The sequence below is a fragment of the Pan troglodytes genome, chromosome 16 (assembly GCF_028858775.2).
Source record: "Pan troglodytes isolate AG18354 chromosome 16, NHGRI_mPanTro3-v2.0_pri, whole genome shotgun sequence".
NCBI classification, from domain to species: Eukaryota; Metazoa; Chordata; class Mammalia; order Primates; family Hominidae; genus Pan; species Pan troglodytes.
In genome coordinates this window covers 61,002,156-61,063,103 of record NC_072414.2, presented here as the reverse complement: position 1 = coordinate 61,063,103, position 60,948 = coordinate 61,002,156, and the positions used below count along the sequence as shown (strand labels likewise).

The window sequence follows — 60,948 nt, the reverse complement described above, 5'->3', positions numbered from 1 at the left end:
CCTCATTTTACCAAGGGGGAGCTGGGAGCAGCTCTGTCACCAGCCTGTCCCATCTTAGTGTGATTTTAAGGTGGAGTGCACCTCTGCCAGTGGATTTCTAGGGTTTGCAAATTCAACCTGATCCCTGGCTATGGAATGAAAGCATGTGTGAGAGATCTAGAGCTAGAGCTGGGGGGAGACAGGATGTTTCTAGGGCCCCTGAAGGTGCACCTTGAAAGGCAGCCAGCTGCTCTACCCACCTGTACCACTGGTCCTGTCTGCCTGCGGGGATGGTGGGATGTTCTCACCCTTGCAGGGGAGCAGCAGAGAAAATAGGGAAAGGAATGAGATGGAGGCTCAAAGGAGTCACAGCAGCTCACCAACACTTATTCTGATCACTAGGCACTGGGGAGACAAAGCCCACAAGGAGTTCACAGACAAGTAAGTAGGCAAATACAATACCGTCCAATACATGTGTAGGTACAAGTAGGTACGTACAGTACAATCCTACGGAGCAGGCTGTTTATTCTGCGATGGGAGGGACCAGCAAGGAAGTCTTTACAGATAGGCTGATGATAAAGTGTTCCGAAATCTCAATCTGAAAGTGGGGAAGGGTGCTCCAAGTGTCAGGCGATGCAGAAGCAAAGGCTTGGAGGTGCGAAGCTGCACAGTGTCCTGGGGGAGCACGAAATGATGTTATTTAAAGTAAAAAAAAGAGCAAGGTGGACATTGCCAAGACCTGAGAGGTAGGCAAGGGCCAGGTAATACTGGCTGTAATGGTAGCAGATCTTCATCTAGGGCTTATGTGGGGGAGGGCTTGTGTACCAGACTCAGGAGTTTGATGGCTATAATAGGAGAGTCCTCGAAAAAGAAGGTGTGCAGTCAGACCCACAGCAGTGTGTGGAGGATGGATCAGAGCCAGGCTGGAGAAAGGAAGACCAGTTAGCTGGGTGGTCTTCCAAGCTTCCTTTCCGGCTAACTGGTCTTCCTTTCTCCAGCCTGTCTCTGCTGCACCAGTTCAGGCAATAGGCAATTTAAGGACTGAACCAAGGCAGGGCCAGTGGGGAAGGAAATGTGCTTGAGAAGCATTTAGAATGCCATGTTGACAGGCTTGATGATTGGCTGAAGGAGGAAGATGGCGGAGATAGAGGAGTCAAGGGTACCTCACGGGGTCACCAGCTGAAACAGACCATAGCAGTGGAAACATTCATGAAACACGCCAAGCACCTACTACGTGGTGACGCTATTCTAGTCACTGGGGACACAGAAACAAATCATTCACTGTTCTTGAACATTCTTTAGGGTTATTTAAAGACAAGCTTAATCTGTATTTATAAACTCATGTCCAGCCAAATTTGGGTAAATCTCAGAATTTTTTTTTCCTTTACCAAAAAATGCATCCTTTTCTTCCCTGCCACACTAAAACTCACTACCTGTCTTTCTTTTTTTCTCCAGCAGGCTACACTCACACAGCTAGGGTAGTTTAAGAGGGCCCATTTGTCCCTGAGTAGTATTAGGGCAGCCCTTTTGGGGCCATGGCTGGGTGGCTAAGGTTGGAGGCTGGAAGCTTCCTTGAGAGTCAAGTCTCTTTCCAGCCATCTCTGCCATTCAGGTTGAGTATTTTTCCCCCTGGGATGAATTTCCTCATAAAATAAATGTCTTGTCTGAATTAATCTTATTTTTAAAAGGAGAGAGTCATCATATTGTAAAGACAGATCATAAAAAGATGCATCAATCTGTCAGGAAGGCTGGTTAATATGAGTATTTGTTTAGCACAGACAGCGTGCCCTGAGGCATCTCAACTTCCAGGCTGGGCTGGTGCTGGGCTTAGCCCCTGTGCACACAATTTCACGTGTATGCCCACGGCCTCCACAGTCCTTCTGAACTAGTTTTGGGCCTGGACATGGCCTTTTATTTTAATACTTAGGCCATTCAGGGCCAGCAGCATATTGATAAGGGGCACTATAGGAGCCTCCCTTTTTAAAGAGCCCACGGAGTGACCCCTGACGTGGAGGGCCAGTCCCCTGGCTTAGGCCTGAAATACTTTCACTTGATACCAAATCAATATTCAGGATCTTAGACAACACTGCAGATAATCTCTGCATTTTGTTTTACTCTTAAAAAATAGATACAAGCCATACAAAAGTACATAAATTAAAAAGTAAAATATCACATGAGTAATACAGGAAGTGAAACCTTACTCAGGTAACACACAAATACAGGAAACAGATAAGAGGAAAACATTCAAGTCCTCCTTTGCCTCCTCCACAGTTAACCACTGCGAACTGCTTGGCATTTGGGCATCATCGGCCATCAGCAAGAAAACGCAACAGGATGGCTGGCTGACTTCTCTCCTTTCACCAGATGTTAACAATGCTGTAGACACATCTGGGCCCCCAACAGATAAGGGCTGTCTGGGCCCAAGACAGATTAAGTCTGGCTTCTAACTGTCTTTCCGTGTATTTTTATCTATTTCTCCCCACATGATATACATATGTCATTTATTTTCTGTGTTATAAATAGGATTATATCAAACACTTGGTACTTGTTTTTTTTTTTTCTTTTACATGACATCCTATTTTGGGTTTCTTTTTAAAATAAAACTATAATATTAATAAAAACTTAAACTTTACAGAAGGGCAAAAAGTAAAACAAAAACAAAAACACAAAATCGTTTCCTTCATTGTATCCCTCCATTCCCACTCCCCAGAGCACACAGATGAATATATTTTCATGCATCCTTTTAGAAATGACAAGTACTTAAACACATACATACTTGATCTGTTCACTTTATAATAAGAAAGTGAGAACTCAGAGAGGTCAAATGATGCACCCAAGGTCACACAGCAGACTGCGGCGGAGGCAAGTGTAGGACTCAGTGCCCTGCCTCCCAGAGGGCAAAGGTTTGTCCACTGTGTCTCCAACAGGTTGGCCCAGAGCCAGTCTTGGCTAATGTTCCTCATCCCTCCCTACCTTCAACCTTGTCTGCTAGCCTGGTGACTCTCCATGTTGCCCATGCCCCCTCCCCTCCCACGAATGCCCCAGCTCAGTGTATTAATAGCCTGCACTTGTGCCGCTCGTCCAGGAGGGCCCTGCCTGATTGGTCATTTCAGGAATGCCTGCTGTCTCCGTCAGCGCTGTCCTCACAGAACAGTGCAATGGCACCTGGCAAAGTGGTTCAGTGGGCTTGTGTTTGTGCTTTTGTTCCCCAAATTACAAGTGACAATTAGGTGCAAAAGACTCTTTGTAAGGATAATTCCATTTAAGTAACCCCTTGCCCTGGGAGGAACCGACATCTGATCTACACTCTGTGCTAGGCTTTGGGTCCCCATGTCTGGCCTTGGGGAGTTTGCAGCTTTATGGGGGAGGATGGGCACACGTGCCGATAACTGGCCTTTGCTCCTTCTCTCTTCTCTTTGCGTGTGTCAGCCTTATCTGTCATGGGCCCAGATGTTTCTACAGCCTTGCCAACATCTGGTGAGAGAAGAAACGTCAGCCAGTCATCCGGATGCATTTTCCTGTTGATGGCCGATGATACCCATCTGCACATCTGGGAAACATCCAGACGGTCAGACCATGCGTGCTGTACACTCACATGTGTGGTCCTGCTGCCTTCGATGACATGTCCACCGAGGCAGACAGAACCTGGACCTGTGAACTCTCCCCAAGCCAGGCCTGTTCAGTTCAACTTGACCTCACCGATGGACATTTTGTTGCAAGCAGAAAAGAGGAAAGCCCAGAACTGGACACTGGGTATGGGGAGGGTAGAGTTTTTGGGGGAAGGCGGCTGCAGTGAGAAGCTGCCAGCTAGAGAAACTGACCTTGAACATGAAGTCTCTTGACTTCACAGAGATGGAGCCTGGAGGTTTTGCCTCTAGTGGGGAGCTTTGGAACAGGGAGTTGTCTTCCCAGCCCCTTTCCCTTTGATTAACTGCCACTCACGGACCAGTCTCACTTCCTGGGAAACAAACCCGCTTGAGATCCGTGATTCTGCAGCGCCCTCTCGTGGGCAACTGGAATCTGTCTGGAGAGAAAACCTCAGGACACGGGCATATGGTCGTCACACATGTGGGCGTTCACGGATTTTAGAATCGTATGTCCAAGTCCTTCCACCTGCTCCCACCCACTATATTATTAAGTCCTCAACGAACAGCTGACTATTTGTATATGCGGGTGGGAGCCTGGTGGAAATCTGTTACGAGAGGGCAAAGGACTGAGGACAGGGCTCAAATGTGTTAAGGCGGTGTAGACAGAGATGGGAAAGAATCCAAAACAGTGACATGCATGTGTGTGTGCATTGAGTGCATGTGTGAGACATCCTGTGCTAAACAGATTCTGCCACGTTTCCAAATGATTTGGCACAGCCTGTTTACATCCTCCAACCTTAAGTCAGAACACCCTCTTTAGTTTCCTTCTGTGCCCCAGAGAGCGTTTTGTCCAAGCCTTCCCAAGCCTGATGAAGAGGGGAAAGTACAGACTCAACAGAGGGAAAGAGGTTCCAAGAGTGTGTGGCCTCAGGCTGGTAAAACTCCAGGTGTGAGTTTCCCTGGTGAGTTGTGTGCCTCCCCAGGCTTGCTGGAAATTAAACACGATCTGGTTGGAAGGCCCCAACACCAGGTCTCCTGGCCTTGCTGACTCTCGGTCCAGGGAGATGGAGGCTTGGTGCAAGCACGAGCCCCGCTTTCCACCCACCCAAACCGAATTAGCCTCTCCTTGACTGCAGGCCCCACTCCTCCTCTCGTATTCTTCTTCCCGTTCCTCCTCACATCTTAAAGATGACATCCTCACTCCCATCCTGCTCTGTCCCAGTCCTCAGGGTATGTTTTGCCTTCCCCTTCCCAGGGCCTGCCTCAGCGTCTTCCTCCACCATCCCCTTCCTATTGCCCCTTTCAGAAGAGAGCTTTCCCCCACCTTCATTCTTCCATCCACCCAACTGGCTCATCCCCTGCACGTCACACCACCCCCACTGCTGCATCCCAGCCCCACCTTAGATAAGGGACATCATCAACCAGGTTATGATCCGGCTTCTTTACCTCCCCCTCCCCAAGCATGGACTTCCAACCCATGGAAAAGAAAGGTGCCAGCTACAATCCCATTGGAAAGTGCCTGGTTCCAACCGCATGATGGCAGCCTTGGGGAAGGGTGCTTTACACTGTCAAGAAGAGAACCTAGCAGGACTGACTGCAAGGTGGAGGATGCCCAGGAAATGTGGGGCTCACAGGAGCTCATGGTGTGGCACAGATGGAAATGTCCAGCTCAGATGGAGGAGGTGAGGCCCACCCTGTCCTCTGCCCAGGGCCGCTCCTCCCCACAGTATGTGCTGAGAGAGCCTTTGCTGCCTCTGCTGTTCCCTCCTGCCCAGACAGGGACAGACGCAAACAGAGGCTGGAAAACAGAGACAGAGGGAGCCAGGATAAACAGAAATGATGTAGACGCACGAAAGCCTGGAGCAGCAAGGAGCTGTACTGAGGTGGAATGTCTTGAGCACTTGGCGTCTCATGTCACCTCACAGCAACTGTGACTGACGGATGGCATCAGCTTATTTCACAGGTGAAAATAACAGACATGGGGAAGCTTCCAGGGCCACACAGCCAGGGTGTGGCTGAGCTGAGCTTCCAGGCTTAGCCCGCTTCAACCCCAGGCACTTGGCCTTTCCACGACAGAGAGAGGCACACAAAGAGGCTGTCTCCATCCTGTTTCTCAAGCGACTCAGCACACAGAGAGAAGGAAGAGGCCAGCATACAGAGCCCAGAGAGGCTCTGAGGGACGCGCCAGGAGAGAGGGAGATGGGGAGACAAAGACACAAGGAGGGGCAGGGAAAGATGCTGCTTATTTCTCCCTATGCAAATGGATTTGGTGGAAAATACATATTTCAGGTTTCATTCCCAGATCATCAGAATCAGAATTTCTGGTAGTGGGACCAAGGAATGTGCATTTGAAGAAGGCTCCTCCAAGTGGCAAGGTGTGCTGAGATATTTGCACCTAACTTGAAAATGCATCCAAAAAATCAGATAAATTGACAGATGGAAAGAGGGAGGAGGAACTGATGGATAATATGTGATAAACAGAGCAAATTATTAACTGAGGAGTCTAGAAAGTAGGCAACACTGTTCACTGTATGATTCTTCTCACTTTTTGTATGTTTGAACAATTTTATAAGATGCCGGAGAAATAAGCTTCCAAATGACTGTGATGATTGGGCAGGTTTGGGACCATGGATGTGGGGGAAGGCTCCGTCGGAAAATGTTTGGAGGAGTGGTTGCCCTCTGCCCCCTCGAACCCCACCCCCAAGCTCCCGTGACCAGCCTCTGGTTTCCTCACTTTCACAGAAACCCCAGAATCTACAGCAGACTGAACAAGGCACTGTCCCTTCCCCTGGGTTCTAGAGGAAGTTCATCTGCCCCTTGGGGTCTCCTGTTCTCTCTGTTGAGCAGGATTAGGGGGTCCCTAGGCTTTGTCTTATTGGGTGGGTCATCTGAGGCTGGTCCCTGTGGGGGCATTTATACTAATGCGATGAAGCAGACCCATGGTGTGGACTTGGGGCAGAGCTTGGAGAGGTGAGGCTAGAAATTCTCTTGGAAAAATCTGAAGCCGAACTTCTCACAATGGCCCTTCAGCACCTTGGCCAGAGCTGGGGAGCCACAGAAGAAGACCTGCACCTTGCCCTTCTTCTCAGCAGCCACTTTCTGGAACACCTGGAGTCAGTGGGGTTGAGGAAGAGAAGAGGGAAGATAGGTGGAGCTGCTGACTCACCAGTGACACAACCACCTGGAGGTAACAGCATAACGGGTCGGCAGCAATGAGCATTCCCATTTTACACAGGGAGCTGCATGGCACAGGTGCTGGGTTTTACAGCAGAGTTCAACACTCAGCCATTCAACTAAGAGCCATTTGTTCAGCTGGCAACATGACCCAGAACCCCAGGTAGAGGACCAGGGCCAGAAATAAATAAGACCCAGGCCCTCCACTCAAGGATCTGCAACTGTGGGAGACAGGCACTAAATTAGACACGCAGAGAGATGCATACAGTGCTCTGGGACTCCCATGGGAGTCTGAACCTGGTGTTAGTCCCCAGGGCTGGCCACCCTGCTGTGATTTAAATATCCTTCCTGATGTCAGTCTTTCCCCCAGTGAGGACCCTTTTCTACTCCAAATTCTGCTTATGAATTGCCTTTTTCTGAAAGTCCTCTTTGATGCCCAAGCACTCACCATGGACATTCCCCTCCCACTCAGCTGTCATGACCCAGGCATGGGGTCATCTGCAGCACTTTTAAAAGCAGCACCTTCTGGGCCACTTCCTGCAAACCGCAAACCCTGACAAGTAAGTGTTCAGGGAAGAAAAATAATAATAAAACCAATCTGAGAAATAAAATAAAAGGATTGCAAACGATTTCATGTCTCTGTGCCTCAGTTTCCCCATTTGTAACAGGAGATGATAAGATTTGGTGTTTTTCCAGGTCCCTGTCCACTCAGGCCTTTTGACACTGGTCCATAGGGAGTCAAGGCTGCAGGGGTCTTTGAGGTCATAGAGACTAACTTCCTCTCTGAACAGATGGAGAAACTGAGGCTAATGATGGAACAAAGGCTAGTGATAAAGCCAGTGTAGGTGCCCTGTTTACCTTTTACACCATGAGGTCCCTTCTGGACTCTGGACTTAACCTCACACTTTGCCCCTGACAGCTTGGGCCTCGTCTCCCCACCGCTGCCTCGAGCTCTCAGCTTCATCCATACCTGCAAGCTGCAGGGCTCCAGTTGGCATTACCTTGCTCCAGTCAGGCCGCCCAGGCTGGGTGCGCGTCTGCAGCCCCGTGATGGAGTCTTTCTTCTCCTTGTTGGCCAGGAGGTCAAGGGCCATCTGCAGGCCAATGGCCTTCATGTCATTCTTGCCCAGTGCAGATGTCATGTACATATGCAGCTCCAGGAAGCGGCCTGTTGGGCAGGGGACAAGGGCTGCACTGAGGGTCTAGTACCCATGATGGGCGCAGGGCAGGATGCCAACCACTACCTTACCCTGGGGCTTGGAAGGAGACCCATAGGTCTTTTGCCCAGGATTTGTTGTGTAACCAGTGCCATGGAGAGGAAAGGCAGCCCATTGCTTGAGCTGGGCCTACTATGTACATGGCACACATTGGTTACTTTATATGCACTAAGGTGAACCTCACAACCACTCCAAGAGTTAGATCTTTTATATTTATTTATTTAGTATTTTTGTGGAGATAGGATTTCACTATGTTGCTGAGGCTGGTCTTGAACTCAAGCAATCCACCCGCCTCAGCCTCCCAAAGTGCTGGGATTACAGGTGTGAGCCACCATGCCTGGCCAAGACTTTTTGTATTTATAGAAGAAGAAATGCATCCCAGGGAAGTGAGCATGGCAGTCCCTGGGCTCCAAAGCTCATGCCCTTCCATGCCTCACATGTCTGTCCTCAGCCTGGCTGGGGACACAAGCCACACACACATGAAAAGATAATTTGGACTAAAGGGTCAAGGGTCGAGTGAATGGTTCATAGCGTGAAGGCTACTGATATGCAGGGAAGGGCTGATGCAGACAGAGCTGCTTCCCAGAAGGGATGGGGACTGGGTTAGGTCTGGGACAAGGGGTGAGAGTAAAGGCAGAGGTGAAGGGAAGGCATGCTAAGAAGGACTAGTGTGAGTACAGAGTGAGAGGCTAGAACAAACGCGATGTTTGCGGGGCAAGGTGTGGTGCCCGGCTGGAGCCGCATCCTCGGATGGGAGCAAAAGGAAATGGGACTAGAAACAGATTGAGGCCAGAATGAGAAGGGTCTTGAATGCCCAGCTAGGAGACAGGGGAAGGTTGAGAGTAACTGAGTAGGGTGTGACATAATGAAACAGCACTTTAGGAAGGGGCATCGGAGAGCTGAAGAGATGGGGAAGGAGACTGGGACGAAGGAGCCCACAAGGCCAGAGCACCCGCAGTTCTGCGCCACAAAGTTATAGGTCTGCTGGGATACTGATGCTTCAGCACTCAGGGGCTCCCAGGTGGGCACCTCTGTGTTCCATAACCAGACATGACATATGAATGTTATCATTTTTATGTATGCCATGGTGAGAAAAAGATTGGTGAGTGCTGCCTTCTTGAGCATCGGTTCAAGCCAGAGTTGGCAGGGCCTGATCTAGGATGTGGGAAGGAGCATTTCTGAGCTGACTGACGATCACCTCATCCTTCTCCTCTCCCTCTCTTCCCCTACACCCAGACTAAAGGAGCTTTGCCATTCCAACCTGCTCTCTATTGTTTCCTAAGTCACCATCAGCTCATTTTTCATTTGGCCTAAGGTCTCAGCTGCTGTTACAATGCAAATGGCCCTAGGAGGGCTAGCACATTTCATGTCACATGTCACTTAACCCCTAGTCATGCTGGATGGTGTGGGAGGGAGGGAGATGTATTATGAGATGCCCACCTGGGGGACCCCCTGCTTCTTACCCTCCCTCAGAGTCACCATACCCCAGAGAGGGGTAAGAGGAGAGAAGGGGAGACACCATGGTGGGAGGGAGAAGACAAAGGGGCTGTGGAGGATGACCTGGCATGGTTCTCACTCTCTCCATCCAGCTGTGTTTGAGATAGCCATCTCATTTCTGGGACACTTTCCTAAGAAAATCATCCAAAGCAAGGAAAAAAACTATGTGCACAAATATATTAATTTTGGCATTTTTATGATTATGGAGAATGAGGAATAAACAAAATGTACAGTAGTAGGAGCTTGGTTAAATAATTTACGGTATAACCACTAACTATACCACTCATTATATAGCCATTAAATACTACTACTACTTTTATTAAACACTTATTACTACTAGCACTTCTACTACAAATAAATGTATTAAGCAGTTACTATTACCACCACCACCACCACTAAATTTATCAAGCAGTTTATTAAGCTCCAGTCACTGTTCTATGTGTTCTGCAGATGATATCTCATCTAATTCCCATGACAATCCTATGAGGTGGGTACTAGTAGCATCCAGATTTTTCAGATAACTGCTTTCAAGGCAAACTAGTTAAATAATATGCCCAAGGTCCTATACCTATTAAGGGTAGAGTAAAGATACAAACTTAGACAGAATAATTGACGCTTAAGCTATAGAAATGAAAAATTATAAACCAAAAATTATTTAATGCAAACCTTGACGTATAATTAAAGTTGAAATCAGAAGCCACAAGTTTCAGCTGCAGTTAATGAGAAACCCTGAAAGAAATTTGATGTGATAGAGTTGTTGACTCGAGTGGCTTTGAGAATGCAAAGCACTGGGTTAGCTGTTACCCTTTGTTTACACAGATTAGGAAGAAGCAAACAGCAAATATTTATGTGCCAGTAACTAGAAAATTTAAATTAAATTTAAACTTTTCCTTTAGCTTGTCATCATAAAATTGAGTTTCTAATGAATTAATATACGTAAAAGCATTTAGAAAAATGAAGTCAATGTTATATAAATATTTGCTGTAATTGTTATTTACAAGAAAGGGCAAGGAGCTTTACTGAACTAGTCTAAGCTTGAAGAGTTATCTTCCAAAGACTGTTGACTTGAACTTTAAGGCTCTGAATGTTTGTTATAGTAAACTAGATCTGTTTGGATAGTTTCTTGTAGAAAACTGTGTTTGATTCCTTGAATGTATAAACTGTGTTTATCATAGGAATTTGAATTCACTCATGACAACCTTGTGATAATTAAATAGTCAAATACGATCTAGTTCTAATGAACTCAACAAGTCTAAAACACTATGCCAATTCTCTTAAAAAGTTAGAAACATGTCTAAAGATATTTCTCCTTGTATAAATTATAAGGAAAACAAAACAATGACTTTAACAGATTAACATTTAAATATAGTGTAAACCCTCAGTATTCCACAAAGATGTCCCATGAAGACTATGATATGATCCAGAGAAATATTTTATCATACTTAACAATGATGAGAGTAAATGCTTAGTAAAAAATGTAGAATACAGCAAACACTTAGGCAGTGAGGAGGGAGAGGTTGGAGAGGTTGAGGGGAGGACATTCAAACCTTCTATTTTTTTTTTTTTTTTTGAGACAGGATCTTACTCTGTTGCCCAAGCTGGAGTGCAGTAGGGCTATCATGGCTCGCTGCAGCCTCAAACTCTTGGCCTCAAGTGATCCTCCCACCTCAGCCTCCCAATTAGCTAGGGCTACAGGTGCATGCCACCATGCCTAGCTAGTTTTTTAAAAAACATTTTTTGTAGAGACAGCATGTGCCTATGTTGCCCAGGCTGGTCTCAAACTTGACCTCAAGCAATATTCCTACCTTGGCCTCCCAAAGCACTGAGATTACAGGCGTGAGCCACCAGGCCAAACATTCATTTTTGATAAAAGTATAAAAGAAGGGACCAAACAGTTAATGACTTCATGTATGTTAAGGTATTTAATCTTTTTTTAAAAAAAAAAACAGGAATGGAAGGAAAAAGGGTGTCTAATCTTTATCTTAGATCACTCTCTAAACTTTTTATTCTCATTTCATCAGAAAAAAGGTTGAGCACTCACCCCCAATAAATATATATCTGTATCCATGTTTGTCTCTACTCACAGCTTGTGTACATCAAAAATGTATGTTGCAGGCCAGGTGCAGTGGTGCATGCCTGTAATCCCAGCACTTTGGGAGGCCAAAGCTGGTAGATCACTTGAGCTCAGGAGTTCAAGACCAGCCTGAGTAACCTGGAGAAATCTCATCTACAAAAAATGAGATTAGCTGGGCATGGTGGCACACACTTGTAGTCTCAGTTACTTAGCAGGCTGAGATGGGAGGATCGCTTGAGCCCGAGAGGCAGAGGTGGCAGTGAGCGCCACTGCACTCCAGCCTGGGTGACGGAGCCACACGCTGTCTCAAAAAAAAAGAAAAATTTACATTGCCGTAAAATGAACCACATTTACCCTTCCACCTGAAACAACCAGAAAAATGGACAAAACACATGAAACAATGGTTTCCAGATATTGATCAGCAGGTGGCACGGGACTATCATTGCTGAGAGAAGAGAAACAGATGAAGTAAGCACTACAACAGCCCCGCTTATTGCCTGATGCAGTCTCCTGAGGAGAGGAGAGAAGACAGAAACTGGCATTCACAGAGGCCAGGACAGCCAGAATGTTAAGCACAAGACTGGAAAAGTGAACTGCAGAAAGGAAGAGAAGGAAGGTGGGAAGGAGAGAAGGAGAGATGCAGGGAGGAGGGGAGGCAGGGAGGAGGCTACTCACTTGCTCTGAAAATCTGCATAGTTTCTCCTAAGTCTCTGGCTGAGCATTAATTTGAATGTGTGAAAGAAAATGACCAGAAAAACTAGGATGAACGATACCTCGAGCTTAAACAGCTGGGAATAGTTGGTGTTCTCACTAAAAGCGAAGAGGCTTTGCCGTATATAGCGCATTAGGTGGAGTCCTCAGAAGTGTATCACCTTAGTACTGGGGTTAAATTAATCCCGCACTAAAGGCTGCTCTAGACTCACCCCAATAAAAGTTAAAAGTGAGCCTTAAGAAGATCCACAGTCTTACATAATTTAACTGTGCACCAGAACGAAGTGCAGTACTATTTAAAGAAATAACACAAAGTCCAGGCTGGTGGCTCACGCCTGTAATTCCAGCACTTTGGGAGGCTGAAGCAGGTGGATCACTTGAGGTCAGGAGTTTGAGACCAGCCTGGCCAACATGGTAAAACCCCTCTCTACTAAAAACACAAAATTAGCCTGGCGTGGAGGCGGGCGCTTGTAATCCCAGCTACTTGGGAGACTGAGGCAGAAGAATTGCTTGAACCTGGGAGGCGGAGGTTGCAGTGAGCCGAGATTGCACCTGGGTGACAGAGCTAAGGTGTTTGCAGTGAAAAGCCAAAAGAGTTTCTCACCAGCAGACCTGCATTACAAAGAACCATCAGTTCTTCAAGCAGAAGGAAAACTTTCCCAGATGGAAATCTCAATCCAGGCACAAAAAGTGAAAAGACCCCAGAAATGGTAAATATATGTATAAAAATAAAAAATTTGCTTTTCTGATTTTTAAATTTCTTTTTAAAAGATAATTGGACAAATGGTGGTACACCCATAAAATGGAATACTACTCAGCAATGAAAAGGAATGAATGGACTTACTGATATATGCAACAACACGGATAAATCTTGAAGGTATTATGCTAAGTGAAAGACGTCAGACGGAACAGACTACGTATTATATGATTCCATTTATGTAAAATTCTGTAAAAGGCAAAATTGTAGTGATAGAAAGCAGACCAGTGGTTGCCAGGGGTTACAAGTCAGGGGAGGGTGTTGACTGCAAAACAGGAAGAGGAAATTTTCAGGAGGAATGGAAAGAAATGCTCCATATTTTGATTGCAGTGGTGGTTACACTACTGTATGCATTTGTCAAAATGTCATTGTATTTATTGTACACTTAAATTGGTAAATTTTATTGTATGTAAATTATACTTCAAAAGCCAAACACAAATCAGTGTGAATAAGAATCGTTTGAGGAGCATGTTAAAATGTACATCCCTGAGCCTGACTCTCAGAGAATCTATCTGATTTGGAAGATCTGGGGTGAGGCCTAGGAATTTAAATTTTCAACATGTGCCTATTCTGAATTAAAAGATATGTCATGAAAAAGATAAATTACAAAAATAAAGAAATATATTTTTATAAAATATGAATAAGAAAACAAAAATTGGAAGGGAATCCTTTAAAATGCCTGATGTCATCTGGATAGCGTGGATAGCTGGATGAGATTATGAGGGCTTTTTTTTCCCCCTTCTATTTTTCAACTTTACAAAATGTTACATTTTCATAGAATCTCCCCCCATCCTACTTCTCCAGAAATGGAATAAACACCTCTTAAAAAGACTCTGAATTAGCCTGGGCAATATAAGGAGATTTCATCTCTACGAGAAAAAAAAAAAATTAGCGGAAGTGGTGGCCTGCACCTGTGGTTCCAGCTGCTCTGGAGGCCAAGGTGGAGGATTGCTTGAACCTGGGAGGTGGAGGCTGCAGTGAGCCATAATCATGCTACTGCACTTCAGCTTGGGCGACAGAGTGAGACCTTGTCTCAAAAAAAAAAAAAAAGACTCTGGGTTCACTTTAATGGTTAAATGGTTCATTTTAGGTTACGTGAGTTTCATATCAATAAATTATTTTTTTAAAGAAGCTGAAGGCCCCTGCCCTACTCCTACTGCCCTCAGGCCCTGTCCCTCTCTTACCATATTGAGCCTCCTTGGCCTGGTCCATCTCCAGTTTAGTCAGCAGGCTCACAAACCACTCGAAAGACCGCTGGTCTCTGTTGATCCAGATAAAGTCCACCTACGGAGAGAGGACCTTCAGCTCAGAGGCTGGGTCTCCCTGATTTGCAGGAGGCTCACATCTGTAATCCCTGGGACCCATATGACCACCCTGAAGTAAGCAGGGAACATTCAGATACCCATTTAAGGGAGGGAAAAATCAAGGCTCATAGAGGTGAGCAGCCATGCCCAGATCACAGAGCAGCATGGGACCAGAACCAGGTTTCTGACCCCAAGGCGGGGATTTTCTCTAATATCTTCTATTGTTTACAACAAACAGTGTGTTGAAATACTAGCTTAGGATAGCCAGAAAAACATAAATTACTTTTTAAGAAACTCTTCTAAGTGGCCTATACAGGATGATGAATTTTCAAAAGGCAAACATGTTTCCATTATTATTTGATTATATTATTTTAATTATTATTATTATTTTTATTATTTCTTTTTTGAGACAGAGTCTCTGTCACTCAGGCTGGAGTGCAGTGGTGTGGTCTCAGCTCACTGCAACCTCTGCCTCCTGGGCTCAAGTGATCCTCCCACCTCAGTCTCCCAAGTAGCTGGGACCACAGGTGCTCACCACCACACCCAACTAATTTTTGTATTTTTGTTAGAGATGGGGTTTCACCATGTTGCCCAGGCTGGTCTTGAGCTCTTGGGCTCAAGTGATCTGCCTGCCTTGGCCTCCCAAAGTGCTAGGATTACAGGCATGAGCCACCATGCCCAGCCAGTATGTTTTCATTCTTAAAACCACCATAGGGTCATGGATAGGTAGCATCATGGCTGTAACTGAATCCAGACTGCCTAGCTGTCAAGCTTTGCAACATTTAATGAAATGTTAAGAACATCTCTCAGAAGTGATGGGAATGTTGAAGCAGGGGCGGAGCTCAGACATTCAGGAGGCACCGGGATAACTCATTTAAGAGAATTCACGGTATTGTGGGGAAAGAAAGATCCCATTAGGGATCACCTATCCGCTCCCACCTTTGCACAGGAGGATGGGCTCCTATTTTAGGAGTTGTCCAGGGGAGAAGGTCTGGAGGCCTGCCTGCAGGAGGTGGTACTCACCTTATGGAGCTTCATGTTGTCTTGGACACCTTCGATCCAGGAGTGCTGGCAGCTGGGGCAAGTATGCTTTCTTTTCTGGTGCCTGAGGGGAGGCAGGAGGAAGGGGTTGTAAATTTGGGGTGAGATTTTTCAGGACCCCAGAGAACAGTTCAGGGGACAGGGAGCAAGGATGGGGTGGCAGAGCCCACTCTATGAGGAAGGGGAGGGATGAGACACAAAAAGGAGAGGGGGGCAGAGCAGGAGAGGAAAGAGAGAGAAGAGCAGAGAGAGACAGGTGAAAGGAGAGGAAGGAGAAGGAATAAAGGGAGGAGGAGCAGGGAGGGCACCTTGGGGCTCTGACCCAGGATGCAGGCAGGAGCACACTGTTCACCCACCTGTACATGATACTCTGCAGAATGGAAGCAAAGGGGGTGATGCCGATGCCTGCCCCGATGAGCACGGCATGCTCAGAGGCAAAGATCCTGCGGGTGGGGGTCCCATAAGGCCCATCGATGTAGCACTGTGCACAAGAGGGCATCAGAGAAGAGAGATGGGGGGTGACGCTGGTCTCCCCTGCTACCAGGGGATGTCCCCAGGGCTTCAGAACCCCCTTTATATATAGAAAGACATCTCCTGGGCTGGAAGCCAGGTCTAAGTGAGAGCTCCCACTCCAGTGCTCTTTCTCAGCACCAGTCTGGGGAGAGCTCTAGGTGTTAGAATGCAGAGCTAGTGAAAACAAGGACCCAATTCGCATCCCTGGGGTGTGTGCCGTGGGTGCCCAGGAGACAGGGACGGAGAGCACGTAGGCCTATACACTGTACACCCATCCCTGCTCCTGGTGAAGAGACAGGCTGAGGGTGAGGCTGAGCACCCTTGGATATAAAGAGCAGGGGAAGGGATGTGGTTACATGACCCGGATACCTGGATGTCAGCCCATGGGGATTTGAGGAGCTTGAGTACCCACAACCACAACAGCCCCTCCTTAAAGGCAAAGACTTCATTTTCTTTGGTTGGGGCAGGCATTATTGCTCACGTCCACCCCTGCAGCCTCTCACCTTGATGTTACAGAATTTGTGTTTCTCCAAAAGTATCTCAGAGCCCTGCAGGGAGTAGAGCAGAGAGTTATGGGTCTTGGAATGGACAGTGTTAGGGATTTCTTAGAAGTTTCTTGCCCTTGCCAGTCTGAGCAACTTTATAAAAAGGGAATTGCTTTTTCTGCCCAAACCATTCAGGGAACACGAAGCTCTTTTGAAAGAGAACATCAGGGATGTGCTGGTAAACTAACTTCTGGCGAAGGGATAACAGTCTTGATTGTTAGCTTCTGCCCATTTCTGTGGTGTAAATCCTGCCCACCGTGGCTCCCACCATAACAACTATGTTTAATAACCAGCTCATGAAATTCCTGAAAATTTAACAGTGGCTCCTATGGTCCAGCACAAGTCAGTTTCAGGGTGTGACTGGAGAGCATTCCCCTACTAGCCTGAAATATTCTTTTCCCTCTGCCTGAAACACCCTTTCCTCTTCCCCAGCTGTCAAATTCTGTCAGTGTACACTGTATCCTTCATTGTCCAGCTCATTTGAAGTTGCTATTCCTCTTCAAAGCTCTTCCCACCTTCTCCAAGCAGAGAAGCCAGGGCCTCCCCTGGCTCACAGCTCCCCAGGCCCTAGGGCTTTGCTCTGGGGTTCAGACAGTGTGCTCCTCAGGGAAGAGAGCAGGCCTCCTCTGTCTTCCTCAGGACTTAGAGCGTGGTAGACAGTCAGACAGCCCTGTCCGAGTCAATGCCTTTCCTTCTGGAAGGTGAAGGAAGCAGACCCCAGAACAGGCCTGAAGGAGCCTGTGCTATTTCCTGCTCTGGTGCAGGAGGCAGAGTTAGGAGTGACCTTCGCAATCATCCAGGCTGAAAGCATGGGAAGGACGTGCCCACATTCCCACAGAGCTCGGGTAGAGCCTGGATCTCCTGCTGCCTGTCCAGGATTGTGACATCACGCTGTGTTGCTTCTTTGTCGGGAGATGACTGAAGGCTGCTCCCCCTGGTGTGGGGCATGAACTCCTGGCGGTGGTTTGAGAGTTATGCTGTGAGACAGCTCTTCTCCTTTTAATTTTCTTTAGTCCTTCTGATGGCAACGAGAAAGCCTTCCATTCTGGCTAATGCATCTTTTAACCTCTCTAACACTTACTAATCTCTTCTCTTTTTTCCTTCCTTTTTACAAAGTGAGAAAGGAAAGAAAGAAAAGAAAGAAAGAGTGAAAGAAAGAAAGAGAGAGAGAGGGAGGGAGGGAGGGGGAGAGAGAGAAGGAAGGAAGGAGAGAGAGAGAAAAAAAAGAAAGAAAGAAAAGAAAGAAAGGGAAGAAAGAAAGAAAGAAAGAAAGAAAGAAAGAAAGAAAGAAAGAAAGAAAGAAGGGAGAGGGAGGGAGGGAGGAAGGGAGGAAGGGAGGGAAGGAAGGAGTAAGAGTGTGGAGCACCACCTCTGGCATGGAGCCTTAGCAGACAGGCCATCTAGCAAGAATTTAATAACATTGATTCTCATTGTTTTTACTTTCAGAGCTATCCTGTGCAGCATGCGATACTAGTTTTCCATTAGAGATAATAATCTTATGACTTGTTTTGAAATACAATTAAGTTTAAAGTAATGTTGGGATGTAAGAGAAATACTAAGTAGAAAGTATTACTGGGGCAGTTCTTACGCAAAAGTTAGGAAGGTAGCAGGCAGATGATTGGCTTCAGAGACATCCAGGTGATGTGTCATCCTTCCTGAACATGGCTTGCCCTTAAGGCATGTTCCAAGGACCCACGATCCCTGGGAAGATAAGCCAGCTGGCCCTCCTGTCTCTAGTCCCACCTTCCTCAGCCTTACTAGGCCACTGTCTTCAGAAGAAGCTTCCCACTGTGTGTGAGTCTCCTCCTTTGTCTTCGTGTACACCAGGTCTTCGTCCTGCGGCCAGGGATCTCCCTTGGGCCTATAGGACGTCAGCTCCAGTGACGTCCTTGGATGCCACAACTCCCTGTGCTGAGATGCAGGACTGGATGAGTGGGGGCTGTACACTCTGCTTTGTTTCAAAACAGAAATTTCTTTATTATTTAAATCACAAATCGATAATGTTAGCTTTAAAAATGCAGATATAGAAACTATTAAACAATAGTGAAAAAAGTATCAGAGCACATAACTACTCAACATTTTCTCTATGCCCTTACAGATTTTTTTCTAACACAGACATACACAACACTTTTACATAAATGGAGCATACTTTTTAGTAACCTGCTTTTTCCACTTACTACATCTTGACTGGTTTTCCAGGTAAATACATTTAAATTGACCAAATCATTTTTTTAGGAGACTTAATATTCTATTGTAAAGGTGATCAGCAATTTATTTAGGTATTTTCCTATTGTTTGGCATTTTGATTAGTCTCATTTTCTCATTATTGAGAACAATCACCCTCTCTGAAATAGCACTTTTCCCATCCCTACCTCTTGACACTGACTTCTTTATCTTTATAGCATTTATTATCACCTGACATGTTACGCATATATTTATTTGTTCATTGTCTGTCTCCCCACCAGAAGGTAAGCAGTGACTATGCCTATGTTGCTTACTGATAGATCTCCAGCATCTAGAACAGAACCTGGAAAACAGCAGATGCTGTGCTTCATAAATATTTGCTAAATGAACAAGGAAATTACTATATTTTGTGTGCACCTGTCCAATTAGCTTTTTTTTTTTTTTAGCTGGAGCCTCATTCTGTTGCCCAGGCTGGAGTACAGTGGTGTAATCTCGACTCACTGCAACCTCTGCCTCCTGGGTTCAAGAGATTCTCCTGCCCCAGCCTCCCGAGTAGCTGGGACTACAGGCACGCACCACCATGCCCGGCTAATTTTTGTGTTTTTAGCAGAGACGTGGTTTCACCATGTTGGCCAGGATGGTCTCAATCTCCTGACCTCATGATCCGCCAGCCTCGGCCTCCCAAAGTGCTGGGATTACAGGCGTGAGCCACCGCGCCTGGCCCCCAATTAGCTTTTAAGAATACATCTCTAAAATGGAGTTGCTGGGTGTGTAGGTATACATATTTAAAATGCTGACACATATGGCCAGGCTGCCTGCCAGAAAGATTGTGCCAATTTATAGTGGCAGAGGTGACTGAGGTCCCAAGAAAACAGCTTTTAGTGTATCTAGCCCATTGATCCACAGTGTGCCATGACTCATCTGATTTTGAAAGTCAGCTTCCTCCTTCAGGAAGTTTCCCTGATTAACAGCCGAGAACGTTCTGCTTCTCCTACCTATCCCTGCATATCCCAGACCTTTGCTCCTGGTGTGGTCCTGGAAAGGTCCTCTGGTCTGGCCAAGCAGGATCTCACCTGGATTTCAACTCTGGACTTTAAATTCCCCAATGGCAAGGTAGGGTTGGGCCAGGCCTGGGAACGTCTCCTATGGCAGGGTTTTCATATGTTAACCTGTCTCCCAGTCAGGAGGCACAGTCTACTTAGTTTGAGTTCAGCCACCCTCGGCCTCAGCGTCTATTCTTATTTCTTTAGCAGTTGCTCTGTCTCTCTCTGTTCCTCCAAAGCCTTGATGGCACCAGCAACTCATCAGCTTTATAGGTTTCATCAAGGCTCAAAAGAGAATAACATTGCTGATGGTGATGATGATGATGAGGGGCCCACCTGGACCAGGCTGCCTATTTCAAGCAATACTTTATGTGCATTCATTCAGTTGGTTTTTAAAATAGTCACAGGAGAAAGGTAAGTAACAGAGGAAACGACTTCTATTTTATAGATGAACAAACCAAAAGACATGCCCAAGCCCACACAGTTAGAAAGTATTAGAGCAGAGACCTGGAGATGGGTTTTTCTGATTTCAATTTCCACTCTCTTTCTGTTGCTCTCTCCCCCTTCTAATGGGGGACATCAGACTGGGAAGGATCTGGAGTGGTCAGACTTAGAGAAGGTTCTTGGACCACAGAGTTAGCAGTTGCCTAACCCCCTTGTGCTGCCATCTGTGTACACAGCAGTTGCTCAATAATTGATGCTCACTGAGAAGAAGGAGGCAACTTGGTCTCTGTGGACTTGCCAGCAGAGTGGACCCCTTCCCTCCAGTAGCCACCTACCTTGGACGACCTTTGACTCTTTCTCATTGTCACACTCCTCGACAGCCTCTTAGAACCACGGCCCAGTGGGTCTGATGCCTTGAAGGACTCATACAGCCTGTTTGTCCACTGGCCTTGGGACCGAATGTGCAGCCAGATAGTGTCTGAGAAAGAGAAGAGTGGGAGGGGAAAGGAGGTCCATAGTGACCGGCACCAGGGAGCAAGCCTCACCCCACTGGAGGGATTGCTGCTGGGCCTCAGCCCTCCAAGTCCTGGTTTGAATGTCCTTCCTCAGGACCAGACTAGCAGCCATAGCCACAGGACTTGGAGAGCTGATCTCTGTGGGGCAGACCTTGAGATCTTTCTTGATGAAGTCAACCTGAGCTTAATAAGGGTACAGACTCCTGTACCAAAGAAAGGATCAGAGCAGCTCACTAGGAATTTTCTAAAGGCAGGGACTCTGCCACCTTCATCAGGCCAAAGACTCACCAAAACAGGCCCTCCTGCTATTCAATGGTTGTGCACACAGTAGGCGCTCAGTCCATGGTGGTACCAACTGCTTTCATGATACCCATGCCTGGGATGTAGCAGGTGCTTACTAAGGTCCTCTGTTGAATGAATGACTGATGGAAATGTGGTGTGAGGTGACGTGACTCTTCTGCTGAGTGGTACCAAATAGAATCCACAACATCAGAGTGAGGAGGATGCAAGAGATCTCCTGCTTTGAACTCTTGCCCTTTTCCTTTTTTTTTTTTTTTTAAACCAGGGATTCTTTTAGCAGTCCTGTGAAGGCAGTGGATAGTCTCCTTCTCAGAATAAGGGTCTAAATACACGAAGCAGGGATGGCCAATCTTTTGGCTTCCCTGGGTCACATTGGGAGAACAAGAATTGTCTTGGGCCACACATAAAATACACTAACACTAACAATAGCTGATGAACTAAAAAGAAAAAAAAAATCACACAAACAAAAAAATCTCATCATGTTTTAAGAAAGTTTATGAATTTGCGTTGGGCCACATTCAAAGCCGTCCTGGGCCCCATGCGGCCCAAGGACCACAGGTTGGACAAGCTTGACATAAAGTAATATACAGAGAAATTACATATGAATCCAGTTATAATTAGTTATCAAAATGTTAAAAAAAAATTTGTGACTTAGGAATCCATGTGCTTCTTTGTTAATACATGAATTAATGAGCTGTAGCAGGACCCAACGAGCCCTGGGAATCAGAAGTAGTAGTGAGCATAAATACTCTTGAAGCATTGGCCACAACTGTAACATACAGAAAGGCATCCATGGTTTTTACCGTGAAAAAGTCAGAGGTATCATTAATGCTCCTGGGGTTTGTTGCTCACATTTATCATTGAAGAAAATGATAAATTTCAGTTAGAGGTTAGTAAAAATAAAGATGTCCCATTCAAGTTGATGAAGGAATTCATGACCTGGTGTTACTCTGCATTTTACAGAGGCTTAGAGAGGTGCTTCATAGTTTATGAGGAGTGGATTGAAAAGTCAGGACTGGAGCTCAAGTTCTAGGATCCTAGCTCCATCCACCTCTCTGAGGTTTCCTCCTTCATTAAGGCATCAGCATCCCAAGTCGCTTGAAGTGCCTCAAGCAACGACTCAGACCTAGGAGGTCTCCAAGAATGGTGGTTGAATTCATTCAGCCACAGCTGCTAAACTGAGTCCCACTCCTGACTCCAGTAAACAAGCTCTGTAAACAAAGTTGGTATATTATCAGCCCCCAGATGAACCCTCTCAGCTCAGGGCAGGAGACTCTCCCAGGGTCCAAGGACAGGCAGATTCCAAACTGAGACCCAGAAGAAATCCCTTCAAGAACTGGTGAAGGTGGGGCACAGTGGCTTATGCCTGTAATCCCAGCACTTTGGGAAAGGCAGGTGGATCACCTGAGGTCAGGAGTTCAAGACCAGCCTGGCCAACGTGGTGAAATCCAGACTCTACTAAAAATACAAAAATACGAAAAAATTAGCCATGCATGGTGGCGTGTGCCTGTAATCCCAGCTACTCAGGAGGCTAAAGCAGAAGAACCCGGGAGGCGGAGGCTGCAGTGAGCCAAGATCACACCACTGCACTCCAGATTGGGTGACAGAATGAGACTCTAAAAAAAAAAAGAACTGGTGAAATATAACAAGTTTGGAAAGTTAGGGGAGAAAAAGAATTGGTGAAATACATGACACGCCCATATAATATTAATAATAGTCAATAACCATATTAGTATCCACACACTGGAATACCATGCAGCCACAAAAAGGAAAAGCTGTATATTCACTGATATGCAAAGATCTCCATGACATACTGTTCACTAAGAAAAAGTGTGCTGCTATGAAACACTGCCTGTAGTGTGAGCCCATGTATACAAAATCTCTCCATCTGATTAGCCATGTAGATAGATAGATAGAGAGAGCTGGAAGCCTATTCACCAAATAATTGGCAATGGTTTTCCTTGGATAAAATTATTTGAAGGATTCTCATTTTCTTCTGTACATATTTTGATATTGTCTGAGTTCTCTGACAGCATAGACGTTCTTTACAAAGTAGAAAAGAAAAGGAAAAAATTAGGGAGAAAATAGCTTCACCCTCTCCAACCTCTAACTTTGTTCCGTGGTACATCGAGGGCACAATTCAGGTGATTCCAAGGTAGGGGGTATGCAGCCCCACATGGGGAAACCCTGGCCTTGGGTCTACATCGTGAGCTGAGGGATCTGGGCCAGGGGTCCTGCTGGGCTGGGTCTGGGAGGCATCCTGAGTGACACTAAAGCTTGTAACCAGGATGAGTCAGAGAACCCCCAGCACCCAGGGCTGGATACCCCTCATGAAGCCAAGCAAGGGTCTTACTGTAATAGGTCACTGAAGGCCTTCCCTGTTGGAAATGTCAGTGCAAGCCACACTTGTCATACTTGGAGGCACCTCTCGTGGTGGGAAGGCCAATCATTGGCCTGGCCAGAAGGGCAGAGGTCCAGGCAGCAGCTCTAAAAACAGCCTGGGACCAGAAGGAAGGCACGTGCACGGGTGAGAGTCAGAGGACAGCTAAGCAAAGCATCAGCTGAACTGTTCTGTGTGTGCTGGGAACCCAAAAAGCAGTGGGAATAGTTCAGGGCTGGAGAAGGGTGTGAGGGATTCTGCTGCCTTGGGGCTCTATAAGGCCCAAGTCCAGGCGGGAGTAGGGAAGCCTGGTCTCCCATCGCAGCCCTCTTAAAAATGCCTATATCCTCTCCTGAGCTGGCTACTCCTCTGCTTAAGAACCATTCCTGGCTCCCAGTTGGCTGCTCCATCCATCTGGATTCCAACTTTGCTTCTGAAGTCCTCCTTAGTCCCATCCTAGCTCTAACTGGCTTTGCCAGCCACATCACCTGCCTTTCATGCTCTTTTTCTCTCTCTGTATGTCCCTCCCTTCTTTCCTTGCTACTCCACCTGCCTACCCCCCGCCACCCCCCATAGCTCTAGTTACAGGAGACTCTTCTGAGTTTCCAGGTCCTCATGTTTTTACTTCTGCTTTTCCCTCTGCCTCCTCCCCATCTCCTTCCCTATCTGTTAAACTCCTACTAACCATTCAAAGTCCAGCTGAATGCCCCTGTGTCTGCAAAGGCTTCTCTCCACCAAGCCAGGCCCTCCCTGTAAGACTTCAGTGCAGCTGGTACAGCCCTTGCCATGCCAATCGGTGTCTGCATGCCTGCTCCCACTTCAAAGAGAGCTTTTTGAGGCTGACTTTGTGTTTCTGGCCTTGTTCAGTGCTGTGTTCCGAGTTTCCAGCCTGTACTTGGCCCACGGCAGGAACTCAGTGAATATGTGCAGAGTGACTGGAGGAGGTGGCCATTACCTTTCTGCTCAGGAGCACTGCTGATGGTGAAGGGGTGCCACTCATAGCGAGCAATGGTGGGGATGTTCAGATACAAGTAGTCACCAGGTCTATAGTGAAAAAAAGGGGGCCGCTTGATGAGGAGATGAGTGACCTGGGAAAGAGGAAGGAGATCTGCATCATTCCTGCAGGCCCAAAGCCACCAGGGGCTACAGGACATGAGGGCAGAAGCTGGGCTGCCCTCCTCCTCCATAAAACAGGCATGCCCCGAGACACAACACTCTTCTGTGCTTCTGAGTGGCGGCCCACCTCAGCAGCCAACCTGCCAATCTGGAAGTGGGCAACAATCCTAGAGGGGGCAGCCAGGCTGTGTCTGAATTGGGGCCCCTGGTTTTACCCTGCTTCTCAGGGTGTAAGCACTGCTTTTTAGTGGACCCTCTGTGACGTATCCCTGTGATGCCTCCCTGGCTACTCCAGCCCTTTCTTGGAACTTCAGCCAGAGTGTGGCTAGCATTCTAACCATCAATGGGCATCTCTCCTTGGATAACAACATCCTTCCAGACAATTGCTTTGGAGCACTGTGTTATCTCTAGGCCTCACAGCAATTGTATGACGTGGATATTATTTTCTCTCTACTTTAGGGACAAGAAGAGGAGGCTCAGAGGTTAAATAACTTCCCAAGGCCACTGGGTAAGAAACCGTGGGATCTGAATGCAGCTGAGGCTGTTGGATGCCAGAGCCTAGACACAGAGCACAGCCTCATTCTTCAGCCTCCCAGGTCCTCTAACGCAGTGTGTCCAGAGCTGAGCCCGCCTAGAACTGCCTTCCTTTTCTCAGACACCTGGGAGACGTCCTAGACTCCATCTTCTCTGTTGCCGCAAAACATAACCAGTTGCTTCTTGAGTCTTTCTGTGATGTGCACCTGCCTCCATCCCATGGCCACTGCCTCAGTGTCAAGGCCCTCATGAACTCTCATCTTTGTATTTGCAAGAACCTCCCCACAAGCCCCCTCCAAGCTACCTTCCACAGAGCAACTAAAGAAATCTAACTAGAATATTAATGGTCACAGCTTAATACCACCATCTCCTCCCAGCGTGCTCAGGGGTTCCCCATGGCCTGCGGGGTTGGTCTCCCAGCTCAGGAGGCCCTTCATAATCAGGCCTTCCTCACCTCTCTGGCTTCTTCCTGGCAACTTGGCTCCAGCTATGCCAAATTACCTGTGGTCCCCCAAGCACAGTATACCCTTTCACAATTCTGTGTCTTTACTGTGCTGTTCCTCCTGCCAGCAATACCCTTCCTTGTCTTCTCTATCCAACAAACTCTTATTCATCCCTCAAAACCCTGATATGGCATCTTCTCCCTTATTCTGAAGCTTTTTCTGACCTCCCAAAGACAAAGGGTTTAATACCTCCAGCAACACAGCCCTGCACTGTAATGAAAGGGCTGGCTCCCCTAGAAAGCAGGACAGTGCAGAACCTTCTCTATTTCTCTGTAACCTAGTTCAGGGCCTGGCACCCTGTAGGCACTAATAAATGCTTACTGAGCTGAAGGAGACTGTTCTCCCCAAAATTGGATTTTAGAGGTTTATTGCCTGCCCTGCCATTCATCTTCCTAAAGCTTCCCTCCTGGAGGGCTGGACTGGGTCTTGCATTTTGCTTCTCTCCTCCATAGCAATGGGGCTGCAGCTACACTATTCTCTATTTCCTTGGGGGTCTGACAGGGTACCCAGCTGCTCCACCCCACAAACTGTCCCTTGGGGTGAGTTGGAAAAACACCTCCCCATCCCCCACCTTTGTACCTTGGAGGGGAGGAGGTTGACTTCCATGATGCACACGGCTGCCATGCGGGACACTGCCAGTCCGATGGCCTTCTCCAGGAAAAACAAGATTCCAGGCACCAGCAGCCACTTCCAGAAGTTGGGCCCATGAAAGATGAGCAGAAGCCACACGAGGAGGTAGGACAGGTGAGTCCAGTAGAATACCTATGGGGGTAGGGGGGCAGTCAACTTCCAGAGCTCAAGGCCTGGGGGGTGGAACAGAGCCAGGACTCAGGGTTATCCTCAAAGCCAGGACAGTGCCCAGAGCCTTGACTCTCTCCCGGGGATGGAGTTGGGTAAGATGTTGGGGCTGGGAAGCTTCTTTTTCTGGGTGCTTGGCCAAAGGAGGCTGTAAGGGAAGATTCCTGATACCAGAGGCAAACATCTGAAATATCTGCCTGGGGAGGTTCTGGGCAGAGTGGACTGCCCCCACAGGGATCATGAGCATCAGTATCGCTACCCCCGACCCATTCTCAGAAGGAAGAAAGGAAAGACAGCAATGGCTTCCTGGGAGTGGAGAAGAAATAGCAGAAGACAATTTTAGCACCTTCTGAAGCTTTGTGATCTTGGGCAATTTCATTACTTTTCTGAGTGTGAAATTCCTCATGGGTCAAATGAGGATTCTGATTCCTACTTCAAAGGCTTGTTGCTGGCCCAGAGTAGGCACGTGCTCAGTATATGTCTATTTCTGATGTGGTCAGGCCACAAGATAGTCAAGCTCTCCAAACCAAGTCCTCTGTGACTTTCTGCATCTTGAGGAGGCTGGAGAGACAGAAGCAAAGATGGAACTAACATTTTCAGAGCACCTATGTGCTAGGATGTAGTTAGTGGTTTTACATGTATTATCGCCTATAATTCCTAAAATAACATAGAGAATTACACCTCCATTTTACAGATGAGAGAACTGAGGCTTGGAAAGGTTGAGCGACCAGTAAGCAGTGGAGTGGGGATTCAAAACCTGCTGAGCCTATGTTCCTTCCCCTCCCTGTACTGTTTTAAGCCCAACTTAATCCAAATAGGCTAAAGGGATAAGCCAGCAAAAAGGCAGACTCTTCCGCAGCAAAACATCTACACTTGGCAGACATAAACTACAGTCCAGTGGCAGAACACAGCAGCAGGTCCCAAATCACATGCAAATAATATGCAGACCAGCTTGGGACCTTCCTGGGCTCTGGAGTAAATCAGAGGGGACACAGAAAGAAATGAAAGTAGGACCCTGGCCTTGGGGGAAGCAAAAGGGCAGCAAATGGGGCACCTCGAAGTGGCCACTCCTGCGGATGCAGGAACTGGAGCAGATGAACATGAGGAGGAGCAGCAGCAGCAGAGCGACACCTGTCGGGGAGGCCGAACCGTGTACCCAGCCAATGCCAGGCCTCGTGGTGAGCAGCAGCTCCCAGAACTGGAAAGGGCTGGCCTCTGCCTGAGCCTGGAGTACTGGAAACAAGCTCAGAAAGGTTGAGTGACTGCAAGACCAGCTCTTCCCACTCCACCTTCCCATTGGGATCCCCACCCTGCACCATCAGATACTAGCACGGGCAGAAACTTTTGTCCAGAGCGTTGGCTTATCCAGGGCACCCCTTCTCTGCCCTTTGGGCAGGCAGTACACACAGGGGCTGGGCCCTGCATTCTGGGCTTGAGGCTGCTCAAGCTTCTCCCCGACCCAACCCTGCCCCAGATCACTCACCAAAGTTCACAGTGTGGGCCACAGTGTGCACGAGGGACAGCCCCACTACCACGTAGCCCATAAGCTGGTGGAACTGGATGTTCTGGTCCAGTGGTAGGACTTGAGCCAGCCACGTGGCCCGCAGCCAGGTGAGGCAGCGTCTGAGCATCAGCACCTGGCCAGGCAGAGTGGGAGAGAGCCCTGCCTCACTCTCTGTCTGCCTTGTCCTCTTTTCCCAGCCACCTCCCTGCATCCTCCTGAGCTAGCTGTGCTTTCTGAACAGGACACTCACCAAAGTCCCCTGCCCCCATGCCTTGTTGCTTCCCTGGATTCACACCTGGGTCTCTAGAGGAGGATCTCCAGAATTGTGGCGGGAAGAGAAAGTTACAGAATGTCTATTTGTATTAATTTTTATCTAAACACATGAGAAACATCTATGCTTTTACTAATATTTAATATATGGGCCAGGCGCAGTGGCTCACTCCACTAATCTCAGCACTTTGGAAGGCTGAGACGGTAGGATCACTGGAGCCTAGGAGTTTGAGACCAGCCTGGGCAACACAGCGAGACCCCTGTCTCTATAGAAAAAAAAAATTGTTTAATTAGCTGGGCATGGTGGCACACACCTGTAATCCTAGCTACTTAGGGGGCTGAGGCAGGAGGACTGCTTGAGCCCAGGATTGCTTGAGCCCAGGCGTTTGAGGTTACAGCAACCTATGATCAGTCCACTGCACTCCAGCCTGGGTGACAGAGACCTTGTCTCAAATAAATAAATAAATAAATAAATAAAATATCTCTGTTGACTTGGTGCCCTCATTTAGTCCATATGTCAGATGGGCACGTGTTGTGTTAGTTCTCGAGGTGCCTTGCAGGAGGACCAGACTTTTCCAAATCCAGAGTGGTTGACCAGGGTTCTCTCATTGCTCATTTGCTTTCAGTATATTTATGTTTGCCAAGGATGTGGACTTGTAGGTTACAGTATTTGACTTTACCAAAACTAAGCTAACTACCCCTCACAGGAAGGACAAGTAGCTTTAAAAGTTTCCCAGCAGAGAAACCACAGATTAACAGTTGTGTTAGTAATGCATGAGCAAGTGACCAAGAAAATGAATCACACGTCTCCCACTCCTGGAATGAAGTCTTTGTCAGCTCGTTGAGCCGTTAAGACAAAACCCATTTTAGGGATGGGTACCCCTTTTTGCAAGATGTGATTATTACACATTGCATGTATCGAAACATCCCATGTATCAAAACATCCCATGTACCCCATAAATATATACACCTACTATGTGCCCACAAAAATTAAGATTAATAATTAAAAATAATAAAAATAAATTTAAAATAAAACCTATAAAACCCACTCTAATGAGAAGCTCATATCCAGAAGCGTATCTGAGCTAGAGATGGGCATCCCTGCTCATCAATGATGAATCTTCCCCTGTAGTTACTTTTTGCCATAAGTCTATTAACTAATGATAATAGAGCATGCATATAAGCATAAGAGGGCTTTTGTTTTAATGGTAGGAGTTGTGTGATCAAAAACTCTTAGAGGTCAGGCGCGGTGGCTCATGCCCATAATCCCAGCACTTTGGGAGGCCGAGGAGGGTGGATCACCTGAGGTCAGGAGTTCGAGACCAGCCTGGCCAAAATGGTGAAACCCCATCTCTACTAAAAATATAAAAATTAGCTGGGCATGGTGGCGGTTGCCTGTAATCCCAGCTACGGGGAGGCTGAGGCAGGAGGATCGCTTGAACCTGGGAGGCAAAAGTTGCAGTGAGCTGAGATCGTGCCATTCCAGCTGGGCAACAAGAGCAAAATTCCGTCTCAAAAAAAAAAAAAAGAAAAAAAAAAACACCTCTTAGAGGCCTCATCCATGAGCCAGAGAACCACATTCCAACTCCATGGTCTGGTATTCAAAGCCTCTTCTAGGGTTTCCTCTTGAAGGTGCACCTGCACAGGGGTCCACTATAGAGGAGTTGTGAAGATCAAATGGAGCGTGCTCAGCACCGTGCCTGGTGCATAGTGCACAAAAATGCCAGTTATGTTATTATTTACTGGCTGTGTGACTGTGGACAAGCTACTGTCCCTCTCTGGGCGGCATCCTCCAACTCTGAGCGTTGGCCCAGCTGATTTCTAAGGTGCCACCCTGCCCTGGCATTCCAGGTGTCCTCTGTGGGTCGCTCTGTCTAGGAGGAGCCCACCTCGGCTCCTAATTAACATTTTCAGAGCACCGTGTGCTGGCAGAGCCTACCGCGATGAAGCTGCAGTCGAAGTTGAGGCACTGGCCGCAGCCCTTGGCCACCATGACGCTGGCGCCGAGGTCCCGGTGAGCGCTGGCCGCCAGCGCGAAGAGCAGCACGTGGAGGCCTGCATAGGTGGCCAGGCAGAACAGCTGGCTGCGGTGGTTGTGCCAGTAGGCGCGGGTCAGCTGGCGCGGCCGGCGCGGGCGTGGGCGGGGGGCGGGGGCCGTCAGCCAGTGGGCAGCGCTGCGAGAGAGGCGGGTTCCGCTCAGAGGCGAGCGGTGGGGCGGGGACCACCCGTGTCTTAACTTAAAGACCCCCTTCCAGCTATGGCCGACCAAGTCTGGCAAGCAGGCCGGCTTTCTTCACACTAGGAAACAGAGAGGTCAAGTGGCTTGGTCACAGTCGCACAGCTCCGCGGAGCTGAAAGGGGACTCCGGTCTGCCTAATGCCACAACCACCGCTATTTTTATTACTTCTCTTTACTTTCCAATTTTAAAAGAAGCAGTCGAAAAGGATGGAAGAATCTGAAATATGTTTTGGTAAGTAAGCCCCAAGAAAGTTAATAGGCAGGTGCCCAGTGCAGTGGCTCACGTCTGTAATCCCAACACTTTGTGAACCCAAGGCGGGCGGATCACCTGAGGTCAGGAGTTCGAGACCAGCCTGGCCAACATGGCGAAACCCCGTCTCTACTAAAAATACAAAAACTAGCCGGGCGTGGTGGCTGGCACCTATAATACCAGCTACTCGGGAGGTTGAGTCAGGAGAATCGCTTGAACCCGGGAGGCGGAGGTTGCGGTGAGCCGAGATCATACCACTGCACCCCAGCCTGGGCGACAGAGTGAGACTCCATCTCAGAAAAAAAAAAAAAAAAAAAGTTAATACACAGGAAGAATGAACTACAAAACCGGCTCTATTCAGAGCCTGGAGTCGGACAGACTTGGGTCTTGCTGTTACACTCTTATTTTCTCCACAGCACTTATTAATTTTGTGCTTCTCTAGTTTGTGTGTTTATTGGTGTAAATGACATGTCTCTCCGTCTGAAATGGAGCCCCAGCAGGGTGGAGACCTCATTCACTGCATTAATCAGAACAGTGCCTGCTGCACAGAAGCTGCTCAAACATTTATTGCATAAATAACTACCTTTGTTAATTATTTGTGTGATCCTAGGCAACTTACTTCAGGCGAAGTAATTTCCTTTTGTAAAACGAGTATTGCTATAAAATGCACTGGTATATGCAAAAGTGCTCAGCACACAGTAGGTGCCTCAGACCTTGAGTTGATTCTGCAGAGACACTGCAGGAAGTGGAGGCAATGAAGACAGCTGCCCTGCAGTACACTCAAGAGTGGGCTAAACTGGGGAGGGGCGGGGCAGGGCGGGGTAGGGCGGGGTGGATCCGCGGTGAGTTCCTGCCACACTTCCGACCAGGAGTCTAACGCCGCCGTGGACAGTGCCAATGCCCGAGACCCGGCCGTACCTGATGGTCAGGTTCTCCATGACTCCGGGGAAGCGCTGCAGCTCGTCCCGGAGCTCCTCGAAGGTGATGGCCCCGTTGCCGTCCGCGTCGGCCGATTCGAAGAGCGCCAGCGTCAGCTGGTCCAGCTTCTCGTCAGGCAGCGAGATGGCGCTCTCGCGCAGACACGACTGCAGCACAGTGCGCAGCTCATCCGGGTCAATGGAGCCGCTGCCTGTCCCGAGTGGGGATGAAGCCTAGTGCGGGCCTGCCCCAGCACCCCACTCTGTACCTGCAGACGCCCCCTGCCATGCACACACTGCAAGAAGTGGTGGGCCTCTTCTGTTTACCCACCTCCAGCTTTCTGCCAGTCAGCTCTCCTTGGGGGTATAGACCATGCAACTGAAGGACCAAATGTCACCCTCAGCTCAGAAACCTTCCATGTTCCCGACTGCCTAGCTCAACAGCAATGGACACCTCCCCACGGGTGGAGAATCTTTGGCTTCAGTGGTTGCCTGTCTCCAGAATCGGTAGCTCCCTAAGTACTACTCAATTTCCAAGACTATCTGCCCAGAAAATACACCTGCTTACTTAATCTATAAGGGGCTGTGTGCCCACAGCCTCAGTTATCCAAAGGCACACGTATGTGGGTTAGCGCTGAGGGAGTGTGCCTTGTTGTTCAACTTGGAGCAAATGCTCTGTTTATCATGTTGTCTTGAGAGGGGCCACAGCTAGGCATTCCAGCCCAGCAGTGTGGCCTTATGTAAACATGGGTGGTTGAAAGTGATGGGATAAGGAAGCCAAAACTACCAACAGAGATGAGATTTTTCTGTATTTTATTCTTCCTGAGCAGCAGAGCCCGTGATTAATGATTTCTTGGCCTGCTTTGGATATAGACACACCCAATGTGGCATCCTGCTCCTGCCCCTCCTTAACCGTGCAATGGTGGGCTCTAAGTCCTCTGGGGTAGTGGACCTCACTTTGCTCATCTCTAAAATGAGAGTAATCATTTCTCCCTCTCAGAACTAGCTCAAGGAAACTCGATAATGGTAAAACACCTAATGCAGTATCTGGGAGAAGGAAATTGCATATACATGGAAATTCTCATTGGTGTTGCGATCATCATTCCGGCCCAAATCACATTACGATGCAGAATCAATTAGAGTATATTATACCACTCTCCAGTCACACCTCCTGTTCTGCTTTCCTAGTCAACAGCCAAGATGACAGCAGGTTTCTGGACTCATCCAGAGGACCAGTCTCCCCCTGGCCCCTTCATGGCCTCTTCTATCTGCTTTAATCTCTCTGTTGGCCAATTTCAAATCCAGGGTCCTCCTTCACAATAATTCTCATGTGCACATTCTCCTTCCTTCTCCCTCTAACCTTCCATTCTACTGACTCTAAGAATATCCCATCCCTGGGTGAAGCCAGCTACCTGTTTTCTGCTCTCCTGCACCAGGGCAGCAAAATGAACATTGCTGAAGAAAAGCTTTTCAGAATGCAGGTCCATCCCTGCGAATCCCTTGCTCAACACACTTTGATGGCTCCCCGTTGCGCGTAAGTTAACTAATTTAACCTTCATCTCAACCCCATGAGTATGAAATATTATTATCATAATTCCTATTTGATAAATAAATTGAGGTACAGAGAAGTTAAGCAACTAGTCTAAGATCATATAATAAGTGATGGAACTGAGATTTGAACTTAGGTAGCTTGTGCTTAGAGTCTTAAATACTACATGATGCTGCATGATACATACAGTGGAGTATAATGCAGCCACTAAAAATGACACTGTAAGTACAGTGAGTTACCACTTCACACCCATTAGGATGGCTATTATCAAAAAGCAGAATATAAGGCCAAGCACAGTGGCTCACGCCTGTAATCCCAGCACTTTGGGAGGCCAAGGCGGGTGGATCACTTGAGGCCAGGAGTTCGAGACGAGCCTGGCCAACATGGTGAAACCCTATCTCTATGAAAAATACAAAAATTAGTGGGCATGGTGGTAGGTGCCTGTAGTCCCAGCTACTTGGGAGACTGAGGCTGGAGAATCACTCGAACCTGGGAGGTGGAGGCTGCAATGAGCTGAGATCATGCCACTGCTCTCCAGCCTGGGCAACAGAGTGAGACTCCATCTCAGAAAAAAAAAAAAAAGCAGAAAATTACAAGTGTTAGCAAGAATGTGGAGAACTTGGACCACCTGTACATTACTGGTAGGAATGTAAAATAATGCAGCCACTGTGGAAAACAGTATGGCAGTTCCTCAAAAAATTAAAAATAGAATTACCATGTCATCCAGCAATTCCCCTTCTGGATATATACCCGGAAGAATTGAAAGCAGGAACTCAAACAGATATCTGTGCACCAATGTTCATAGCAGCATTAATCACGATAGTTAAAACGTAGAAACAGCCCAAATGTCCACTAATTGGTGAATGGATAAACAAAATATGGCATATACCTACAATGGAATATTATTCAGCCTTAAAAGGAATAAAATTCTGTCACATGCTATGACACAGATGAAGCTTGAGGATACTATACTAAGTGACATAAGCCAGATACAAAATGACAAATATTGTATAATCCCACTTAGATGAGGTGCCTAGAGAAGTCAGATTCTTAGAGACAGAATGTATGAATAGAATGGTGGTTGCCAGGGACTAGGGGAGGAGGCATGGGGATTCAGTGTTCAGTGGGCAAGGAGTTTCAATGGAAGGATGAAAAGGTTCTGGAGATGGAGGGTGGTGATGGTGGCACAGCAATGTGAATGTAATTAATGCCACTGACCTGTACACTTAAAAATGGTTAAGATGGCAAATTTTACATTATGTATATTTTACCACAATAAAAATGACACTGTAAAGCAATATATTTTTACATTTCAAAATGTTCATTTTTGTAAGTGAAAAAGTTCATTTTTGTAAGTGAAAAATCCCATTAAAAATGGGATTCATTTTTTAATCCCATTTTGTTAAAAATAAAAGGTGTGTGGGATGTGTATGTGCAACCAGTTAGAAGGCAATATAGCAAAATGTTACAGGTGATTTTTGTGTTCTTTTTTATACCACTCTGTATTGTCTAAAATGTTCATAGCGAGCTTATACTATGAGGAAAAGGAAAAAACAACAGAGATTTTCTTTTTCAGACATACAAAAGATCAGAAAAAGGTTCTGGCCTCTGGTAAGTTGAATAGAAGGCATTTGTCTCCTGTGCCAGAGTCCCTCCTTTTCTCCCTGCTGCCCCAGAAAGGGGGGCAGGGATTAGACAGAGAGACTGGGGACTGGGAGAGAGATGTGAGGAAGGGAAGTGTCAGCCTCACCTGGAGAAACCAGTCCCAGGCTGGGCTCAGGAGGCCGGGATGGCACCTCCAGGCCTGCCAAGGTGAAATGGCCAGTTCTCACTGAGGCCCCCACCGATCTCCCCACCCCAGCCCACACCCAGGAAGAGCCCTTACCATCGATGTCATACACCTGGAAGAGGAATTTGAGTTTGTCCATGGGGCTGCCATGGACGAGCAGGGTCAGTGCCTCCTGCAGCTCCTGGAGGGTGATGGTGCCACTTCTATCGGAGTCAAATAGGGCAAAGAATCGCTCTGCAAAGAAGGACTGTGGGCGAGAAGGGTGGAAGACAGCACAACTGTGGCCGCAGGGCCTGGGCTTTGAACTCGTTCACTGTCTCCCTGTGTCTGGGGTGGTGGTGGGAGGGTGCACCACGGAGTGGCGGTATTCAGGCAGAACTCAGGTGCCTGAACACGCATCGTGATCTGCTCTAATGGAAGACCTGTTCCGATCCCTGCAGTAAGGATGGGCTTGGTTTGGGCTTCAGGCCCCCTTCAGGCACTGGACTTTGTAATTTGCATGGGCTCTCTGCCCCCTACATACAATCACCCCCATCAGCCTTTAAATCCCAGCCTCTGGGTGGCCCCTTAACCAACATGGGAAAGGGTCAGACAGAGGGTCCTCCTGCAGGCTCCTTCCAGCCCTGTCTCACCCCACTTGGGGTGAGCGCAAGGGATGAGTGAATCTGGGAAGGACTTATAGATTCCACTGGAAGATCTGAGTCCTTTCTTTTGCTTGTTCTTAAGGCTGCCTACATTTTATACTTAAGGCTTGTTCTTAATCACCAGTTCACTCATTCATTCACTGAGCAGTCTTGTGCTGTGTAGCCTCTGCCTGCCAGGCCTGGTGTTAGACCCTGGGAGCACAGAAATTAAGAAGACAGGCTTGGATGATGGGTGTCCCAAAGATGCTGTGTCCTGGGATGCTCCCCTCAAGGCAGAGGGAGGACCCTATGGAGCTCTAGTGTCTGACTTAATAAAACTATGAGGGGTTCACAAGTATGAGGTATAGGCCGAAGTCCGCTGTGGACTGACAACCTTGCCACCTTGCCTTGGCTTTCTTCTTCATCCCCAGGATCCCTGGGTAGTACCTTTATCACTCTCTACCATCCCGAATGCTCTTTGTCTTAAGATGTTTTACACCCTCCCATTTGGATGGGATTGTATCATTAGGGAGAATGGGATTTTTTCCTTCTCCATATTTGCTGTGAAAGGAGGCGTGGCGTTAGAGTTCTGAGTAGTATCCCCAGGACCAGCCGGGGAGGGTCCTTCTGATTCAAGCAGGGCATTCAGATGCTCATCGGCTAGTCCCCGTCAAGGACCAGGCCACTATTCAATGCCAGTCCCAAGGACAGCTAGGAGAGGCTGGCATTTCAGACTCAGTCCTCCCTTCTCTGCTGATGTCTCCTCTGTGTGTCAGGGCATGCAGGCTGTGTGGGGTGGGCAGGGTAGCTATGGAGTCTGGAGGACTGGGAACAGTGTGCCACAGCAGACAGGGCTTTAATAGGTATAGACCATTGACAAGCTTATCTTGAGAGGAAGCTTAAGTCAGAGCATCAGCTCTGCCCATGAGCCTAGTGGAAATTGTGAGGTTAATCATATTCCTTAAGATTTGAGAAGCTACTGACTTCCAACTTCATGTGTTGAAGACCCAGGAGGCCATGACTATTAAGAGGAATGGGAGGGTGCCATAAACATCCCGCCAGCCCGCTACAAGGTGGAGACCTCAGGAACCCCAGGGAGTTCCCTTTCCCTCCCTGTAAGGGCTATGCCCTGAGAACCAGGCCACATAACGATAAATGCAGGGCTTCCACCTTGGCCCAACACTTGCCTCTTTCACATGCAGAGCTGCTTTGAATTCTTGCAGGCTGATCTCCCCATCTTCTCCCGCAATGGTCTTAAACTGCTGAGTCACCCACCGGAGCCACCTGGCATCCTCCTCGGCACTCATGGTGCTGGGAGGCAAAGGAAACAGGTTTATGGGCTTGGGGTGGCCAAAGCCTTATGAGGTCTCATGGTGGTCCCAGGGCCTCTGCCTTGCTCTAACTAGGGCCCTGAGCCTCCCTGAGTTGAATCGGGTCAATCAGTTCTGGCTGTGGATTGGAGCTTCCCACAGCCGTTTCTCCTCCTCCCTATGCCTCAGTCTCTTCCTCTTATCCTGAGTTGGCTGGCCCAGGCTTGCTTCTCTTTAGGTTCTGAAATGACAGGGCCTGAGTGAGGTGGACCCACACTGTGGGGATCAGGTCAGAGAGTGGCATGCTGCGACTGCATTAATTAACATCATGACAATGACTTTCCATCTTGTGTTTACACAGATCTTTACTGCTTTCCAAATATTTCCCACCACCACTACTTCCTTTGGTCTCTCTGACAGCCTGGTGGGCCAGGACATTTTGCAGAGAAGAAATAGGCTCAGAGCAATTAGGTAACTTAGCTAAATGTATTCAGCAAGTTAGAGACAGAGTTCAAATTCAAGTCCAGAGTTTTTTTCCATTCTGCCCCAAAGCCTCCACCCTCTGCTTAAATGCTTGTGATACAAGATGGATCAAGCCAGGATTCAGCCCTCAGGTCTTAACTCTTCAGGCCCAGGTTGTCTTCTATGATGTCACCAGGGTATTGGCTGTCTGAAACCCTCACAGATGGGCTGTCTGTACTATGATCTAAACAGAGGTGAGTGATGAAATTAGGACACTTCCCTAGCATTAGGACCCAGGAAACCAAAATTGAGGCAGTGAGTGAGGAGTTACAGATTCTTGTTGCTGTAAATGACTCCCTGGGAGAATGGCCTTGTCTATAGCTCATGAGTGTAACATAACCCTAAATGACTTAGCTACAGTAATCCTCATTCTTTGTGGATTTTGTATTTGCAACCTGCCTACTTCCTAAAATTGATGTGTAACCCCTGAATCAGTACTCACAGCCCATCCATAGTCATCTGTGGACATGCACAGAGCAGTGGAAACTGAGTCACCCAATGGCTTGCTCCCCACTGAGGCTGAGCAAGGCGACGATGCCTGCCTTCTTGTTTCAGCTCTCAGACAGTGAGTGTCCTTTTCATGATCTATCTAGTACTACATTTTTCACATTTTTGTGCTTTTTGTTGGTGTTTTCACTGTTTAAAACGGCTCCCAACCATAATGTTGCGGTGCTCTCTAGCATTTCTAAGCGAGCAAAGGCTGTACTGTGCAGTATGGAGGAAATACGTGTTAGGAAAGCTTCATTCAGGCACAAGTGACAGTGCTGTTGGCCATGAGTTCAATGTCAACGAATCAACAATACATATTTTAAAGGTGTCTTTAAATAGAAACACACATAAAACAAGGCAACTTATTGATCGTTTGACAAAAATATTGTGCCCTGAGGCTCACATGAGCCTAACTCTATATTTCCTTCTAAGAACAATGGTTCCAAATTCGCTAATTCAGCGTTTGCAGTGACTTTATAGAACATAAATGAGAATTGATTTTATTTTTAAAGACTAAATATTAAAAATAAATGTAATAGTTTTCACATAAGCAACTAGACAAAGAATGAAATACATATCACACACATGTAAGTACATACTACTAAATATAAAGTCAGAAATTAAGGTATTAGGAAACCAAAAAAAGTCAAAATGATACATTTATTTCAATTATGGAAATGGTTTTACAGATGTATGCATATAATACTTCTCCCTTATCTGTGGGGGGATACTTTTTAAGCCCCTTAGTGGATGCCTGAAACTGCAGATAGTAGCAAACCCTATATAGACTATGTGTTTCCTATATAATACATACTTATGATAAAGTTTAATTTGTAAATTAGCTACAGTAAGAAATTAACAATAACTAGTAATAAAATAGAACAATTATAAAATATATAACAATATACTGTAATACAAGTTAAGTAAATGTGGTCTCTCTTTCTCTGAAAATATGTGGTTTTACTGTACTAACCCTTCTTCTTCTTGAGATCTGTGGATCTGATAACCAAGACAGCGACTAAGTGACTGAGGGATGGGCAGCGTGTATACTGTGGATTCACTGAACCAAGGCGGGACAGAGCAGAAAGGCTCGAGATTTCATCAGGCTACTCAGAATGGCTGCAATTTAAAACCTATGAATTGTTGATTCTAGAATTTTTCATTGGGTATTTTTGACCTTGGTTGACCATGGGCAACAAACCATAGAAAGTGAAACCATGTGTAACAGGGGGCTGTACTGTCTCTCGACACTCATCAAATTATTCTTTTCCTTTTTATTTTTTAAAAATTATGGTCTCATTTTTTATGTGAGGACACATCATAGTAAATTAAAGGGAAATGCAAGAATATTTTAAAAGAAATAACAATTTTAGGTAGGCAAATCAGGAAGATAACCATACAAGCCACGGTTATATGATTCTTCCACAAGCCCCAGGGTAAGACATTGATGGCTGGTTTATCAAATATTCCTTGCCAGTACATATTGGGGAGCCACAAGTATTGTTTACTATTTCACAGAGTCCTGGGCAGAAGTTTTGTTCCAAAAATTCGTTAGGCAGCAAAGCTGTAAAACTGGAATGCTGAAGTACTTAAACCATAACAGCCAAGATGCAATGGTTGCGAGATTTACTAATAGACCTGAAAAAACCATTATAAACACAAAAGAGATGGTCAGGAGAAGCATTGCTATGGAAACCACACTGACCTGCTGCTATGGCCAGTGCTAAATAAGTCACCATCATGAGGGCAAACATCATGATGATGAAGGTGTCCACCTTTGTCTTTAATCCTAACAAGATTAGGATTATTATACAGCATTATTTTTATAATGCACATATTATTATAGAGGTAAATATAATACTTGGTAACATCTTCCTGGTAGTAAATTAGATAACAGTTTTCCAAAGAAATAAGATGACACTCTGTAGTATCCACTAATATATTTGTGTATAAAGAGCTTCTCTAGCACAAAGAGCTCTATGACCGACACACTGCTGAAACACCAGCTGGTGGTCAAGAAGACAACCCTGGCTCTATTCGGGATTTCAGTAGAATCATTTTCTAGCCCAAAGTAAATGGCACCTATAATCAGCCTCAGTATGGTTGTGACAATTACCTGAGCTATAGAGGCCTGGGATTTACCCAGCAGGTTTTTGAATAAATGCATGGAAACCCATCTGAGAGAACGAAGTGGCATTAGGTGATCTTGAAAGCTGAGATCCTCTTCTTTTTCTTACCCTCTGAGAGTTGATCTAATTCAGCTTTTGTTTCTCTGTTGAAGGAGGAGTTGACATAAAACTCAGCTAATTTTTCTGTGAGTGACTTATCTCTCTTAGCGGTCTCTACAGTCTCCGTGGCTTCAGTCTTCTTCCTCTCTGTTTAATACCACAGCAGTGAATCTCCATTAATGACACCCAGGAAGAAGTCTGCAGGGTTATTATTGAACTCACAGTGGTAACCAGTTGATGCAAAGTACCCCAAGCCCTCTTAAGCAGGCCCATGGAACATTCCTCTTTGTGAGGCCATTGAGGTGAGGCTATCAAACAACTTGAAGATGGAATACCAAGGCTGGTGAATGGGAAGAAGATGATTGTTCATCCCTACTTAGACATCCTTTTCAGGAGCAAAAAGGTCAGCATTTGCTGTGCTTGAGTCCAGTCCAGTTGTGGGCTCATCCAGGAACAAGATGAGAGGATCAGTAATAGGCTCCATTCCTATATTAGTCCTGTTTCTTTTTCCTTCTGACACACTGCAGATGAATTGAATTCTAACCTTGAAATCTGCTGCTTTATCCAGACCTAACTCTTGAATGACCATATTTATCTATTCATTTTTTTTTTCACAATTCATCACAGTTGTTAGAAGCTGAAGAGCTTCTGAGAACTGTAAATGTTCTCTTACTGTTGGGGTACTCATCATGACATCATCCTGTACCATGTAACCTGAATTACATTTGAAATTGGCAGGTTGAGGTGCTGTGTTTATCAGAACATCTCCAGATAATACATGTGGGTCTTTCCTTGAAACTAAGACATCTAATAATGCCTCCACTTGCGGGTCCCAGAATGGCATTGAGGCCAGGTTTCACGATCCCATTGATATTCAATTGTATTTCTTTCTCAACTGGTTTTTGACCATGTAGAAAACTGCTCTTCACTTTTTCTTGAAAACAGATGTTATGAAAGCACAGCTCTTTCAGTAAATGCTTTCAGGTCTTTGAGGTCACTTTGGGTAAGCCATTGGTGTTTCCTTGTGACATTGGGATAAAAACTTCAACATTATTGGAAGACATCTGGAGAGTTTCTGCCTTTCTTTCCAGACACACACTCTCTGCGCAAATGGCTTTCACTATTTACTCACTCTGCTTAATAGCACTTGGGTTTAACCAAAGTTTCCAATCTCAGGATCCATGTGCTCAGAGGCAGAACACTGACAATCATTGATATAAATGTTGAGATGAGTCAGCTGGACCTTCCAAACAAACCCTAAAGAAGCAGCTTCCACTTAATAATGCCACCAAGCATGTGCACTGTGCTTTCTAAATCATGAAGAGCTTTCACAAATTCTCCCAGGCTCCTCTCTAGGCTGCCTCCTTCCATGTCAAAATATCCATTTTAAATATGCAGATTATGGCACATCATTTATGCCTCAATATAGTGAAAAACAAGTTGGTTCTTTTAAAAAACTAAGAAGAAAAGCATGATTAAGGATAAAAGAGAGAATAAAACCCCCAAATATACATTAATACTGAGAAAGGCAATAGAATTACAGATAAGGAAAGGGCTACTGAAATACAAGAGTACTGTGTGCAAATGTTTGGTGGATTTAAGAGAAATGAATTAGCTCCCAAAGAAGGTAACAATCTGAATGGACCAATAATTATTTAAGAATTCAAAATGGCAGTTAGGCTAGGTGCAGTGGCTCACGCCTGTAATCCCAGCACTTTGGGAGGCCAAGGCAGGTGGATCACGAGGTCAAGAGATTGAGACCATCCTGGCCAACATGGTGAAACCCCATCTCTACTAAAAATACAAAAATTAGCTGGGCGTGGTGGCACATGCCTGTAGTCCCACCTACTGGGGAGGCTGAGGCAGGAGAATCACTTGAACCCAGGAGGCAGAGGTTGCAGTGAGTTGAGATCACAGATGCTGTCTCAAAAAAAAAAAAAAAAGAATTCAAAAGGGCAGTTAAATGTCAACCATTGAAAATAATGTCAGGGCCAGCTTGTTTTTAGAGCTGAGTTCTATCTAATCTTCAAAGAATGACAAACCCAATGGTAAACCATCTTAGATCATAGAAAGAGATAGTAAGATTCCCAATTCATTTTACAAAGCAAGCTTTACCCAAATCCAATGAAAAGAGCATATGAAAAGGAAATTCTATACAAGTTTAACTTACACAAAGCTTTAACTAAAATATAACTGAATTAAATCTAGAAGTTCACTTTAAAAAAAAAACAAACCCAACCTTAGTTTAGTTAGTTAGAACCTAATTAGTTAGTTAGAACTTAGTTTAGTAATGTAAGGATGGTTCATTATTAAGACGCTTATCAACGTAATTTTTGATATCAACAAATTAAAGAAGAAAAATAGTTTTTATTATGTCAATAAATGCTAAGGAAGCACCTGATATAGTTCAAAATTCATTCTTAATTAAAACTATAAGAAAAATGGGAGGAAATTACCTAGTTTACAAACTAGTAATTTTCTCTCTTGTTCTATGATATTTGCAATGTTTATTTAGTTTCTCTAGTTTAATGCATTAAATTCAATCTCCAAATACTAGGTATTAGTGATGGCTAGTTTCTGGGCTCAAGGGAAATAGACCAAAATCAATGATCTATATCTATCTATATTTATATGCATATAAAAATTGATATCTATATCTATATATATATTCATATTTATTTACATCTTTACCATCTATCTTATTAGCCAAAGCAGTTACAAATGGAAATTTTAAAAAATTGTATTTATAATTGTTATTAAAAGTTGGATAATTAAATAAATGCTTTTGGCAAAATGTCTACACAGAATAAAATAATTAGATAACTACAGTATACTATTTTATTTACATTTTCTGATCAAATTATAAATGCCTAAATGTAAAAATAAATAAAATAATGAGAATTAGCAGAAATTATAGGAAATTGTATCATCTTTAAGTAGGGGCACAAGATAGGAATCCCAAAAACATTAAGGAAAATGATCTGTAGATCTGCATATGTAAAAATTAATTTCTGCATGATAGAAGACAACAAATTCAAAAGGCAATAGGCTGAAGGAAAATATTTGCAATAAGCATGACGGAATGGTCACACCTGTTATAAAATAACAACAACTAAAAGGGCAACAATAACAGTAAATGCTTTTATTAGGTATTGATAAATTGCAGCTGTGTTAGTGTTCTTTTAACATAGAAGTCCTATAGGTTTGACAGAAGCAAAAACAAACAGAAACCAGCAATGGAAAGTAGCAAAAGATATAAAAGGACAATTCATAAGAGAGAACTTATATTGGTTGATAAACATTTGAAAAGATGTTCAATTCACTTCTCATGCCTGGGGAAATGGGATTTATAACAATTATATCTTTTGTAGTTGGGGGAAGTGGTATCAGAATGCCAAAAATAAAAAGATTGGTAATATCCAATATAAACAGTGCTGGTGAGAACATGAATTGTACTATCTTTCAGGCAATTCAATTTTTAGGAATGTATCCTACAAAAATAAAAGTGTTATTACATAATGGCCCATATCCATCATCCACTACTGTGTACTAGATTGCCATTCGAAACAGCTAAGCCCACCCACGTTATCTATAATAGGTGTGAATCTATTTGAATAAATATAGTAGCACTGTGTGGAAGAGAATCATCAGGCTGTCAGCACTGGTCCTTAAAGAGGCAGGACTGGAGGGGAGAAAGAGGATTTCAGTTCCGTATTGCTTTACGCCTCAGTATGATTGATCTGATGGTATCCATGAGCATATACCATTCTTGTGATAATCTTTGAAAACTCTTCATTTTGAGATAATTATGGATTCACATACAGGTATGAGCCATAATGTAGAGATTTCTTTATTCCGTTTCTCCCAATTGTAGTATCTCACAAAATTGTAGTACAATATCACAAAGAGGATACTGACATTGATAGAGTCAAGATACAGAACTTTCCACAAGACTCTCTCAAGTTGCCGGTTCACAGCCACACCTACATCCCTCCCTGCCCCCTTCCATGGCAGGTGGGCAGTGGGCAAAGTCCTGACTCTCCACTGGGCCTCCTCTGACCATCCCAGTCGGGAGGAGGAGGGAGTACCTCGTTACTGCCGGGTACGACAATTAAAAAGCAAGCAAGGCCGGGGGTGGTGGCTCACGCCTGTAATCCTAATACATTGGGAGGCTGAGGCAGGAGGACTGCTTGAGTTAAGGAGTTTGAGACCAGCCTGCGCAACATAGTGAGACCTCATCTCTACAAAAATTTAAAAAATTAGCCAGGCATGATAGCATGCACCTGTGATCCCAGCTACTCTAGCAGCTGAGGTGGGAGGATGGCTTGAGCCTAGAAGGTCGAAGCTAAAGTGAACTTTAATCACACCACTGCACTCCAGCCTGGGCAACAGAGAACCCATCCCTTATAACATAATAAAATATAAAATAGAATAGAATAGAATAGAGCAAACAAAAAATCCCTCTCCATCCCCTGACCTTTAATCCTGTGCCATCAGTGAGCTCTGGCCCGGGATGTGGCTCCCCAGGGCGGCTTCTCCAAAAGGTGATATCAAGGGTGTTACTGGCCTCTTATCCCCCAGCAAATTAATACCTTAGTAAAACAAACATTTTACACGGCACAACCTCATCCCAGAACACACCTGTGAGGCAAGTGGCTCAACAGGTACAGCCCACTGATCAGATGAGAATCCGCCCTCTGAAGTACGGTTCCCAGCTTTGGGGGTCCAGTAACACAAAAGAGTCTTGTGGGGGTGGGGGTGGGGGTGGTCCTCACTTGGTGGGAGAGGTGCACTGTCAGCATCTCCCTAGGTTGTGTCCCAGCTAACTGTAATTCCCTATCAGAGCAGCGTTTTCTAGGTTAAAATAAGGGCTTATGGAGACCAAGCTTTCATTATTCAGGTAAAGCCTCCAGGTAGCAGGCTTCAAAGACAACAGAGTGTAAATGTTTCTTATCAGACTTAAAGAGTCTGTTGCTGGCTCACACCAACTCCGCAAGCTGCCTCTCACCTGCCTGAGCAAGTACCCGGTCCCCAGGCCTGGCCCTGCAGCCTCCTTGCCCATTCTCCCTGCCAATCCCTAGGAATCCCACCTGCTGCTTGTTCCTCTTTCTCTGAAACCCAAATGGGAGTTGGAGTTTCCCTAGAATGCCTGAGCAACTGGCACCTCTGGGGCTCCATGAGTGCGGTCCATGGACCGCCCACAATTGCATCACCTCAAGAGTTGAAAGTGCACGTTCTCTGCAGCCCCAGATCTTCAGGACCAGAAGCTCTGAGGTTTGGGCCCTGGGAGTGTGAATTCTAGCAAGCATTCTCAGAGCCGCTGGTATTACTGAGTGAAAAGAAACCCTCAGACAGCACTTCCATGGTTTTCTAAAGTGCCTCGTGCCTGCTGGGTGATCCTGTGCCAGTTATTTGACCTCTCTGTTTCTCTGACCTCTTTATAGGCATGTGTCTTATGCTATATATGTGTGGCATGTATTTGAGTGTGTGTGTGTGTGTGTGTGTGTGTGTATAAAATATATCAACAAAGAGTCAAACTATAAAATACTTGAAGATATTTATTCTGAGCCAAATACGAGTGACCAATGGCCTGTGACACAGCCCTCAAGCTATCCTGAGAACATATACCCAAGGCTGTTGGGTCACAACTTGGTTTTGTACATTTTAGCAAGACATAAAACATCAATCAATACATGTAAGTTGTACATTGGTTCTGTCCAGAAAGGTGGGACAGCTGGAAGCAGGGGCTTCCGGGTCGTAGGTAGATTCAAAGATTTTTCTGATTGGCAATTGGTTAAAAGAATTAAGTTTTTGTCTAAAGACTTAGGAACGTCTGGCCGGCCGCAGTGGCTCATGCCTGTAATCCCAGTACTTTGGGGGGCCGAGGCAGATGGATCACTTGAGGTCAGGAGTTCGAGACCAGCCTGTTCAACATGGCAAAACCCCATTTCTACTAAAAATACAAAAATTAGCCTGGTGTGGTGGCATGCACCTGTAATCCCAACTACTTGGGAGGCTGAGGCATGAGAATTGCTTGAGCCCAGGAGGTGGAGGTTGTAGTGAGCCAAGATCACGCCACTGCACTCCAGCCTGGGTGACAGAGTGAGGCTCTGTCTCAGAAAATAAATAAATAAATAAATAAATAAATAAATAAATAAATAAATACTTAGGAATTTCTATGTTAAAATAAGGGGTTATGGAGACCAAGGTTTCGTCATTCAGGTAAAGCCTCCAGGTAGCAGGCTTCAAAGACAATAGAGTATAAATGTTTCTCATCAGACTTAAAGGGTCTGTTCTATCAGTAATCCCACAAGGGAGGAGAGTATAATGAGGCATGTCTGGTCCCTCCTTCCCATGATGGCCTGAACTAGTTTTTCAGGCTAACTTTGGAATGCCCTTTGCTGAGAGGAGGGGTCCATTCAGATGGCTGAGGGGATTAGATTTTTATTTTTGGTTTACAAATATATGTTTTAGTGTGTGTATGGATGTATGTATATATATGCATATGTCATATATGCTTTAGTGTGTGTGTGCATGCATGCTTCAGTTTCCTCATTTATTAAAAGCGTTAGTGACAGCTCACCTTACAGAGTTGTGACAGGGCATAGGATGTCTGTCTAGCGCATGATGATTAGGTATGTACACCTTCCTCTTCTCTTTTTCATGCCTATTAACTCACGTCACTTTCCAAGTCAGCAAGTCCTAGATGGATTCCCATTTCCCAGAGGGAGCACAGACAGATGTCCTCTCAAGGCCCCTGCATTGACTTGGGGCAGAGCCAGGCCTAAGTCCCAGGCTTCAGACTCCTCAGGTTCTTCTTGTGGACCACCTGTCTAGGTCCTCACTCTCTCCTCGCCCATAAATGTGTGGTCCTAGTAAGTCACTGGAGCTGCAGGCAGCAAGGAGGGTGCTCCAGGCAGCCCCTGCCAGAGGCCAGTCCAAAGCTCCCAGGGCCCAACTCACTGTGGAGGAGGGGGGTGAGATGAGGCATGGAGAGAACCTGTAGCTGGGAGTGTCAAGGGCCAGGGCAATGCCCCCACCCAGCCTCCCACTGAGATAGGCCAGCTCCTGCACGCTCCCAAGGCAGGGGCTCCAGGCCCTCCAGTGTGCCAGCCACTTTATTTAGTATATTGGCCCCTTCTGTCTTTGGTGCAGCCCAGTGAGGTAGGTATTATTACTATCCATGTGTACCAGAAGCAGCCCACAGCTGGAAAAGAGGAAGGGAGCTTCGCATCAGACCTTCTCATCCCTCGTGGCTTCAACATCAGCCAAGGAGCCTCTTTTAAGAGCTTCCTAGGTTTTTTCACACCAGCCCCAGAGAACCACTGTCCCAGGCCCAGCCCCACACACTTCTCCCCACCCCCGACCCAACAATGACTCTGCTTCGACCTTCACTGATGGGCGTTCACTGCCTGTGCAGACACCAAGCTTCGAGTGCCTGCCTCTCATGTCCCTGAGCTGAAGCCGCCTTCCCATCACTGCCCCCCCCAAGACATTCACGCCTCCCACTGACTTCTAGCCACCCTTTGGTGGTTTCAAGGCAGCCCTCCGCGGCCCAAAAGAGCACTCACCTAATGACTAGTGGTTCCCAAACTGCAATATGTTCTTGCCAGAAACATGAGAGTTTGTAAAAATGTGCATTCTGACTCGCCAACCTTGGTGGGGAGGAGGCAGGAATCTGCACATTTCACCTGCACCCCGGATCTTGTGACCCACGCATGGGTGACCCACCCATGCACCTGGAGAAATGCTGCCCTGGGGGTTAAACAGCCTCCACTTTCTTCATCTCTCGGGACCCTCGGGAAGGCATTCCACAAAGCAGAGAGAATTCTGGAAAAAGGGCTGCATGCAAGTGCTAACGCAGGGAAGGCAGGGAGGAGGTATCTGCTGTTCACCTCCCACTTTTCAGAAACAAGATCAGTGTGGTGGGCCTGTGCAAGGGGAGAGGTAACTTTGGGAAGGGGCTGAGAAGAGACTGGGACAGCCAGAGTGATCTAGGTGGTGAGGGAATAGGGTGGGAAGGAAGGTAACACTGTAGGTAGCAGGAAGGAGCGGGAATCTTCAGATTTCAGAGCTCAAGGGGAACAATGTGCTCACCAGAGGCCAGAATTTACCCCAGGAGACCAGGATTTTAGGTCCAGCCTTGCTTTGCACCAGCTGAATGACCAGCCCACAAGCATCTCTCCAACAAAGGGCTATGAGGACCAAATGAGATGCTGTTTGGAAAAGTACAACTGGAAAGCATTGTACAAATGCTGGGTATTGCTATTACACTGACTTGGCCAGTTCTTTATTTTACAGATGAGAAAACAGACCCAGAGAGGGCTGGTGACTTATTCAAGATTGCCCAGCTTGCTAGTAGCAAGGCAAGAATAGAGCTCAGATCTTCTGACTTCTGCCCAAGGCAGACACAGTTACCTTTTGTAGATCCCACAAAGGCAAATAATCCCACCTTTCCCTTGTCCCTGGCATGGAAAGCTGGACAAATGAGCCACTCACCCTCTACAGCCTTCAGGGCCCGTCTGGGCTGGGTCTCCAGATGTGTTCATCTTCTCCTGTCTTCTAGATCACAGGTCCCAGAAAGACTGCTGTCCATTGAGCTGCCTGCACTGTGTAGCCACCCCCCTGACTCCTCCTCTTCCTGACTCCTAAAGACCTGCTCACACCCACAGTCCCTCATAAAACTGGTGGCTGAGTTGGTCTAGAAAAATCCCAACCAGGAAGCATGGAATGCAATGGGGCAAGAGTTTTATTAGGAAGGATGAGCTGTCTTCCATCTGGCCCAGTATCTTCTCTTTCCTTTCCTCAAAAATACTATGGTGAAGCTAGGTTATCTAGGAACATACTGTGAAAAAAATCACCAACAACTCCAGGCAGGCCCTGCTTATAAGTCAAGCAAGACTTCGCCAATAACAATAATATCAATTATCAACAAAAATGTTTAAGCACTTACTCTGAGCCATGCACTGTGCTAAGAACTTTGCACGTATTGCTCAGTTTAATTCGTAACACAGCCCTATCTGGTGGGTGTTGGCATCATTCTATTGATTAGGGAAGTGAAACAGAGAGGTGAAGTAAGGTGTCCAGTGGGCTCAGCACAAATTTTACAACTACATTGGGCTGACTGTGGAGATTGTATAGTTAACCACCCATGGAGCTATACTCAGTCTCAACATATTGTGTACAACTATATTGAAACAGTCACCTGCAGAGGTTCCTAGCCCATAGAGCCTAGGGAAAAAAGTGGGACCTGCAAGCTATTTTGTTTTAAACTTAAGGGAAATTGTATAATTACTTAGGTAATACTGCTCTGCGATTAAAATTCAAAGTGTTTATACTTTTTGTTTTGCCTGGAAAGAGATCAGCTTTGGCTGATAACCCTGGCCATCTGGTGCAGATTGGGATGTCCTAGTGCTGATTTTAGATGTCTCTGGTTAATTTCCAAAATCAGGGAAATGATTAGTTATCATTACGGTTTTGTTTTAAAGCAGAGTGCTACAAGAAATTTCTCCCAGTATGTGGCTCATGGTGGGGGTACCCTAAAGGGATCCTTTGGTGCTGGCCATGTCAAGTCTTCTGAACCAGCAGGGGCTCACTGGAAGCCTCTTTGCTGTCACTCACATATTTTTCTACCCACAGATTCAGCCAGTTCTCATTTGTTTGGGGCCAGTCCCAAGACAAGTTCTACAGAATTTCAGTGATCTTTTGGTAATCTCTGGAAATGGGGTGCTCCCATGCCTGGATAGCAGCAATTTTGGAGGCTACTTTGACTGTTTCAATAGTTTTCCTGGCAAAGTAAAGAGAGAAATACAAACACATTTCATTAAATCAGTTCAGGAATAATATGTAGGAAACAGAAAATTATTTTGAGGAAATAAGCCAAGCAGTAAATATGAATTATACTTTCAAGTTATGGCCAGTTAAGGGAAAAAAGCAAGAATGAGAAGATGTGAGACAGAGCTGCTGGTACCCACTGTAATTGTAACTATCTGTGTGTGTCTCTTTCTGTCCCTCTGGACTGTGAGCCCCTAAAGGCAAGATCTGTGCCTCATTAGTTTTGAATCCCAGGAAACTAGCACAGTGCTCACTATATCATGGGCATTCCATGTATGTTTGTGGAATGAATAAACCTGCCTCAATTCAACAAATACTTAGGAAACACTATATCCAGGCCCTGATTGTATATACAGAGACAAGTAAGATAATCCAGCATGGTAAATGAAGATACAGAAGTGTGTTGTGAGACAGCATTGGGAAGGGAGAACCGAGGAGACTTCCCAGTGAAAGTGACTGATCTGTAGTGGGTTTTAGAACATGAGTAGGAGTTTGCCAGGTGGAAACGGAAAAGGACATTCTGGGCAGCTGGAAGATCGTGTAGAAAGGCATGAAATGAGAATGCATTCTGTGTCCTGGGAACTATAAGCAGTTCAGGTAATGACCTGGAGACGCACACATTTGAAAGCAGAACTGGAGCAGGGAGCAGGAGTCAGGTCATGACAAATTTGGCAGGAAGACAGCTAAAGGCCTAGGATTACCTAGGAGCTAGGAAGCCAGTAAGCAACGCTAAGCAATGGAGCAACACATCAATACTTGCCAAAGTTCTGACAACAATCTAGTTCATATCCTAGTATCTGGACAAAATGCAAGTTTTTACAAGGGAAGTAATAAACATGAAAAAAAAATTTTTTTTTTTTTGAGACGAAGTCTCACTCTGTTGCCCAGGCTGGAGTGCAGTGGCATGATCTTGGCTTACTGCAACCTCCGTGTCCTGGACTCAAGCGATTTTCCTGCCTCAGCCTCCCTAGTAGCTGGGATTACAGGCATGCACCATCAGGCCCAGCCAATTTTTGTATTTTTAGTACAGGTGGGGTTTCACCATGTTGGGCAGACTGGTCTCGAACTCCTGACCTCAAGTGATACACCTGCTTCAGCCTCCCAAAGTGCTGGGACTACAGGTGTAAGCCACTGCACCTAGCCAGAAAATGTATTTTTAAAGGCGTCTTTTTTTCTAACAAAACTTTTGGAAGGAGAGATTTTTTTCTCTCAATGACACTTTTTTATAATTACACAAATTATAAACATTAATTATTAGGCCAAGGTTTGTGGATCACTTGAGCTCAGGAATCCGAGACCAGCCTGGGCAACATGGCGAAAACCCATCTCCACCAAAAACACAAAAACATTAGCTGGGTGTGGTGGTGTGCACCTATAGTCCCAGCTACTCAGGAGGCTGAGATGGGAGGATCGCTTGAGCCCAGGAGGCAGAGGCTGCAGTGAGCCAAGATCACACCACTGCACTCCAGCCTGGGTGACAGAGTGAGACCCCATCTTGATTTTAAAAAATAATTATTATTATTATTTAAAAATTAGAAAAAAAGCCTAAAAGCACAAAAAAAAAGAGTAAAAATCGGTGTAATCCACTTGCCCAGATTAAAATCACTGCTAAAATGGAATGTTTGTTTATTTCTAGTTGCATGCAGAAGATAGCCCAGCGTGGGATTCAGAGTGGGGTTGTGTCTGACAAGCTCACTTGCCTGAGCTAGTTTGCCTTGTTGAGGCCGATTTGCCACTGAGGAGGAAGTTGGATTGGGGGGCTTCAGATAGTTCCTGGGGAACAAGGGAGAGTGTGAGTCTCTTCTCCAGCTTTGCCCTGGAACTCTGATCTGAGACCCTGAAGAAAGAAGGTGGGGGGCTCTCCCTAATTTTGCAGGGAATTTGGTGTGGTTCTGGTATTATTTGATTATTCAGGGGTCGTGAATTTTGGAGGCCCAGGAGAGAGCCCCTGCACTGGGAGGTGCTTTCCAAAGAGACACAAACTATGGGGCAATGGAAGAAGAGATCCCCTCCAAAGGCTGTCAGAGTGACTGGATGTGAGTGGCTGGCTTGTGAGTGCCTGTGAGGTGCCTACCCAGGAAATAGCTGGGGAGAACTGACAGTTGGCTGAGGGAGCCTGAGACCCTGCAGTCAGCCAAAGGGGTACATCCATGCTAATGTCCCTTCCTTCACACCCACAAGCTGGAGCCAGAAAAGTAAGAAGTGGTCACTCGGGACTTCTGGTTGAGATGCATCAAGTTTACTCTGAGTTCACCCTTTGAGACCTCCCCATCTGTGCCACACACAAAGCGATGAGAGATAAAGTCTTTTTTTTTTTTTTCAGATGGAGTTTGGCTCTTGTTGCCCAGGCTGGAGTGCAGTGGTGTGATCTCGACTCACTGCAACCTCCACTTCTGGGGTTCAAACGACCCTCCTGCCTCAGTCTCCCGAGTAGCTGGGATTACAGGTGCCTGCCACCACTCTCGGCTAATTCTTTGAATTTTTAGTAGAGATGGGGTTTCATCATATTGGCCAGGCTGGTCTCTAACTCCTGACCTCAGGTGATCCACCTGCCTTGGCCTCCCAAAGTGCTGGGATTACAGGTGTGAGCCACCGCGCCCGGTTTAAAAGACTGCCTGCTCTTGAAAAACAGATAAACATCTCTATTGACCAGAGATAAGGCAGAAATATGCAATGGCAAGTGAAACTGAAGCTACAGTCCTGCGCAGCTCCAAGTCCAGAGGCAAGTAGAGGCTGCTGCAGGTGAAGGGATGTGAACCCCTCATCTGAGGGTGTAGCTTGTGGCTGCAGTGAGCGCCAAGAATGAAGTACTCAGACAATTCCAGCTGAGCAGGGCGGGGAGCAGCTCCTCTGAGAGAGTGCCGCTCCAAGGTCTGTCCACTGAATATTTATTGAGAGAGCTTGTTTAAACTACAATTCAAACAAAAGGCATCCACCAGGCAGCTCTTTGCAGTTGGGCCATGAGGCACATATGGCCTTGGAAATACACATAGACGATAGTCTCAGGAGGCTGTTTTCAGCGCTCCTTACTACACATTCCTTTCCCTGCCCTGTTTTCAGGGTCAAGGAGTTTCAGTCGCATGCACAAACAACATGCACACAGTGCCTCGGTACTTTTCCATTCCTCGACCTCAAATGCCTTGTACATAAGCTTGAATATATTGCCATGCACCCTCCACAGAGGGGACCCTGCCTATGGCAGAGCACTGAAAAGAACTAGGACTGGCCATTGTTGGGACAATGATTTATATCTTGTATCTAGGAGAGAAGAAGAAATTCACAAAGCCTGATAGTGAAGAAGTAGACTAGGCCAACTGCTCCTTGGTGATTGGACCCACAATAGCCTCAGGATTTCCATGGACAGGAGCCTTGAGACACCAATACAAAGCCAGAATTGAACTAGGGAGCCCAGGAAGTGTGGTGAAAGCTACCACAAAACTTTTAGATGAGGACTGAACACTAACATGCACATACCTCCACACACGCATGCACGCATGCATACCCACACATGCACTCACACAATTACCATTCAAGGTGAACCAGTAAGCTGGCATTCCAAAAGATCTGAAAAGGAATATCAAGAATGCTAAGAAAGACAGCCAATCAAACCAAAAATAGGGAGAAGAACTCATACTTTAAGAAGTGAAAATCATAGACTTTAAGCATGTTTAGAATCCTCAAAAAAGAAAGGAAAGAAAAACATGCATTAAAAAAATAATAAGAACTTATAAGATGGGCAGCACTGAAGTGAAACAGCCAGTCACGAAAAGATATTGTATGATTCCAATTACATGAGGTACCTGGAGGAGTCAAATTCATAGACACAGGAAGTAGAATGGTGCTTACCAGAGGCCGAGGGAAGAGGGGAATGGGGAGTTACGGCTTAATCATACAGTTTCAGTTCTGCAAGACGAAAAAAGTTCTGAAGATAGATGGTAGTGATGGTTGCACAATGTATTAATACAACAAAACCAGGAAGTATTAACTTTCTGAAGCCTTTTGACATAGCCAAATAGCTTTCCAAGAATTGTGAAACAGCTGAAGGTGAAAAAAACAAGAAACTATTCTGGCCAGGTGCAGTAGCTCATGCCTGTAATCCCAGCACTTTGGGAGGCTGAGGCAGGTGGATCACCTGAGGTCAGGAGTTTGAGACCAGCCTGGCCAACATGGTGAAACCCTATCTCTACTAAAAATACAAAAATTAGCCAGGCATGGTGGCACATGCCTGTAATCCCAGCTACTCGGGAGGCTGAGGCAGGAGAACTGCTTGAACCTGGGAAACGGAAGTTGCAGTGAACCAAGATTGTGTCACTGCACTCCAGCCTGGGAGACAGAGCAAGACTCTGGCTCAGAAAAAAGCTATTCTGAATAAAGTGTTTATAAACGATATATGCACAGGTGTAAAGTAGCCTCACTTCTTTTCCCAATCTATCCATGCTGAGTCCAGGGATAGAGAATGATTTCTATGCCCTATTTCTTAATGGACTCCACCCTAAACTCAGTAATTTTAGCTAACAAACAACAGCTAAGTTTAAAAGATCACCTATTGAACTAAAATACATATTTCTGGCATTTAACTGGCTATCTGTAAACCCTTTTACAGGAGAAATTTAAATCTATGAAGGAAATTTCCATTTGTAAAGGTGTCTGAGAGGGAGGGCTGGGTCACTAGAAACGGTTACCATTGTTTGAAATTTACATAACAGGTCTTTGTTACGTCGCCTATCCTGGCCATCTTGTCTTAACTGGGCCTTTACATGCAACCTTTTTTCCTTGGTTTAAGCAAATGATGGTACAATATTTAGGCCCAAACAGAGCTAAGAACAGGTCTTAGCTCTATTCTTTTGAGATACACATTTTCTACCTTGTTTAACCTGTTGAGTCATCTTTTTAAAAGGCAAATTGTTGCATAGCTAACAATTGCTTAGGGCAATAAAACAAGTAATTAAAAGATTAACAGTCTAAATGGGGAAAAAAACTAAAAGCTGGCAAGTAAGAATTACTTATAAAAACTATAAGATCTGCTTCTGTTTGTGTTTGTATGACTATATGTCACTATGTGGCATGTGTATATGATAATATTTGATAAATAAAGCTAGATTTTAAATGTTAGTAAAATAGAAATGGCTCCAAAATTATCAGTTAAATATAATTCAGACATTTTTGCCTGGGTTTACTGGTCAGACAGGCTTATGCTGCCTTTGTTACATGTTTTAAGGTCATAATACTACTGCTTCTGTAATATTTTTGATATTTGTTTGATTTGACTTTGAGCTTATATTTTGAGTTTTAAACACCTGGATTCTGAATAGGTCATCATGGTGAGGCCTGTTTATATATAAAGTTTTGGTGCCACAAAAGGAATAGCACTCAAATATAAAATTTTCTTTTTAATTCTCAGCAAGGCAAGGTACTTCTATATAGAAAGGTGCGCCCTTACAGATGGAAAAATGGTGAGTGCACACTCAGACAAGGGAGGGGAAGGGGTTCTTATCCCTGATGCACATGACCCCTGCTGCTGTGTTGTTCCCCTATTGGCTAGGGTTAGACTGCACAGGCTAAACTAATTCCGATTGGCTAATTTAAAGAGAATGATGGGGTGAGTGCTTTGGTGGGAGTCAGGGCAGAGCAGGTAGCAGATAATCAGAATGAGTTAGGGTGGAGCAGGTGATTGGAATGAGTCAGGGTGGAGTAGGTGATTGAAAAAGATTGCTTTATGAGGAAGTTAAGTTTAAAAGTAGAAGGCAAAGAATTTAACATATTGACATATTAATTCTCTGAAAAGAAATTTAGAACTCATATCTATCAGGCCTGGGAACATGTTCTCAGTGCCTAGACTAGGAGCTATGAGGCAGAATCAAGCCTAATATGGCCCCTTCTTCTCTGCCCCAGCTTTACCTCCTGGCTATTCTGAGAGGGGTTTGATCCTCCAGGCACCATCTTCACAGCAATGTCTTCTGTCTTCAACTCTATACCTGGCATATAAATTCAGGACTCAGGCCCTCCTCTTTATAGCCATCCTGGGTGCTGTGTAGCTACTTGAGACCCAGGATGACTAAAAAAGACATTAGGGAGGGTACCTGTGTTATAGTTCCAAAATTACTTTCAAAAACTTAAAATATTAAATTATATTATGTTAGATAATAGATCATTATAAAGTATCTGAGTCATTTTAAGGTTAAAATACCAAAATATTAATTAAACATAAGTTTATATACTTTGGCATCTTATTTTTATATGGTATTAAAAAGCTAAATATATTTAAATGTAATAAACAGTAATTTGAAGAAACACCTTTCTAAAAAATTATAAAATGGTTTTCATCTACAAATACTGATATAAGACAGTTCAAAATTACTTCCTAGAATTTTCACTAGAAATTAGGGTTACTAAGAGTTAAAATTATTGAAAATATATGTAATCAGAACCACTAGATATGAGAAAAACAATTTTTTATACAGAGTGTATGAACAACAGAAAGACGTGGTTTTGATAAAAAGTTATAAAGGCATAAAATATATTTGTTAAAACAATAATATTTTCTGGTTTAAAAGTTACTTAAAAGTTGTTTCAAATTTAAAAAATAGATAACACTAGCTAATGCAAAGAATTGAGAAGAGAAAATATTTTAAAAATCATAAGAGATTATAAAAGGTTTATAAAAATCTGTTGTGGTCAAAATCTAACTAAGATTAGATAGATTTATTTATAAGGTTTATTAAAATTAACTTTAGTGTTAATAATACATAATTACAAAAGTAAAATTCAGTTTTCTCTTTTAAACAAAAATTTCATGTAGTATTAATAAGTCACAGTAAAATATTTTTGTTCACCTTTTTTATAAACTGAAAAAAAGAGAGAGAGGGAGAGTGGAGAGAAGAAAAGAAATATTCTGACTCATGCTGTTTTTCTTTGATTGGAAAACTGAGTCTCCTCTCTATTAAAAAGTTTTGCTTTGTAAAATCTTTGAATTATCACTTTGGCTAAATAAATAACTATTATTTAATAGTGACCTGTGATCCTATTTTGATTGTTTTAAACCTTTTATATATTTGATAGATTTCCCAAATCAAATTTAAAATTTTAAATTAAGTATTTTTTTGGCCTCAAACTAACTTTGTGATGCTACAGAGAGCCCCCGCAGCATCCAACAAAGAGATAAACAGGATTAATTAGTATATTAAATTCCAGGGGAGGCATTGTCAAATAAGAAATGATGTTTAACCTTCTTCAAAATAGATTTTTATAAATATGTTATTAATATATGTTACAAAATTGTATGGGATTCCTAAAAATCTGATATATCTGGGTATATTCTATCACTTATAATTATGGTTATATTAAATTATTGTAGGTATAAAAAGTAAAAAATTTCCTCTTCAAAGTTCCCCTTCTTGTTAAAGAATAAATCATAAGTGTTAGAAATAATAGTTTCTTTTAAAGATTAACTTTCTTCAAGCCTCCTTGCTTTGTGCTAATAACTCTTTGTTAAGCCCTATCCTATGTAACTGTTGGACATGCTCACAGGCACATTCAAGCTCACAGCCTATGCCCCTTCCTTATATGGAAATGTTACTGCTTCCTTAAACCTTTTGTAAGCCACTTCTTTGTTCTTCCTTGCACTTACCTATTTAGGAAAGTTTTAGGCTATTAGCAAATCGGGTATCAGTTTAAGACTGTGAGGTCCCGCTCTAGCCAATGGATGCAGGACAAAGCAGTAAGGACAACCCAAATGCGTAAGGGATAAATATGTCTGCTTTTCCTTTGTTCAAGTGTGCTCTTGCCATTTTTCCATCTGTGATTAAGCAACGTTTCTGCAGAAAGTAAAGATGGCCTTGCTGAGAGATCTTTGGTCTCTGTGCTGACTTTTCTTTGTGGCACTGATTATCTATTTCTAACAATTTTGGTATTTCTAACAGTAGGTCACAAAAATGACCAAATTTTTTTGTCTATTGTGTCTTTCACTATGACCATTTTAAATCACTTTTATAGTTAATTGCTTAATTCTGATGCAGTTTCTGTAAACTCTTCACAAGCAAAGTAAAATCCTAGATCATTGTGTCTTCAAGGAGGTTCATAAAAAGGATGAGAAGGACGCTGAAAAGCACTCTTAAATACTGGTTTTTGGTCATTTTAGGATCATATCATTTGGACTGGGTAAGAATTCCCAGAACTCCAAGAAAGGAGCTGGCTTATAAAACTGCTAATGCAAGCAGGACAAGAATTAATTGAATACCAAGAAAACACTCTTCCAGATTTTCATGCTAAATCAACCAGTACTAAAGTTTAGATATGCAATTTAAATAAACTCCATGGTCCAAGCCAAATTACTTATGATAACTCATCTAATAAACAGTGCTATGCACCTAAATTGTAGAAACAAAATTGGTATTTAAGAGGATATAAGTCTAACATTAAGCATGGACTAATGGAGAGCCTGGACAGCTGCCTGGTCCTTTCTGAGTCCCTAAAGCTTCCATTATTAAAAGTTCTGCATTCCATGACTCATCACGGAAGAGACAAAATAATTCAAATGAAACATATATGTATATATATTTACCTGATTGGCCATTTAAACATTTATAGAGGGATTTCATTCATCAGTTTCAATGCATGTTTTCTGGTTATATAAAAGCTTTCCTATGCAAGAGGGATGATATATAAACAGTAGCTAAAAGGTTATTAGGAAATGTGTTTTCCTTATGGGGTATTCCTGGACAAATCTCCAGTGATAGAGGTACTTGCTTTACTGAACAAGTTGTATAATAGTTAAATAAGGTATTACTGACACAATAGCATTAGGCAAAGCCAACTGAATTGACTGGATTGCCTTGGTCAAAAGTATTGTGGATTCATGACAATCAGATCCACTTCCATTGGAATAGTCACTGTAATGCCTATGCACCTAGTAATAGAATTTCATGTATCTTCTGCTACTAAACTCTGATATGACTAAATGCTGCAAGGCTTTACTACATTGTGCCAAAGTGTATTTTCACCAGATAAAAGAAGCTTTTCATGGTCCTCAGAAAACATGGACAATCAAACCCTTCACAATCTCACTCACTCTCTAACTCCTCAGCTTGTCTCTTTATTTAATCTTTATGTTAAAGATTGGATCTTTCATAGAGAGATTGGATCTTCTGAAAAATGACATCAGAGAAAGACTGCCCTATCCACACTGCAAAAAAACTCAGGACCTTAACCTTTGGGTTCATAGTTTCACAGCTCAGAAGGGCCTGTCCAGACTCTTGGAACTATACACCCATTGGAGACATTAAGATAAAGCTAACCAGCTTCTCACTAGAAGCAGATAGCATCCTAGACGTCAACAGCCTTTTCCCAAGATCATGGATCAAGGCTTCTCTGCTATCACAAGACTATCGTCTCTCATTTTTTTCCTTGCTTATCTCTCTATGAACAACAGAACTAAAAAGGGGATCTCTTGTGTTCACTCATGGGGTATACTTTTCTTTGCAAGGGATTTTACAGCCAACCTTATACATGGATAGCCTTATGCCCTGGTAGACAGAAGACAAAGGGCCAATGTGGGTAAACAAATTTTAATGATACTTTGGTGATTCATAGTCAGAAACAGAACACTGATCCACTCCTCTTAACCTACATCATGGGTTAAAGAGAACATTGCCAGCATAGGTTAAAGAGAACATTGTTTGGAGGCCTTCACTCTTCTAGATGGACAAGATTTGTTAAGTCTCTTTTTCCATGGTTTGGAGTAAATGAGACAATAATTCAAAATTTCTCCCTCGTAAATAGGCTCTATAGCATATTCTGCTATAAAGCCTATGGTTACACAGTAGACTTTAAATTCTCTTGCTAAAGTTGTGCTGAATAATAGAATCACTCTAGATTACCTCCTTGCTAAACAGAAAAGTATCACTTTAGATTACCTCCTTGCTAAACAGAAAAGTATCTGTGCAGTTGCTGACACTTCTTGTTACACATGGAGGAATACATCAAGTATTATGGAAATTCAATTGTAAGGGATTAATGAAAAGGCTGCTTGGTTAAAACAAGTAGACTCTTTATCCAGCTTGTTATTTAATCTATTTAATTTTAGTTGGTTTCATTCATGGAGACCCTGGTTACGGAGCACATTCTAAACTCTTGATATTATCCTCTTGATAGTCATAATGGTAACCTCCCTCGTGCACTGTATTCTCTCAAAAGTTTTAAATGTTTGCATACAGCCATCTGTAAAGATTCAAATTATCTCTCTTCAACTGGACCAACAAAAATTCAAATAAATGTGTTATCATAAGGACACCGTAATCTATAAATAATGTGCTGAGACCAAAAACCCAAAATGGTGGTACCTGAGAGTGGTGTTAAAGACCTGTTAGTTATACTCTCACTTAATTGAGAACTTAACCAAAGGGAGGCCATTCTTTCGAATTGATTTTGTGAACTAGGCCCCAGCTGACAAGACCAAAACAAAATGGAGTCATTCATGCTAAATGCAAAATAATCAAACTGAAACTTTAATACATCCTAAAACAGATCAAATTTTGTTTTTCTCCAGTAAATAGGAGATTCCAGCACAAGGAAGTGTCCTCTGCTCTAATCCTTACTCGCCTTAGAGAACACACTGTTCTGATTATTTCCCAGTGGGATTTGAGACGAAGTAAATACATTTATGATGGCAACAAAGTGATATCAATGCCTGAAATTTTGGTCAATGTCTCAATTTTGTGGGGGGAATTGTTAAGTTTAGCCTAAAGCTGCCTCCTTACCTATTTTAAGTTTGGCCCTAAAGGTTTCTCCATACATAGTAAACTGCAACCTAACTGAATGTGTGAACAAACTATAACCTATTCTTGGCCAATGGCCAACTATAACCGAGTTTCAGCCAATCAAAGGTGGCTAACTGTTCAAATTTTGTTCAAGAAAAGCAAACCCCCAGTTATAACCAATCCAGCTGTTTCCGTACCTCATTTCTGTTTTCTGAACCTCATGCTCTTTATTCTGTCCATAAGTCTTCAACCACACAGCAGCGCCAGAGTCTCTCTAGTTGTATTCTGGCCCTGGGGCTGCCTAATTCATGAATTGTTCTTTGCTCAATTAAGCTCTGTTAAATTTAATTCATCTAAGGCTTTCTTTTAACAAATAGTTGCTGGGCTATAGTAGCCACACAATTGCTATTAGGTGAATGAAGTGGGCTAGCTGCAGCAGCACCCTACAGAGGATG

The 60,948-nt window shown here is 44.9% G+C and overlaps 1 protein-coding gene and 1 pseudogene across 1 annotated transcript; both read right to left on the bottom strand.

Annotated features, from left to right (window-relative positions):
- Positions 1–6,096: 6,096 nt before the first annotated feature.
- Positions 6,097–48,630, bottom strand: NOX5 (NADPH oxidase 5). Its single transcript, XM_003952683.4, has 16 exons — positions 48,405–48,630; positions 36,544–36,667; positions 34,830–34,980; positions 31,397–31,607; positions 29,930–30,164; positions 27,700–27,853; positions 27,271–27,449; positions 25,998–26,180; positions 24,221–24,353; positions 20,406–20,548; positions 16,358–16,402; positions 15,698–15,822; positions 15,324–15,405; positions 14,181–14,280; positions 7,742–7,908; positions 6,097–6,674 (listed from the first exon to the last, which is right to left on the bottom strand). The coding sequence occupies exons 1-16, from the start codon at positions 48,452–48,454 to the stop codon at positions 6,543–6,545; spliced, it is 2,214 nt and encodes a 737-aa protein (XP_003952732.1). The 5' UTR covers positions 48,455–48,630; the 3' UTR covers positions 6,097–6,542.
- Positions 38,953–41,045, bottom strand: LOC104002357 (broad substrate specificity ATP-binding cassette transporter ABCG2-like; annotated as a pseudogene).
- Positions 48,631–60,948: the final 12,318 nt, after the last annotated feature.

Bases quoted from the DNA above. Each gene is read 5' to 3' on its own strand.
- NOX5 (XM_003952683.4), bottom strand. From the start codon at position 48,454: ATGAACACATCTGGAGACCCAGCCCAGACGGGCCCTGAAGGCTGTAGA. The intron at 27,854-29,929 runs GTAGGCTCTGCC...CTGCCTGGCCAG, and splicing joins TCGACTGCAGCTTCATCGCG to GTGCTGATGCTCAGACGCTG. The intron at 15,823-16,357 runs GTGAGAGGCTGC...TCTTGTGCACAG, and splicing joins ACAAATTCTGTAACATCAAG to TGCTACATCGATGGGCCTTA.